Source organism: Onychomys torridus, chromosome 9 (genome assembly GCF_903995425.1).
Source record: "Onychomys torridus chromosome 9, mOncTor1.1, whole genome shotgun sequence".
Taxonomy (NCBI): domain Eukaryota; kingdom Metazoa; phylum Chordata; class Mammalia; order Rodentia; family Cricetidae; genus Onychomys; species Onychomys torridus.
In genome coordinates, this window is record NC_050451.1 from 86,845,533 (window position 1) to 86,906,480 (window position 60,948).

General features: G+C 40.5%; 2 protein-coding genes across 3 annotated transcripts; one reads left to right on the top strand and one right to left on the bottom strand.

Moving 5' to 3' along the window:
- Positions 1-19,627: 19,627 nt before the first annotated feature.
- Positions 19,628-33,114, bottom strand: Mzt1 (mitotic spindle organizing protein 1). Its single transcript, XM_036199861.1, has 3 exons — positions 32,913-33,114; positions 24,877-25,022; positions 19,628-20,800 (listed from the first exon to the last, which is right to left on the bottom strand). The coding sequence occupies exons 1-3, from the start codon at positions 32,980-32,982 to the stop codon at positions 20,780-20,782; spliced, it is 237 nt and encodes a 78-aa protein (XP_036055754.1). The 5' UTR covers positions 32,983-33,114; the 3' UTR covers positions 19,628-20,779.
- Positions 33,115-33,341: 227 nt separating this feature from the next.
- On the top strand, positions 33,342-59,065 carry Bora (BORA aurora kinase A activator). 2 transcript variants are annotated; one of them, XM_036199858.1, is made up of 12 exons: positions 33,342-33,593; positions 34,205-34,372; positions 37,431-37,537; positions 41,004-41,049; positions 44,172-44,253; positions 47,682-47,747; positions 48,231-48,287; positions 48,775-48,935; positions 49,567-49,699; positions 52,070-52,662; positions 57,000-57,134; positions 58,193-59,065. In XM_036199858.1, the coding sequence occupies exons 2-12, from the start codon at positions 34,220-34,222 to the stop codon at positions 58,256-58,258; spliced, it is 1,599 nt and encodes a 532-aa protein (XP_036055751.1). In that variant the 5' UTR covers positions 33,342-33,593; positions 34,205-34,219; the 3' UTR covers positions 58,259-59,065. The 2 variants fall into 2 exon arrangements, with proteins under 2 accessions (XP_036055751.1, XP_036055752.1); XM_036199859.1 differs by having other exon boundaries at positions 58,196-59,065.
- The last annotated feature ends 1,883 nt before the right edge of the window (positions 59,066-60,948 follow it).

The following is a 60,948-nucleotide window of genomic DNA, read 5'->3' on the forward strand; positions in this document are numbered from 1 at the left end:
ATGAAAGTGTGGCCTATAGCTTAGGCTTATTCCTAAATAGTTCTAATAACTTAAATTGATGCATTTATTCTCATCTATGTTCTGCCACATGGTTTGTGGTTGTTACCTCCTCTTCTGCACATCTTGCTGGCTCTGTGTCTTCTGGTATCTCCACCTTTCTTCTTCCCAGAGCGCTCTCTGTCTGGAAGTCATGGATACACCTCCTGCCTAGCTATTGGCCATTTAGCCTTTTATCAAACCACTCACAGTGTCATATCTTTACACAGTGTAATCAAGTATCTTGAAAGTTTGCCTTTCTTCTTTTAAGAATACATAATTGAAGGGGGTGTTTGCAGGATATTTAATCATACTATGTGAAGATGTGTTGTAGCTGGAGTTTTCCTGTGTCCCACCCAGTCCACAGCTGCTCAGACCCAAGTAAACACACAGACACTTATCTTAATTAAAACTGCTCGGCCACTAGCTCAGGCCTACCACTGACTAGCTCTTACATTTAAACTCAGCCCATTTCTGTTAATCTATATGTTGCCACATGTTCCATGGCTTTACCTGTGTGCCATTACATGCCGCTGCTTGGGCAGCTGGCTGGTGTCTCTTCCTTAGTTCTGTTTTTCCCTCCCAGAATTCTCCTTGTCTACTTATTCCACCTATATTTCCTGCCTGGCTACTAGTCAATCAGCATTTTATTAAACCAGTGTACAAATGCATTATTCCACAGCAATGTGTTGCTGTTTTATAGCATCTGCCTAAGGCACCCTCTGATTGGTTTAATGAAGAGCTAAATGGCCAATACCTAGAACTCTGGGAAGAATCTGAGATAGAGAGGGATTCACCAGTGAGACAGAGAGGAAGTCTGTCAGTACTGAGGAGAGGTATGAGCCACATGACATAACATAGAATAATATAAACAGGTATTTAAGTTATAAGAGCTAGTTGGGAACAAGCCTAAGCTAAGGCCAAGCTTTCATAATTAACATGAAGTCTCCATGTCATTATTTGGGAAAGACCTGTTACATTTGGCACCCAATGTGGGGCCTGTTGTGGCAATATTTTATCTGTGTTCCTCAATAAAATTTACCTGAGGATCAGAGAAAAAAAGCCAACCACTATATAGAAGTCAGGCAATGATAGCACATGCCTTTAAACCTATCTCTTGGGAAGCAGGGATCTGCTGGATCTCTGTGAGTTCAAGGCCATACTGGGGAACACAGCCAAGCATAGTGACACATGCCTTTAATCTCAACACCAACCTTAGAGGTCTGGAGGTCTGTACAGACAGACAGAAAGTGACAGAATTGTGCAGGAAGAGGAAGTGTTGTAGCTGGGCTGAGAGAGCAAATGAGAGAACAGAAAGGCATATAGGTAGGGGTAGGCAGGAAGTAGCTTGCTTTTGGAAGCTGCAGAGTTGGTGAGGTGAGGTTAACTGTGGCTTTCCCTATTTCCCCGATCTCTCAGGTTTTTACCCCTATATCTGGCTCAGTGTTTTTTATTTAATTAGGCTGTTTAGAAATTTGTCTACAATTGTCACTCCAGATTCAGATGGAATAAGACTTTAGTTTACAATGTGTGTAAAAATGTATGTAGGCTTGGAAGAGAGAAGAAAATAAATATAGAAAGTTACATAAAGAAATAGTTTTAATAAAGAGACAGTAAAAGAAATATAATAAGCCACGTAAAAATGGATATTACACAGAGAATCTGGATTATGTTGTCTGGGATTTTTAACTGCAGAGAAACATTTGATTGTAAAAGCTGCTGAGTTAAATCAATATGTATATTTTAAAGGTATCTTGATTTCAAAATTTATGTCTAAGAATATGTTGCTTTGGAAAAGAGGTTCTGCTTTTGTTTCCACAGAAGATGAGAACCTATGGATTGCTTCCAGGCTAATATCATTTGATCAAGGAAGACCCCCTGAGAGGTCTCCAGATGATCCAACATACAGAACAGCTTCAAGGCAAGAGAATACAGCATCACAGACTATTCCAGTCAGGACTTGACCATAATTATTAATTTTCTCAGGATCCCCATAAGAATATAGTGCCCTCAATCAGCAGAAAGTACCCTAGAACACCAAGCCCACATTCCCAAAAATTGGATTATACATATTTGTCTTTGTTAGAAATTGGTTACAAATTGTTATTGGTCATAGTCCATATCTTTCTGAAAGAAAAGAGAGGGGTATGATAGGTTGAAAGGGTAAATTATTGAATCTACGTTTAAAGAGCAACTTGTTTTAAATTGCTATAGATTTTAGTTTATTGATACAAATTTAAAGTTAATTTTGATATACTGTATGTATATTTCTACTCTTGTTTAAGGTATTATGTTTTGCAGTTCATTTGAAATTGTAATGGATAATTAAGAAATACAGCTTAATAATTAGTCTTCCATGATAATCAAACTTATAGTCATATTAGTTAAGTTTTCTAGGTGTACATAGATATAATTAAATTAGATGGGTAATCTTCAAATACTTCAAAGACCTACAGAATATGACATTTAAAATGTTTTAAAAACTTAGACTTTTCTGGACAATGAGACATATCTGCTTCTGGCAGCACCAATTACTTCAAGGAAGATGATGGGCACCAAAGACCCCTCCATAAGGAGTTTATCTTCTTCATGGCAAAAGTTAGCCATTTGGGCAAGAAACTGGTCTTGCCTGGACTGCTTAACAAAATGTTGTATAAACTGAACATGTAGGACCCATAGGAAGGTGACCACTGAACTTTGCAAGGCGAGATGGTCCTTCAGATTCCTGCTTCACAGAAGAAACTGCCAGATATTCTACAGAACACAGAGAGAAGCGACTGAGAGACTCTAGGCCCTTAGGCTAAAGAAGATGCCTCAATATTTTGGAGGAACTTTGGATGACTATCCAGGTAGCCAGCTGTATCTGTCATTCTAGATTTTTGGAAGTTGCTTACAATGCTCTTTTTGTTTACTTAGGTAATATTATATCCTTCTGAGGTCTTTGATGTAGTTGAAGGCTAAATAGTTATAATTTTCCTTGGTTATGATAAAAGATAAATTAGAAATGAAACTTTAGACTCACGAATATAGGATAAACAATAGAATATTTTCTTTAATTTTACAAAATACAAATGGACTAGATATTGTAACTGTAATTCTTGCTTGCTAACTGTTCTATTATATGTAATTTTACTATGTTAAAGTTAAAACCAACCCTTTGGGTTGCTCTGATTGGTTGATAAATAAATCCGCATTGGCCTATGGCAGGGCAGGATGGAGCCAGGTGGGAAAATCCAAGAGAGACAATGGGAGGAGAAAGGAGAGTGAAGCAGACGCTGCCAGGAGAAGCAAGATATAAAGTCCTGGAAAGCCACAAGCCACGGGGCAAGCTATAGATTTGTAGAAATGGGCTAATTAAAGATGTAAGAGCTAGCTAGCAAGAAGCCTGCCATGGCCATAGTTTAAAAATAATATTAGCCTCTATGTGTTTATTTGGATCTGAGTGGCCATGGAACTGGGCAGGACACAGGAAAACTTCCAGCTATAGCCTGTATATATAAGCATAGGGCCTGGGAGCAGCTGGCACACTACCAGGTGTTTTACTAGGGAAAAACACCTGGTACAGCATGGTCCAGCAACTTCCCAGAGTTGGTATGGGTAGATATTGCTCCTGACAGTGCCTACAGGCATGAGGATTGGCTCTCAAGGACCCAATGGGGGTAGAAGCAGCTGCCAATGCCATGTGCTAAGCAGAGCTGTAGAAGGGACACATAGATGCACACACAAGGGCTTTGCAATAGTTTCCTGGAGCCACAGAGTACAGAAAGCCAGGTCCACACCAAGAAAATCTTTGAACAAGTACAGTATGCTTAAAAAATGTGCTTAGGTGTTGAAGAAGGGAAAGAAAATGTGTAAAGACACCAATAGAAAAAAATAAATAGTTTAAAATAATAAAGTCTTCAAAGATAAAGTAATAATAAAGAATAAGCCACATAAGGATGGGAAATATAGCACAAGATGTTTGGACCCAAACATTAATGCAGCTACGTATGTTACCTCTGAAAGTCTGTGTGTTTTCAGAACAAAAAGGACCAGACACCAATGAAGATAAGACAAGTAGCCCAGGTGATCTAGCCTCTCAGAATGCCTCTGTTGCCATTTCCTCAAAAATCTGCATCCAGAACAACCTTTAAAGGAGCTAGATAAGATGGTCCAGTCTCACAGACTACTCCATCCAGGACTTCAGATAAGCCCTGTGTTTCCCATGACACAGAGACGGGACAATAAATGACACAGCTCTCCCAAGACTTGGCCATTGTCCCAGTTTTCTCAGGGTTCCCTAAAGATGCCATTTACCCCAGACAACAGGGAGTAATTTTAGAAACATGACATTTCCAAGAAGTGAAATGGGTGACTTTTTGTCATTTGGTGGGTTATGGATGTTTATCATCCCTTAGGAGGGTTGGTTGAAAGTTGTTACTGATTGTGACCAGGGGAAAAAACTAAGCAAAGGAGGTTAGATTCAGGGATCTCTTTCTCAAAAGAAAGAAAATGGGGGATTTAGGAATAATCATAAAAAGGTAGATTATTGAATCTAATTTTAAACTAAAAAGCAATTGCTAGTCTCAAATATTCTACATTGGTATGAATTTTTGTGTATTGATGCAAATTTAAGGTTATTTTTGTTATAATATACTGCATATATGTTTCTACTCTTATTTAAAGTTTTGTACCTATGCAGCTCATTTAAAAATGTAAAGTTCTAGTCCTTGGAAGCTATTATTACAAATTCTTTAGGATAATTAGAAAATGCAGGTTAATAGTCATCTATAAGAATCAAACTTGTAGTCATATTAGGTATGTTTTCAAGGATAAACAGATATATTTTAGATAGATAGTTTGTCTTCAAACATTTCAGAGATCTACAGAATATGACATTTAAAATATTTTAATGACATAAGGCTTTTCATGACATTGAGATATGTCTGCTCCTCGCAACACCAATCAACTTTACAGAAGATGATGGGCATAGAAGAATCTTCATATGGAGTTTGTTTTCAATGTGGCAAAGCTAGGCACTGGACAAGAAGCTGCCTTTGCCTTGACTGCTGACAGTATGCTGTCCAAATTAGACAAGCAAAACACAAAGGAAGCCAACTGCCAAATTTTGTCAAGACAAAGTAGGACAGTCCTACAAAATTCCTGCTGTCTGTCAGATATTCTAGGTCTGCGAGCCCAAGATGGATGCCTCAACACTGCAGAGGCACCCTGGGTAACTGTCTAGGCAGCCAGCTGTTCTCAGTTATTTCTATAGTTTTGGAAGTTGCTTGCTCTGCATTTCCTATTTACTCAGGTAATATTTTATCCTTTACAGGTCTCTGACAGGGCTGAAAAATAGATAGCTATAGTTTTACAGTTTTCCTTGTTACCAAATTAAAAAAAAAAAAAAAAACTCACAAAAGAGATGTAATTTTATAAAGTTGAGAGACATAAAAGTTTAAGTTGTTTATCTACAAAAATGTTTTAAGGTCTAAAAAGATATTTTAGGTTGGTAATGCAAGTTATGATAGAAAGTGGTTTAGGTATAAAACTTTAGACTCACCAAGATAGAATAGATAATAGAGTACTTTCTCTAAATTTGCCAAATACAAATGGACTGGACATTGTAAATATAATTCTTACCTAATGATTGTTCTTTGGATATATAGTTTTACTGTGTTAGAGTTCAAACCTTTCCTTTTTACATAGACAAAAAGGGGGAAATGTTGTGGGATATTTGATCACATTATGTGAAGATTTGTTGATGTTTTACCTCTTCTGCCTAAGGCACCTTCTGGTTGGTTTAATAAAAAGCTGAGTGGCCAGTAGCTAGGCAGGAGAAGATAGGGGGGACTTCTGGGCAGAGATTGGAACTCTGGGAAGAATCTGAGAGACAGGGAATTTGCCAGCAAGACATAGAGGAAGTCAGACATTTGGTACTGAAGAGAGGTAACTAGCCACATGGCAGAATGTAGATTAATATAAACAGGTTAATTTACATTTTAAGAGCTAATTAGTAACAAGCCTAAGCTAAAGTCAAGCTTTCATAATTAACAAGAAGTCTCGTGTCATTATTTGGGAGCTGGCAGCCCAAAGAAAACCTGTTATGGGGGTGGGGGTGGGGTTGGAAGACAGCTCAAAGGTTGAGAGCACTTGCTGCTCCTGCAGAGAGCTGGGATTCAGTTCCTTGTACCACATAGCAGTTCATAACCATCTGTAACTCCAGTTCCAAGTAATCTACTGCCCTCTTCTGCCTTCTAAGGGCACTGCATGCATGTGATGCACAAATGTACAGGTAGGCAAAACACTCACACACATAAAAATAAGAAAAAAAACATGATAGTAAGTCAAATTATCAAAATGAAAGGTTAAAAAATTGCATCAGAGATTGGCTAGTTATGCAAAGCTGTGACCTCCCAGCTTAAGGTATTTTATAGTATCTGAGGCCAGTTTGCTGTTATTATCAGCATCCTCCTCTCTCTCTCCAGAAGGTTCAGAGTCATCTTCACAAGAATCACTCATCCGCACCAAGTCAGCCATGGAGTTCTGTCCATTCTCTTCCAGCCACATTTCATGTTCTTGTTCTCCCTTTTCATCTCCTTCTCTTTTGTCTCTGTCCATCTCTTCCCCTGGAAGATCATTGAAGCCTCCATTTTGCTCTCTCTGACCCTATTTTTCCCCTTTAATCTGTCCTTCCCACAGCTGCCAAGAATCCTCCTCCTTCTCACAGGTCTGATTGCATCATTCATCACGGACTTTGTCTAAAGTATAGAGTTCATGCCACTAAGTTGGCATTCAAGACCGCTGTGGAATGTCTTTCTGTATGCTGTAAATAGGCGTTGCTCCCATTGGCTAATAAATAAAGCTGCATTGGCCTATGGCAGGGAAGAATGGAGCCAGGTGGGAAAATCCAAGAGAGAGAGAGAGTGAGAGAAAGGAGAGTGGGGAAAGATGAGAGCCGCTGCCAAAGAAGCAACAAGAGGTCAGCAGACCGGTAATGCCAAGGCAATGTGGCAACATAGAGATTTATAGAAATGGGTAAATTTAAGATGAAGGAGCTAGATAGCAAGAAGCTGAAGCCTTAGGCCATATAGTTTGTAATTAATGTAAGCCTCTGAGTAATTATTTTATAAGCGGCTGTGGGACTTTGGGTGGGAGAGACTCGTCGGGACTGCTGGGCAAGGTAGGACCAGAAAATTTTCCATTTACACAAGACCCTCTTCATTTTGTGCTTCATCAGAATTACTGTTTAAAAATTAAATTTTAGCACTTGGGAGGCCAGGCTGGTCTATGTGGTCAACTGCAAGCCAGAAAGAGCTACATAGTAAGATCCTGTCTCAAATGGTGACGATGATGATGATGATGATAATGATGATGATGATGATGATGATGATGATGATGATGATAAAATTATAGGATCTTGACCTTGTGAGATGGATTAGTATGTAAGGTGCTTGCTACTCAATCCTGACAACCTGAGCATCATCTACAGGACCCATATGATGGAAGGACTCCCATAAATTGTCCTCTGACCTCTACATGTAATCTGACCATGCATAGACACACACACACACACACACACACACACACACACACAGAGAGAGACAGACAGACAGACAGACAGACAGACATAGACACACACACACACAGAGAGAATATAAACAAATTATTTTAGAGGCTCTCACTTTTAGGTTATGAACAGCAAGAACTTTATCATTGTCATTTTTTCTCTTCACTTTTCTTGTCTTTTTTTTTTTCTTTTCAAATGTACTGAATTTGTCCCAGTCAATGTTTAATATTTTTGAAGGTCACCAAAGGAACCTTCTTCCTACCTTTCCTCTTTCTGCCTATGGACATTCTCTGAATGCCAGCTCAACTGCAATTCCCTTGCAAGAAACCCTTGGATTCCTAGTGGCATGAATTCTTAGCTTGTTAACTGGAAATCAATTTCTTAAGGTAGTCTTATTTATTTATCTTTTTATTTATTTTACTTATTAATTTTTTTTTTCATTTTACATACCAACCCCAGTTCCCCCTCCCTCCCCTTCTCCCACCTCCTCAGCTCCCTCCCACTCTACCCCCATCCACTCCTCAGAGTGTGGAACTCAATTTTTTTATCCAGTGCTTATACCAACTGGCCCAATTTGAAATATTTCAACACTTGACTGTGAACAACAAAAGGATAGGGGCATATATTGGTTATATTTTTATTTAAGTGTGTATGCATACAGATGTATATCCAGCATGTAGAGGTTAGAAGTCAATGTTAAATATCTTCCTTTATGGATTTCCATCTTATTTTTTGAGCTCCAAGTTCTCACCAATTCAACTAGATCAGGTTCTAGCTAGAGCCAGTTGTCTGGCTAGGGAAACCTAAGAATCCTCTTAACTCAGCCTTATCAGCTCTAGGATTACAGACTCCAGCTGTTGTGCTCAGCTCTCTAATGTTAGTGTTGGATGTCAAACTCCAGTTCCCCATATTTTGCACATACTCTACTGCCCCCACATTAGACTGCTAGTCTGTGGCATGATGTGGACAATACATTCTTTTACTTGGACACACTTGTTGGGCATATAGTTTTGAATACACAGAATCAGAACTCAGTAACAATTATTTCTAATACAGAAAATATAATGAAGTCTTAGATGGCTATCTTGGATTATATTCATGAATTTCAGAGCTGGGATCCAACAAACTTTCTAGTTTGAATTAATTATCAGTCTACCCTAATCATTTTTATACTATGTGTTACATAATGCTAAAAATACCAAAAAAATTTTTTTTAAAAAGGGGAGGGGTGGAGAGATGGCTCAGAGGTTAAGAGCACTGACTGCTCTTCCAGAGATCCTGAGTTCAATTCCCAGCAACCACATGGTGGCTCACAACCATCTGTAATGAGATCTGGTGCCCTCTTCTGTCCTGCAGTCATATATGCTGTATATATAATAAAAAAATAAATCTTTAAAAAAAAAACAACTGTGCAATGATGGCCCTGACAATGACCATTCTCCATATTTCTACATGGTTGATCCTTCCTTCTTTTCCTATTCTCCCTCCTCAGACTGTGAGGATCTCTCTTCATGAGCTCCTTTTGAGTAGGGCATCCCTCTTATTCATTTGTATACTCAGCAATTAACATACCATCTGCATATAGCAGATGTAAATAAGTATTTGTTGACTTGCCTTGAGAAACAATTACAGAGGATAAAAAAGAAGTATTAGATATTATGTCCATGCTTAAGGAGCATACACAGCATTTAAGGAAGTAATTACATGAATATTCTGATTATAATGTTTTACACTTAATAGACATTGAATATATATTTTTGAATTAATGAAATTAGAGCCAATTTCTATTTCCAGAAAAAAAAGTTAAATGTTTATAAAGAAACACAAATAATTTTCTATCCCCTGGGGGCATAATAATCAAGTGTGAAACCATAAAAATACATACAAATTCTTTTTTTATAGTATTTTCATTTTATAATGAACTTAATTTCACATATCAGCCACGGATTTCCCCTGTCCTCCCTCCTCCCACCCTCCAGCCCTACCCCCCATTCACCACCCCCATTCCCACCTCCTCCAAGGCAAGGTCTCCCCTGGGGATTCAGCCCAGCTTGGCAGACTCAGCCAAGGCAGGTCCACTCCCCTCCTCCCTGCACCAAGGCTGAGCAAAGTGTTCCAGCATAGGCCCTAGGCTCCAAACAGCCAGCCCATGCACCAATTCTTAACATTACTCATAGAGCTATGTTTTCTGCCAAACTCGTAGACAAACCACAGTAAAGGGAGGTGGTAAAAAATGTCCCAAAGATAGAGGGTTTTTTCAGGAACTGTGAACAGTCTAAGATCTCCCCTCTTTGGAAGGTGAACATTAAACCAGCCACATTTTTATAAAGACTGGTGAAAATTGAGACTCCTGCATCAGAGACAAAGCATGCCATCACCGCCCAGCCAACACCATGAGCTTCTTGGCTATATTTTCTCTTCATGTCCAGTCTAATAGAAGTGTCTAAAATCAGCCCTGAGATTTTTGTCCCTGTTATAAGTTACATAACAGCTCAGAACTCTCTAGCGAGGAAAACCCCAATTCTCTAAGGGAGGCTCTGCTGGATAGTTTTATGTCAACTTGACACAAACTAACACACTTAACTTTTTTTTCCTGGAATTAGAAATCGGCTCTAATTTCACTAATTCAGCAAAATACATTCAATGTCTATTAAGTGTAAAACATTATAATCAGAATATTCACCCGAGAGGATGGAACCTCAATTAAGAAAATGTCTTCATAAGATCTGGCTGTAGGCAAGCCTGCAGGCATTTTCTTAATTAATGATTAATAAGGGAGGGCCCAGCCCATTGTGGGTGGGGCCACCCCTGGACTGGTGGTCCAGGTTCTCTAAGAAAGCAGGCTGAGTCAGCTATGGGGAGCAAGTCAGTAAGCAGCACCCTTTCGTGGCCTCTGCATCAGCGCCTGCCTCCAGGTTCCTACCCTGACTTCCTTCAGTGTTGAAAGTGTAGGATGCTGTAGTTCTGGTCAGCTGGAGCTGAAGAATCAGCCATGATTAACGAGAGACCAGCACCACTGAAGGGAAACCTTTGCTTTACTGGGACAACGATGCTGGTTAGCTACAGCTGAAAAATTAGCAATGATTAAGAAGAGCCCAGCATGACTGAGGTGAAATCTTCTGGTAAGTGCTTCCTGAGAGTCAGCACACAGAAGCCATATCCCAGAGGTGGCCAAGGCTGTACGTACCTTGTGCTGGCAGCAGAATTTTGTGGGGTAAGAGTCACCCAGGTGGTCTTGGTTTTGAAGACATGAAGGGGTCAGGGAGAGCCACTGAGGCTTGGCACTGTGACAGGCCAGGAGAGGTACAGCTTTATCGGTGAAGGTACAGCTTTAGTAGCAGTTGAAGGCCCAGGACTGCAGGGGTCACGAAGAGAAGTTGACACTTAGGCAGCACGAAGAAAGCCTAGGACAGGCTGTTGGTGAAAGCGCAGCCCAGTTGCAGCAGAAGACCCCAGAATTTTGGAGATGCCAGGACCACCAGTACCGTAGCAGTGGTAGAGTGGAGCCAGCCAGAGATTAGAACACACACTGTGTGTGCTGCAGAAGGCGGGGCTGGAGAAGTGACCCAAGCCCTTTACAGGAGTCCAGAAGATCGTGAGTAGATCCCAGAAATTGGATATTGCATTATTTACACTTTGAAATGATTGTGACTATGTCCTGGTTCTTCTCCCTTGAAATAAGAAAGTATTTAACTTAATTTTGATTTTCACAGGAGCCCACAGTTAAGAGATTTTCAATTCTTTTTAAAAGGAGATTTCATTTTTTTTTTTTTTTAAGAGACTGGATATTTTACAGAAACCGAACTTTTAATGTGTTTAAATTTCTGAAGACTGTGGGCCTTTTAAAGTTATTGTTTTTAATGTGAGATCTTGGGGATGAATGAGAAAGGAAAGGTTGTGGCTTACTGGTGATGTGTTTGCCTGTCAAGTTGACAGAGGGTCAATTGTGCTGGATAGTTTTATGTTAACTTGACACAAGCTAGAGTCATCAGAGAGGAAGGAGTCTCAATTTGAGCAAACATCTCCAAAAGAATAGGCAGTGGGCAAGCCTGTGAGACATTTTCTTAATTAGTGATTGATAGAAGAGGCCCCATCCCATTGTGAGTAGTGCCATCCCTGGGTTGGTGGTCCTGGGTCCTCTAAAAAAGCAGGCTGAACAAGCCATGGGGAACAAGCCAGTAAACAACACTCTTCCATGGTCTCTGCATCAGCTCCTGCCTCCAGGTTCCTCCTGTTTGCTAACTTCCTTTAATGATGAACAGTGCTGTGGAAATGTAAGCCGAATAACCCTTTCCTCCCCAATTTGCTTTTTGGTTGTGGTACATCATCTCAGCAATAGAAACCCTAAGACAGAAGCTGATAGGAAACCTGTCCACTTTCCTTATGAAGGAGACATTATCCTTAACAGTCTACCCAGAAAACAGACTTGCCCTGTGCAGTGGTGGAGGACTGTTTCTTGGATGTTTGCTGCACAAGCATTCACAACATTAAGTGCACAACATTAAAATACCTTCCCCAGACAAATCCACCAGTGGCATTCCTCAGAAGAGGACCAGGGATGGCAGTCCAACAGTCCAACTCACAAGCTGAGTGTGATTTGTTTTTCTAACAAAAGGAAGAGATATTCCAAAAAAGAACTCATGCATGTATTTATACCATGATGAATCTAACTCTTAGTTTATATGTAAAATTGTATTATTAATATTTCACAGGATATGAAAACTATGCTATTAATGGATTCTGTGGAGTGGGTGCTAAAGTGTCGCTTATTTAATTCCCTTCTTTTTGGGGTCTTTGTTTGTTTGCTTTTTTTTTTTTTTTTTTGAGACAGGGTTTCTCTATGTAGCCCTGGCTATCTTGGAACTTGCTCTATAGACCAGACTGGCCTCAAACTCAGAGATCCTCCATCCAGCCTCTGCCTCCCGGGTGCTGGGATTAAACCTGTGAGCCACCACTGTCTGTTAAGGAGATAGAAATGATTTTTTTGTTTTGTTTTGTTTTTTGTTTTTTGAGACAGGGTTTCTCTGTGTAGTTTTGGTGCCTGCCCTGGATTTCACTCTGTGGAGCAGGCTGGCCTTGAACTTACAGAGATCTGCCTGGCTCTGCCTCCTGAGTCCACCACCCAGCTTAATTCCCTTCTGAACATATAGACTGTGACATATGGAATGTCCCAATATTAAGAGGGAAGAAGAGTGTTTAATCCACATAGGACTCATACACTGAGAACTTGCTATGGGGCAGTCACTAGGCTAAACACCAGTCCTGCCTGTGTGAAGCTTATAATTACTTAATGGGAGATGTAGAGGGCAAAATTATCTTGATTCTACATTGTACTTTTCAGGGGTACACCTTCAAAGTTTTGCAACTCCATGTGATTAGGAGGCTTGGGGAAAACAGCAACATAAAGGAGCAAAATTGTAAAATAAAAACAGCAGGGATCAGCAGACATTTTTCTAGACCAAACTGAAAACATAGTATCAGTAACAGCAGCAGGAATATTTCATATGAACATTATTGCCTCATTTATTATTAACTATGTATGTGATAATATTGAACAGTAATACATACCATGTATATGATAAGTGTAGCAATTTTGAGACTCAAGAGCAAAAATTCACTTGAGGGCAGGCTAGCTTCAAGAGACAAGGACTGCTTTTTCAGAAGCCAGTGTTCACATAGATCTACATAGGATTAGAGTGGTGTCATGTATCCTAGGCTGGTCTTGAACTCACTGTGTAGCTAAATATAACCCTGAACATCTGATCCTCCTGCCTCCACCTTCCAAATGTTGGGATTACACATGTATTTCACCATGCCAGCTCAATTTTTCCTTTTAGTCTATGAAAGTTATACACAATCACATTTGCTTTATTACAGTTACTTATATGCTTCAGATCTCATAGAAATAAAAGTTAATTTTTCTGAGTGACAAAGTTATAAAAATCATCCCCTGCTCTGGTGATGGGACTTGATAATTTAACCACTCTATTAAATTAGATGCATTAGGATAATATTGGAAAAGACCACTCCAGTTGATTTCCTGGAAGCATTATGGTAATAGCACTTTGTCCCCACCTTATTTCCTGTACAGGGTATTTGTCCAGAATCTACTTACCTGGCTAGCTTGTGAGGAATGGGCAGCAGTATAGGAGCTGCATGAAGTGGGCTAACCAAAAAGGCACATATATTGCACCTGAAGTAGGAAGATAAGAACGACGGAATGCTACCACAAGGCCAAAATAGTGCTCTGTCTGGTTTGTATCATTCCTGGATCATGAGCCAGGCTGATGTGAAGAACTGCCCGCACACTGGATGGCTTAGGAGAGTGCTGGGTCCAGCGGTCCAGTGCTGTAAGCCACCTACAGGCACCCTCCACTCACCAGCCTCCCCTCTTCCATCAGCCTGTGCTGCCTAGCTGGCTGAGCAGAGTTCAGTGGAATCACTAGGAGGTGCCTCTTCCCTAGTGAGGAGACATATCTGATGAGAAACAGCTTAGAATGGGCTCTTGGGTGTGTTTCACATCTGTAAAACAAGGAAGCATGGCGCGAAAACAGAGTGCGAGAAGGCATGACTTGAGAAATTCAGAGGAGATGGCCTTGTCCTCCACACCTTGGGCTACCTAGGTACCCCTGTTAACTGCTAAAAGTCCCCCAGATTCTCAAGGCTTTCTGAACTGAGCAAAGTGACAGGGGACGGTCAAAACATCATCACATCAACTCCTTTGTAATGAAGTCATGCTGATGGTTGATGCCTTGCCTGGCCAGGTCCTCTGGGGGGACTCCAAAGAGCTTTTGTGTGTGCGCCAAAGTCTCTCCCTTCCTCTTGTTTTCTGAACTCTGTCTTGGTTGGCAAAAACCCTTCCCATTTCTGTTAGGTAAAACAGATGAAAGCAGAGATGATGCTATCCAAGAGCTTCACTGAAACCTTACAGTGCTGCTCTCTCTCCCTGGCTGCCCTCCTGCCACACAACGTTCTATGGGTAGACTTCCAAGGAAGCTTTCATTTAGCAGCTGTTAGCTCCTCTTTTACACGATGGTTCTCCGTGTTCAACAAGAACAAAGATCACTGATATTCCCGTCGGGTCCATCAGAGGCAACGGAGAACAATGGCTCTTTTTATGTGGAAAAGAGACTTAAAATTTATTCATAATCGTTATTTTTTCTCTCAACACATTCTCATCCCCACGGGCCCCTTTCTCTAATTAGCTATGCAAGCCTTGACACTAAAACCTGGCTACATATTAATCTCCCGTTTTTTTTATTAGTACGGTGTCTTGATCTTCACTGTACAAACACAGCATATGCTTGTATTTAAATACATTTTATTTCTGAAAAAGATCCTGTAAAACTGGAACTCCTGAAAACAGGTCTGACAGTATAGAGGAGAATGCACACTAGATAATGCCACCAAATCACTTGGCCACCGCTGAAATTGAGCGGCTAGTTCCAGTCACACGAGACCTAGAATTTCCCATTAATTTAGTTCCTATAATGTGCCAGGTGTTGTGCTACGGATTTAACAACCACTTATTGTCTCCATTTAAGTGTCCTAACACTGTGAGCTGCTGTATGTTACCTTCATCCTACAGATTTAGAAGGAACACCCAGAATCCAGTTTCTGTGGCCCTAAAACCAGACCTGTCTAAATGAGACCATCCTTGTGGCTACAAACATGTAGAAGGGGCACCAACGATGGCATCATGGGAATGCTGCATTTAAAATGTAAAAAAAAAAAAAAAAAAAAAAAATCCCATAATTAACTTTCTGTGCGATCCTCTTTTCAATCTTTTGATAGTATCAAAGCACAACTTGGTTCTGTATTGCTCGTTTTTGTGCATGTGTGCGCACATGCATCTGGGTGCACTTGCCTGTGCCCATTTATTTGGAGCCAGAAGACATCATTTATCTTCTTCTATTGCACTGAGACTTGGTCTGTCACTGCACCTGAGGAATGCCCTACATTGGCTGGCCAGCAAGCTCCCAACCCTGGTCCTGCCCCATCTCCACCCTTCAGCAATGGGATTACAGGTGTGTTTCATCAACCTAGCTTTTCCATGTGTGCTACGGATCTGAGCTGTGAATCTCTACTTTTCAAAATGTTCTATGATCTCTCCAGAAACAAGTTAGTTACCACTGCTGCTCTAAATTTTCCTGGAGATAAATCAGATCTTTTGGTTAACAAATGCAGATTAGAATTAAAGAAATCTGAAATTATGGCCCATTCCAGAGCAGTCATGTTTCTTGCTGAATGGTATGACACTCAAGTAGGCCTTACTTTAGACTAGTTTAACTGGGTATTTAGATTAAGTCAGATTAATTTAAATATTACATTTTATATACATATTACTTGGATACCCCAATGTATCATGTTCAGCAAATTCAAGTGTAAGCTGTGACACTGACAATAAAAGGGCCATCTGCTGATAGCAGAGTAGAAAGGCAGGCCTCTAAACTATTTAACAGGTGAAAGTTTTCAAGTGTTCCTTTCTGAAAGTACAAGTACTAGAAAAACCTCTGTGAAGGCTTTCTGATGTAACCCTGCATGGTACACCTGATATACTGCTTTCGGTGGTTATACATGATAATGTGAACTGCTTTCAACACCTGAATTTCCAAGATACCTCAATACTCCACTTTGTTTTAATGGTCATTGTCTTTAACAGACTGAGGCTGCCACTTGAGGCTGTGAATTGCACAATTTATTTGTTTTTGTTATCAGAGGTCAATTCATACCTACACTTCCAGCAAACAAATGTTTCAGGCTGTTCCTCCCTTGTTCTTTCCATCGCTCCCACTTTTTGAGGTTGGACAGTGATGGAACCTAGTATCTGACACAGAAGTTCCCAATGCCCCCTTCTAAAATTTGGGAAAGGACCTTGCTAAAGTGCTCAGGCAGGCTGGAACTTGCTGTTCTCCTGCTTCACTCTCCCAAGTGGCAGGATATAGGCACAGCTTCTCTCTTTGTTATCTTAATTAAGACAGTAGTTGTGATCTTCTGAGATGCTACAGAAATGCATGAGCCCATCATCATCCATAGCAGGCTCATTATGGCAGCCCAGGAGAGGTAAGCATCTCTGTTATGATGTCTCCTTCCAGATCATTAATTACAGCTATAGATACCTGATTCCCAGTGAGTACACTAAGGTCTGTGGGCTCTCCAGCCAGCTTATCTGGCTTCCCATTTAGGTTCTTAATTCTATATTTTAGCTCCCAGTTAAGCTACACCTTGTCTCTTGAATTATCTGGCACAGGCTGAAGGGGCTACCTCTTACAGTTGCTGCTGGAAGGGTAAAAATTAAACAACTAGATGTGTTGTAGCACAAGGCTTTGCCTTGTAAGTAGCAATTTCTCTATACATTAGTTAAAAAATTTCAACCATATGGTGGATGGATGCAGTTTTAGATGCCCAGTTTATCTATTCAGTCTTACATGTATTTGCTGAGCATTTACTGTGTGTTAGGCATTGCTCAAAATGAGAGCTACATCAGTGAACAAAATCAAGAAAACCCCTACCCTCGTATGACTTTTTCAGATCGAAGTGGGTGGGAATTAAGTCACTGAACTCTATACTTGGAAATGGCCATAAGTGCTGTACAATGGAAAAGACACAGTTGAGGGCTCTCTGAAGGATACATATGCTCTGCTAAAAAAAAAAAAAAAAAAAAAAAAAAAAGAAAGAAAAAAGAAAGTAAAGGACATTTGGTTTCCATCTGGTTTCCTGCATTTAGAAACAAAGTCAGTTGGTGCACTTCTCCCGAACTCTCCACTAAACTCCGTCTTTCTGTAACGTTTCTGGGATCTACCCTGATTTGACCACTCAGGATGATGTTGCTATCTTAACCCCCTCTCTAGTCTCTCCTTACTTTCATCTATTCTTCCATTTGTGGAGTGTGTGCCTCAGAGTGCTACGCAGCACGAGGCTGCACAAATACGTGCACACCGTGTTCACAGCATCACTCACAACAGCCCCAGTGGCCGGTGAAAGAACAAGGGAAACAGCTTAGACATTGGTTACAATGGATATCGAGACTTACTGGGCAGCTATTATGTGATTCAACTTATAGGAGAGGCCTAGAATTAAGTTCATGGACAGAATGCAGAAAATGGTTTGGCAGGGTTAGTGGAAGGGATGGGGAATCACTAATTAGCACGTCGTTCCAGTCTGAGAGGATGACCAAGTTCTAAAGATGGTGAGAGTTACAAAACAGTGGCAGGTTCTTCATGTCACTAAGCTGCTCAATTTTAATCACTAAAACCCACAAATTTTACGTTGTCTTTCACTACACGAAAGAATGGTCAATGAGACCAAGAAATCACATTCTTAATTATGTTTGAAACGTATTTGATTCAGTTATTGGGAAATGTTCACATATACTTGGACAATGTACAAATAATTTTTATAACAATCTCCACATAAAGATGATCTTATTTGTTACATTTATTTGAATGTCAGTTTTAAAACCAAGCCAATACTAATATGATTATTTCCTCTCACTATCAGGAAAAATTAATTCCACTCCCAACCCAAAGCTTCATTTAATATGTAATTATAAAATTAAATATATATAACCTATCTTAAAATTTTTATACATCGTAAATGTCTTAATATTTGTTGACTACCTTCAGAAACAGAACCGGACTCACAGAAGCATATATTATATAAAAAGGACATGCCAATAATACCGAAATCATTTTATTTTTGTCACTGACAACATGCAAGATACTGCCATTGTATTATTAGTTTCTGTAGATGTAACCGTCTTGTTAAATAAGAAACACAGGGCCATTGCAGAGTTAAAAGCCAAGAGGTCAGAGCAATAGCTGAGAGCTGAAAACCTTACCCTTCACTACTGCTCTGTCTTTCCTCTCCGCAAGAGAGCTACTTCCTGTGTCCTGTCTTTTATATAGACTTTCTGTTCTGCCTTCTCATTGGTTGCAAACCCAGCCACATGACCTCTTCATCACTGCCTGTCTATATAGACCTCGTCTTCTATGGTTGGTATTGAGATTAAAGGCGTGTGTCGCCATACTGGCTGTGTCCTTGAACACACAAGAGATCCTGTCTAGCTCTGCCTCCCAAGTGCTGGGATTAAAGGCAAGCACTACCACCGCCCAGCTTCTGCTATGGCTTGCTCTGACCCCAAGGCAACTTTATTAATATACAAATAAAATCACATTTCAGTACAAATAAAGTATCACTATAGGTTTCTTTATTTCTTATGAGCTCATTAAAAACATGCTTACATTTAAAAACAAAACACAATATAGCTCCCTATAAACATGAGACACAATATGTTCTCTATAAATATAATCCTTTCTCAATATATTTTTCTACTTTGTTTCACATATAAATAACCTAATATACAAAACCATAAATAAAACTATCAACTCTATGGTCTAGAAGTAAATACAAGATGTGGAGTCTGAGAAAGTATTTTTTGATTTTATAAATAACATGCAATATGTGTATCAGCAATCATGAAATTCTTACAAGTTCTTACTCTCTCCCAACTTGGAAGAGTTGCCCATAGTAGACCTTGCAATTTTCTTAGTAAAGATGTCATGCATTTACAAAGTCCAAATAGCCACAAGCCCAGATTTTGTCTGTGGAGATCGGGTCTCACTATGTTGCCTATACAGCCTGAGATGGCCTGCAGTGAACAAACTCTTCTGCCCTAGTCTTCTGGTCGCAGAGAACACTCATCAACGATTAAGATGAGTTTAAGGGCAGCAGAGAGGATAGCTGCTTAATTACTAAATCTCTTAGAAACCACTTCCACTTGTCTGAACTACAAAAAAGGCTTCAGAAAAATGAATGCTTGTACACCATGTAAATGTCAGAGAAAACGAAAATTTAAGAAGCAAAAATTCAGATTAAATCTGTATTAAGATTGTGAAAAATTTTCCACTAAGATTCTGTAACAGGAAGCTGGGTGGTGGTGGCGCACACCTTTCATCCCAGCACTTGGGAGGCAGAGACAGGCAGATCTCTGTGAGTTCGAGGCCAGCCTGGTCTACAAAGCGAGTTCCAGGAAAGGTGCAAAGCTACACAGAGAAACCCTGTCTCAAAAAACAAACAAATAAACAAAAAGATTCTGTAACAGGAACAGAACTAATACCATCATAAATTTTTTAAAATTTATTTTTGAACCATCATTTTCATGAGTTTAAGCTTTAATGGTAAAAATAATGACACAATTTTTTTTCTGCAAAGTCATACTTAAAATTACTAGTACACATTTCATTAGTTTTTTTAACAAGTAGAAATTCTACTTCAGAAAGTATTATGAATCAATTTGTTGAAATACACCACCTATGTACTGATTAAACAGCCACTCAGGGTTAAATAGTTAGCATTCCTATTATTTTTAGACAATAAAATTAAAAATGAACTTTGTGTGTTTGCTGTTTTCACTTTATACATTATTATGTAGGCCTTTATTTGGGTATAAAATTTAGAAAGAAAAGCATTCTCAGCTACTCTCATTAGGTTTAAATGGTTCAAAACTACAAATAATGCTAAGCCAAGTCCTGGCATTATTTTTAAAATCTTAAGTTTCTAAAAGTTCTAAGTTTTAGTCAATACTTTCAACTGCCAAAAGACTGCTTAAAAATCTAAATATTTTGTTAAAGATATGATTAGAAGATATGCCTTTGATTCTTTTTTGTTTTTTGTTTTAGAAAAAAAAAACAAGTTGTGAAATACAAAAAAAAGGCAAAATTCACAAATGGCAGCTGAAATCCCATCAACTTTCAGCCCAGCGGAACATATAGCCAGTTATTATGCATAAACAATTCAAAATTAAGGTTTCTAATGGAAATGTCAACAAGTCATAACTACTATTCATCCCTCTGATGTGTTCCACTAACGTCAACGAGGCGCAGCAACTGTGTACTCTGAGAGACACTGTTTAGAAAATTACAGCTAGCAGAGCTATAAATAAGGAATACGTAAATAAGAGCACAGCAGTGCCATGGAATTGGGGCCATTAACAAGATGGCTGTGATGTAAACATGCCTGCTAGGTCTCCCTTAAACCACTCCCCACTGACTCACACAGCCATGGTTTTATAATTCTTTTAAAAAGAAAACATTTTCTACGCAGCAAGCAGTAATATCATTGTACATCTTGACTACAATGCAATCTTCAAATTTTCTTTCAGAGCTTGATGTATGTGTTCAGGATTTCCGGAAGTCAGCTTGTATTTTCAGCAGCCTAGAACAAGAGAGCAAGACTTGTGATCTCAGAAGCCACGATGAAGACACACGGTGGAGGTAAATCTGTCAGTTTTCAACTACATTGAACAAATGGCTAGCTATTCCCCACATAACTGAATTACTCTTATTGGGAAAACACTGTGATTTTTATTTTTGTTGTATCAACAAGATTATCTTTTGCTGGGTGGTGCACACCTTTAATCCCAGCACTCAGGAAGCAGAGGCAGGCAGTCTCTGTGAGTTCAAGGCCAGCCTGGTCTACAGAGTGAGATCCAGGACAGCCAGGACTGTTATAAAGAGAAAACATTTTTTTTTCCCCGAGAAAACTTGTGTCGGAAAAACAAAAGAAAATCTCTTAAATTTACTGCTAGACTACAAACAGAAAAAGAGCATGTAAAAATGTACTACTTAAGAGTTAACATAATTTTCTTTTCCAGTCTCCATTCGTTTGTTTTATTGTAGCACAAAGGCAGAATTAAAAATGAGGAAGACTTACTAAGCAACAAAGAAGGAAGAACACCAGCAATAGAACAGTGAACATGTTTTTAATCTCTCTCTCTTATTCATTTTTTTTGCTGAAAGGCATTACTTGTGGTATTTTTTACTTAAAAAAATAAAAATAATTTTATTGTAACGAATTCAGAAGAAAAAAACCAAAAACATCACACTTGAACTTCTAGTCCCAAATTCCATACATCTCAATGATACAGTTAGAATGTCCTTTCATTTAGGCTTTTATACATCACTACCAATTACATTTTTATGTATAACACGCGCACACATGCACGCACAGACAGATGAGGGATGGGGAGAAAATAGCATGACAGTTAAAACTAGACAAACAATTAGCTTTTCATCTTTCATGATTCATCTGTAACTGCCTGCATTTCTGTCCTTCCTCACCATCTAGTGTGACCCTTTCTTGGTCTCCTTTCTAAAGAATGCAGTACCCTTACAGCTGTTCCACATGTACTACGTATTATAGGCTAGGCTCTGCGTAGGAGGGAGGATGTTCAGGTTTCTAGGAGTGGGTAACCTCACCTCCCAGATGTGTCTGATCATTCACAAAACCCGATCTGATATGTATTTCTAGAAGAAACTGAACAGTTAAGCATCTACCAGCAACCCAACACTTGGGAGGCTGAGCCAGAAAGAGCTGGAGCTGAAGGTCAGCTTGAGCTCCATGGGGAAGAAAAACCAACCAAAGACTTAATATCATTTCTTAATGCCAATATGAAAATGATAGACTTTGTTTGCTTTTTGAGACAGGGTTTCTCTGTGTAGTCCTGGCTATCCTGGAACTCACTCTATAATCCAAGCTAGCCTTGAACTCAGAGATCCGCCTGCCTCTGCCTTGAATGCTGAGATTAAAGGCATACACCACCACCACCCAACCCTGAAAATGATGAATTTAATCTAAGAAAAATACATGATATATTTCTATTTGTACTTAATAATTAAAATTTCCTTTTTAGCTATTTCAAGAAAATATGGTAAAATGTTGGCAAAAATATTAAAAATGCAATAATATAAAAGTTCTTTTTCCTTACTGGCAAAAGAACTGACTTTGTTTTCCTCAGAATGACCAGTACACAAATATAGTGTGAGCTAGCTTTTCTCTCCTCAGGGTTTAGCACACAAAAGAGTTAGAACAGAGTTCAAAAATTTTTGCCAGGTGTGGTGGCCCTCCTGAAGGCAGAGGCAGGATGATCTCCATGAGACTCTGTCTCAAAAAAAGACAACACTAGAAAAGCTGGCTTCCATATTCTTTGTCAGACAGTGCAAATTGAAACTGTAGGCCAACTACATCACTCTCAGTAGCTGGGCTTCCTAACTACAAGCTTCCGTCTCCGTGGCAGCATGTCACCAACAGTAGGAGCAGTTCCTGGCCTGCAGGACTGGAGGAAGTCACACCAGTGCAGCAGAGCCTCCGGTCTACTCCCCACAAGGAAAGTATTCACTTAACTATCACCTATCCCTACTTTTCCAGTTCCTTTTCATCCTGCTGTGAAAGCTGAAGCTGAGGTTTTAAAAAGATGACAAAGAAGGTAAATGGACTGAAAAGAAGCTGGGCCAAAACCCTGTGAAATGCACTCAGAAGTGCAAATAAAAAGTGTCCCGTATCAAGAAATGGCTGGAACCGAGGCTCCCAGTAACTAACACTGACACCCATGAAGCAAAGGAAACTCACATGCTGTGGTGAATTAGAAATGAAGACAACTATTTTGTGAAAGCTTGGCGCTATAATCATCAATGAAGTTGATAACACACACACCCTACAGCTCAGTCATTTTGTGTCTAGGTCTAGATCCAAACCAAGTGCACATATGGAAGCACGAGGAGACATGGGCTACAATGCTCAGAGTAGCATTTTTACAACAGTCTTACCCTGGAAACAATTAAATAGGGTACATATGTTTGTAGAAGGAAACTTATTTGCAAGAAAAGAGTGAACATCACAGACACGACAGTAAATCAAAGAACCAGTAGAAACCGTGCAAGATTCCCCTGAAATGAAGCTTGTAACGTTGACCGAGTTAACGTAGCCTTTTCTAGTTCAGTTAGGGAGACTGGTGGATGTCTACCACAGAACTCAGGAGACTGGGGGAAGCGGGAGGAAGAGAAGAGTGACAGAGGAGGGACTGGTTTTTCTCAGCTGCTGGTAGAGATCATCCTATGGGTGTTTAGTCCTCTGTGTGTGTGGTCAACACCAGGTGTCTTCCACAGTCACTTTGCACCTTAGCTTTGGAGAGCGGGTCTTTCAATGAACCTGGAGTTGATTGACTTGTCCACAACGGAGCAGCAAGCCCCAGGGAACCTCCACCTTCATCTCCCTAGCTCTAGGAATACAGCATGCATCCTGAACCCAGGGGGGATCAAATTCCTGTTTGTACATGTGAATGGGAATCACCTCACTGAGGTGCTATCTTCCCAGCCCTCTTAGTACTTATAATATTAAATATTTAATTAAATATTAAAACCCTGTAAATGTTTTGTTCACCTTTCTGTGTTAAGTTTCAAAAACAAAGAGTAATAAAATAAAAAACGCTGGGTTGCTTTGAAAAACAATCTGAAAAACAAGCAACTTGCATTGCATACTTTATATAGAGCCATTATCTCAGAAAAAAAAAGCCATGTTGCTGTTGGACAAGTTTAACTGTAATCACTTGAAGTTTCAATATTCGTGGTTAGAGGGATGCCTGACCATCACACAGCTTTCTTTCCTGCTGTCTTCACATGTGTTGTTTCTGTTGATTTGTATTCAAATAGCTAATAAGGACACTAATTGCCGGACCAGAAGCCACCCTAATTCAGGATGAACGCATTGTAATCTGTGACACACACACACACACACACACACACACACATACTATTTTCAAATATAGTTAGATTCATTGGTACAAGGGATTAGGACAAACTTTTTGGCAGGAGGCATAATTCTACCCAATTCAGAAAAATTCTAAAAATTGTGAGATTCCTAAGAAAAGGTAACATGGTTTGTCAGAATTTCTGTGGTCTGAACTTAGCTTCTGGTCGTGAGACTTTCTCCTGATGGTGTCAAAAGTAAGCTAATCTGGTTTAGCTAGGATCTTTCACAGAGCTTCTTGGTCATTTCTAGCTGCCAGGCTGACCAACTCTGCAACTATCCAGGCCCAGAACCAGGGTTATGTGTTGGCCCACCCCAAAATCCACCCCATCTGTGATCTGCTGGAACACAGGGGTGGGGGTGGCTTGCAGACCCCAGGCAGCAACAGGATGCCCAGGAAGAGTTCAGTGAGAGCCCAGACCAATGATTCTTTGCAATTAATGCCTACATGTAATGATGTATATAGATAAAGGGATTTTCTGTGTGACTCACTGTGTCACACTGCAGCTTCCATGATGTGATTAATTTTTATTTTGTTTTATTTTGTTTTATTTTAGGGGATGGTTGTTGCAGGGGCAGAGGGTAGATGTGAGGATGGGAGATGCATGGGATTGGGATGCATGATGTGAAAGACACAAGAGTAGGTAAAAAGAATGTTAAGAAAGAAAAACAAAAACAAAACCAGAAACCTAATATGCAAACCTAACCTTCAGTGCTTCAGTGCCCTTGCGAAGCTCCTTAATAACAGACGATAAGGCTTCCGGGTTGATTCCTTGTTCACAAAGTCGTACACAAATAGACAGCGTTTCCATATCTAAACCAGTATTCAAAATTCTTGAAATCTCAAGTAGAACTGAAAAAGATACAGACACAATTTTTAAGAAGCATGTTTTAACACTTTAAAAAAAAAAACGCACACAGCACTGTAGATGAAATTCTCATCGGTCTTAGTAAATAAGAAACACAGAGCCAAATACAGAGTTAAAGCCTAAGAGATCAGAGCAGTAGCCACGACTCCCTCTGACTTACCACTTGCTGCCGTCACTTCCCCTGAGAGAGACCTTTTTCCTGTGTCCTTTCTTTTTATTGCCTTTCTGTTCTGCCTTCTCATTGGCTCTAATCCCAACCACGTGACTTCCTTGTCACTGCCTGTCTATACAGACCTCCAGGTCTCTATGGTTGGTACTGGGATTAAAGGTGTGTTACCACGCTTGGCTGTGTCCTTGAACGCAGAGACTCTGCCAGCCATGTGATCAGATTAAGGGCGTGTGCTACCACTGCCAGACTTCTGCTTAATGGCTATGACCTGATCTCCAGGCAACTTTATTTATTAACATACAAATAAAATCACATTTCAGCACAAATAAAATATCACCATACAGCACTTCTTTTCTTCTTAACGTACTGAACAGGTTTTACTTAGGCATATTTATGTATATACGTATACATGCAATAACAATTAGTAAAAAAAAAGAGATCATAAATTTGAAGGAGAGCAGGGGAGGGAATATGGAGGGGCATGAAAGGAAGAAAGAAATTATAATTTCAAAAATTTCTATCATTTGAAAATTAATTCATTCACATATTTAAAAAAAAATTTTAATATTCTTTTCTCACATACTATATTCTGATTGTGTTCCCCTCCCTTTACCCCTCCCAGGACCTGCCCACCTCCCCGCCCATCTGAATCCCACTCCCTTTCCATTCTCATTAGAAAACAAACAAGCTTCTAAGGGATAATATAATACATATAAACTAACACATCAGGATTAGATGAAACACACAGAAGGGAAAGAGCACAAGAAAAGGCACAAGCATCCGAGACCTGCTCGTTCGCACACTCGGGAATCCCATCAAAAACCTAAACTGGAAGCCATGGTATATACACAGAGGACCAGTGCAGACCCATGTGGGCCCTGTGCAGGCTGCTTCAGTCTGTATTCATATGAGCTTTGCCCATGGTAATTTAGAGGGCCTGGTTCTCTTGGTGTCCTCCATCCCCTCTGGCTCTTAACACTCCTGCTGCCTGTCCACAGCAGTGTTCCCTGAGCTTGGAGGGAAAGGATTTCCCCTTAGGAGACACCCCTTAGGGCTGAATGTTCCAAGGCCTCTCACTCTCTGTGTAATGGCTGGCTGTGGTTGTCTCTATTTGTTCCCATCTGCTGCAGGAGAAACTTCTCTGATGATGGCTGAGCAGGGCATGGATCTATCAAGGAACCAACACTTCAGGATTCAGAAACCAGCACTTGCTTCTCAGCTTATTTTTTCCACATTTATTGATTGATTAATTAATGTGGGTACCCAAAGGCTACAGTGTACAAATAGAGGTCTGAGGAACAACTTACTTAACTTACGGCCTTAACTTCATTTTCTATAGCACTGCATTTCATGGTAGTTCATTAAAGCATCTTTTTTACATTAAAAACAGCAGCATTGAGAACCTAGGTTATTTAAGCACTCTTCCAGGAATCGTTTATAGGATTCCTTATAGGACATACAAACAACAATTCCCTTGACTTTGTTAAATGGTGGTTGTTTCCTACATGTGTTAGAATTCAACTGATAGCATATTACCTGTTGTATACTTTTCCTTTGCATTATGCTTAGGATAGTATTTCCCATGTAGAGTAGATTTATCATTATTTTCATCCAGCACTTGAGAGTTGATTTCTCCCTTCCATAAACATTTAAATATTTGACTCCTTGCTGTGGGATAATGCTTTTCGTACACTGGTTTAATAAAACGCTGATTGGCCAGTAGCCAGGCAGGAAATACAGGCGGGATAAGCAGATAAGGAGAATTCTGGGAAGAGGAAGGCTGAGTCAGGAGATGCCAGCCTGCCATCCAGGGAGCAGCATATAATGGCACACAGGTAAAGCCAAGGAACACATGGCAACATATAGATGAAAAGAAATGGGCTGAGTTTAAGTGTAAGACCTATTCAGTGTGGGCATGGGCTAATGGCAGAGCAGTTTTAATTAAAATAAGCCTCTGTGTGTTTACTTGGGTCTGAGCGGCTGTGGCCGGGGCACGACACAGGAAAACTTCCAGTTACAATTCCTGGAGTGTAGTTAGAAAATATCTTTTTCCCAGAAATAAGCCAGTTGCCACAATGTAATTTGTTGAATGACATGTCCTTTTGTCATTATACTGCAATTGCTGCCTTTACCACATAACAAGTTCTCAGATCTCTACTACATGGTTGTATCCTAGCCCTATCATTAATTACTAATTTTATATTGCACAGAGTAGGTTAAATAAATATTCTTTTGCCACTTTCATGTAAAAAAAGCCTTTTTATTCTCAGGGTGAAGTCAAGTATTTTAATCAATTTCCAAAACAAATTTATTAGGCTTTCTGCTTGAACTGCATGAAGTTATAGATTATTTTGGGAAAAATGGACAAGTTAACAATACTTAGTCATGTGCTGGAGAGATGGCTCAGAGGTTAAGATGGTCCTGAGTTAAATTCCCAGCAACCACATGGTGGCTCACAACCATCTATAATGGGATTTAATGCCCTCTTCTGGCATAATGCAGATAGAGCACTTGTATGCATAAAATAAATAAACAATACTTAGTCACTAATTTAATTCAGTTTTAAGTACTGAAAACTGTCACAGTATTCATGCTAACATGAAAGTTTTCCCACTATTATTTATTTTCATGTCTCATAGTTCAATGTGGATCTTAAAAGTATACTTTGCATGTCAGTATTAAAGTTTTTGAATATGGAGTACAGTTCTGAATTTCCAGTTTAAATTCTAATGCCTGTGGGGTTTTCTTCTTTCTTTCTGCTAATGGTTTGAATTTTTCTCATCATAACTCATATTTTCCTGTTTTATATGCCCAGTGCTTAGTTAGTAGCCAGATATTGTAAATTTTACCTTGTTGGTACTGGACATCTTTATCTTCCTATAAATATTCTTGAGCTTATAATAAATATAGTTACCTGGAAACTGATCCTTTCAGGTCTGAACGGTCAGATCAGTTGTAGTAAACAGCTGATTATGCTAAGGTAAGTCCTTTTCAAGTACTCCATGACTGTTTCACAAGTTGTGTTTTCCATTCTGGCTTATAGGATAACGCTGTCCTTAGCTCTGTGGGAACATCGTGTTGTGAACCTCTAATGTTGAGTGTTTTGCTCCCAGTTTTCTGGGTGTGAATGTGTTAACTAGCCAGTGCTCTTTGATCTATGCTACTGACCTGCAGAATCCCTTCTGCAGCTCTCAAGTATCCTTTCTCTCTCCCTTTCAGTTTGTACTAACTCTTCCTGCATTAGTCTCCTCCATCTCCCAAGCTCCTCAGCTCAACCCAATTGTCCACCAGGTCCCCCTCGTATGTCTGTGCAATGACACCTGTGAAGACAGTGACTTGGAGTCTTAAGAATCACAATCTTAGCCAGGTGGTGGTGGTGCACACCTTTACTCCCAGCACTCGAGAGGCAAAGCCAGGCGGATCTGTGTGAGTTTGATGGTCTACAAAGTGAACTCCAGGACAGGCTCCAAAACTACACAGAGAAACCCTGTCTCGGGGGGAAAAAATCACAATCTTCAGATGACTAATACTCAGTCTCTTGCAAATCTTTGTATGTTTTACATGGGTTTTTGTTTTGTCCAAGTAGGAGTGTATGCTCAGCATGTTACTCCATTTTGGCGAGAAGTACTCATTTTCATTTTTTCAGGGTTGATAGTTCAATTTCTAATATTTTGCTCTTTTACTCATGTTACCTGATGATTTCAGTGATTGTACTTTGACTTCAATTTCTTCCACAATCATTTGTTCTTGTTTTCTAACTGAATGCTTATTTATAGTGATTTCCTATTTTTGTCTATTGTTCCTGCCTTCACATTAGATTCTATTTTCCAGTGTTTTTGTTTATTGGAGATTGCTCTGTGACTTGTGAAGCATAGCAAACAGTGAAGGAGAGTGGTCAGGAGTGTACTCTCTGGAGCCAGACCACCTGAGTTCAAATTCTAGTTCTATTACTATAATGAGTTAATCTCACCTTGCTTTTACTTTACCACTCTATAAATAGCAGGGTTAGTATAAGGATTAAGGCTACATTTAGAATGGTGCCTAACACATAGTAAGACTCAATAAGAGCTTAGCTAAGCTATTATTATTAAGCTATTATTATTAAGCTATTATTGCTTTCTCTACCAAGGTACTTTGTGACTTTTGGATGAGATTTCATCTCCCCTGGAAAGCTCATCCTGCTCACAAGCTCTTTGATGCTCCTCTCACCCTGGCCTCAAGCTCTCTGGACAAAGCTTTATAGAAGCTTCTTGGATCAAGACTCAGAGAACACATGGATAATGCTTCTCCATCTCCACAATGGCAGATGGTGCATTTCTGCCTGGTAGGCTGGCAGGGCAGAATACTTCTCTAGGCTCTATCCTCAAAAACCTGCTGTGGTTCCCTTCTGCTTTCTTATGGGGGAAAATCTTTGTTTTTCATCAATGAAGACTTCCTTTTCTTGTTTTTAAGTATGACTGTATTTAGTAATTGTACTTCAACATTACTTCCTAATTTTTATATCCCTAAGCAAATGAAATTTCTTTAACTCTGATTGTTTTCAGAAGAGTCTACTTAACCCTTGGAGATTCCAAGGTTACTTTTGATACACTGAGATAAGGAGACATATAAATTCAGTAAGGCCCTATTAAAGAATTCAGAAGTTAACTGGGAGGGTAGAGCACGCCTTTAATCCAGCACTCAGGAGACAGAAGCAGGCAGATCTCTGAGTTCGAGGCCAGCCTATTCGAGTTCCAGGACAGCCAGGACTGTTATATTGGGAAACCTTGTCTCAGAAAACAAACAAATAAAAATTCCTCACAAGTTTGAGAAGCTATTGACAGATATAAAATTGAAGTTTGTATTTGAGAGATTTTTGTTATCTGTTCAACTTGGTCTCCCCACCCTGCTCTCTTATGCACAATGTGCTCTTTTCTTAGGAGATAATGCAGCTAGAAGGCCCTCTTGCCAGGATAGGCCCCTGACACTTGCTAGGGTCCAGAACTACAAACATTAAATCCCTGTTCTCTAGATCACGCAGACTCAGGTAATCTGTTATGGCAAGATAAAACAAAGACTGGTTCCCACTCCATGTAAAGTAAGTGAACTGAATTTGAAGACAGTATTTCAGAAAGACTTGCCCGAGACTTCAAGTGTGAGAAGAACATGAGGCAGGAGGAGGTGCGATGGTCCTAGACTGGAGGGAACTTTATCAATTCACTGATGCTAACAGCCAGTGTCAAGGCAATGTTAGTAAGGGACAAACGAGCAGAAAACAGGAGACATTTAAATCCAGTAAGGCCCTATTAAAGAATTCAGAAGTTTGAGATGCTATTGGTAGATACAAAATGTGAATTTGTATTTGAGTTTTTAAATATGGGTTTGATTTTCAAATAGGTCATGTATGATATGGAACCAATCTATAATGCTGTAATTTTGGTAAAAGACTGGTAAATGAGATAGCCTGAAAAAAAAAAAAAAGTCAAGTTGTCAAACATCAAATTAGTGATGAATTTTAATGCCTTTGTGAATGAAGAGTAGGAGGCAGGAGAGACAAAAGAAAATCAGAGTGACCCCAGGATTCCTTCTCAAAATGAGCAACAAGATGGATGGCAACGGTGTCATGACTAGTTTGATGGCGCCCAACACCTTTCTTTACAAAAGCTTCTCCCCTGAAGCCTCTGGAGAGAAAGATTATCAAAACTACAATTACCAGTAGTAAAATTAAAATTTGAGGAGTTATACTGAAAAGGGAGGAATGGGTAGTTGAAAGATCTGGTGATTTTAAGAGGAAATATTGGAAGTGAATGCTGAGTATGTAACAGGGATGTGAGTACAGTATCTTATCCCACAACTCTTACACTGTGTCAGGGTTGGGGTAAATCGTGTTCCTTTCAGAGTGTGCAGACAAATCACAAAGCCCACTTGCTTTTTCCCCATGCATAATCTCACTTTAACAAAGTCTACTCATTTAACAATTATAATGAAAACTGCACAGGTTGAGTCCTGATACCCTGGCAACCCAGACATCAAAAGTTTAAATCACTTAAATGCAATAAAACATCACATATACTCTCTCTCCATTGAAAACAAAAACACCTCTGCTCCAAGCGGATCTCTGTGAGTTCGAGGCCAGCCTGGTCTACAGAGCTAGTCCAGGAGAGGCTCCAAAGCTACAGACAAACCCTGTCCTGAAAAACCAAAATAAATAAATAAATAAATCCCTCTGCTCTTTACTTTTTTTTTTTGTTCTTATATTCTTTAATTCTTATTGTATATCAAGTTCTCTCAGAAAAGATGATGGTGATGTAACCAATGCAAAAAATTAGTTCTCACAGCAGTCCCATCAAAGAGTCTTCCTTTCAGAGAAAAGTGGTTGGAAAGGCCTTATCTTCAGATAGTATTCAAAATACTCACTGATGCAAGGGGTGTGCACTAGAGACCCAGCACTCCAAGGACACTCCAGAGGCAGAAGGAGAAGGATCAAGCATTTGAGGTCTAGGTCACTCTAGACTATACGGCAAGACCCTGTCTCAGTACAACACATTCTCAAACCCACAATGGCACCCACAGCAAGACAGTAATGTTACACAGATAAACTCCTTGCGTCTATAAATTCTCTTGACAAAACAGTAAGCCATGGAACACAAAAGGATGAAAACACTGGATGTTTACGGTATTTATAACAGAATTTTCAGAAAAGGAGCAATGTTAACAAACACCAACTAGGTGGGAAAAATAAATGTTTGTTTTTTGGAGACAGGGTTTCTCTGTGTAGTTTTGGAGCCTGTCCTGGATCTCGCTCTGTAGCCCAGGCTGTCCTCAAATTCACACAGATCCGCCTGGCTCTGCCTCCCGAGTGCTGGGACTAAAGGTGTGCACCACCACCGCCCGGCTCAACAGGGTTATCTTTTAAGAAAAGACGCTGAGGGGGTAACCCCCCCGGAAACCACCAAGGCCACTGCCAATACTGACGTATCACACCGCACGTGCATGGAAACGAGTAAAATGAAGACGAAGATACTTGCAAACGGGAAGTCAGCTAATGGAAAAGAAACAAACAACCCTGGTCATTTTTGATACACACTTTACCTGGTTGTCTAATTTTTAAATGCCCACACTCGCCCTCCGAGCTACAGCTTCATTTCACAAAGAAGATCAACTACGGCTTATAAAGCTAAGTGTGGGGTCCAAGAGGCACGAAGCTGCAGAACCGGAGCGCAGAGAAGGCAACTTATCTTGGTGCACGTGTGTGCGGGCACACCCACAGCAGCGGCCACCCGTGTCACCCGGTCCGTCTACAAGACAGGACTGGGAAAGGACGCCGGCGAGATTTGCGGGACACCAACAGCTCCCGACTGAAACGCCCGGACCCCGGGACTGAGGGTCCACGCCCAGAGGCGCCCCAAGCACATGCCTGGGGTGGGGAGGTGGACGCGGGAGACGGGGGCGGGTCGCGTGGCCCCGGGCTGGGCGCGCAACGGGCGGCCGCGAGGCCAGAACGCCGGCGCGCGCGCCAAACTACGCCTCCGCCGAGGGCCAGAGCTCCAGGGGAAGGGCCGCCAGCTCCGAGGTCGCCGCCGGTCCCCTTCCCCAAACTCTCCGCCGCCGGACGGCGCTGGGGTCGCCGCGGGGAACCGCCGGGCCCTCCCGGACGCCTCCATCTGGGGGGGCCTCGGCACCGGGAAGCGCAGGCCGGGGGAAGGCGAGCGCCAAGCGTGCTCACCGTCCATGGTCTCCCTCACGGCGTTGAGGTTGGCCGAGGCCGCCGCGCCCGCGCCGCCGCCGCTAGCCATGGAGGAGAAGAACAAGCCCGGGCCGGTAAGGGAGGAGGGCCTGACCCGGAAACGCAGCGCCCGCCCCTCCGGCCCGCGCTCCCACCGCGCGGCGGCGCTCCCGCCGGCCAAGCCCCGCCCACGCCGGGCAAGCCCCGCCCCCTGGCGCAGGGCGCCGACGCCGGACCGCGTTGATTTGAATTTGGAGCCTCGTTCCCACCCCAGCGCGGAACGTAGAGCGAGGAGTTGGCGTTCGAATTCACTCCGCCGCCTCGACGCCATTGGCTGGTTCGCGGACGGCGGTGACACGCCATTGGCCCGTCGCCTCGCCCCGCCCCGCGCCCTGGTTGGCCGGAGACAGCGCGGAGGGAGTTAAAGAGTCGGCGCCTGCGGGTGGGCTCAGCGCGGCGAGCTCGAACTCCCTCGTCGCCCGCGGGTGTAGCTGCGTCCTCCGTGGCCCCAGGCCTTGACCTCCCCCTGGAACTGGACACCCCTGGCCTCCTGGCTCCCGACGTGCCTGTGCGCTCGCCCAGAGGTGAGGAAGGGGAGCAGGGACAGGGGCACCTGGAAACTGAGTGGCCGCTGGAAGTGACGTCTCTGCTGTTCGCCGGCTCAACTTTGCTCGTCCAGAAGTAAATTCTGTTTTCTTTCTTTTTCCTCTGCCTATAACCCTCTTTGGAAGGAATGCATTGTGGTTTTGTATCCTGCGGGGGTGGGGTGGGGGTGGAGGTCTTAGGGAAATCTAGTTAAATCCCCACCTGGACCCTGTCAATCACCCCTGCTTTAGTGAGGGCTAACGTGCCAGGAGTAATTGCAGTTCTGTATAGAATTATAGATACTGGGCTATCCAGAGGATGTTCATACTATTTAATCTTCAGATCACGAATCAAGAAAACTACAAATAGAATCCCTTTGGTTGGAAGGGTACTTGTGCTAAGTGTAAATTGCTTGCCTCTAACTGGGCCAGAATTCTTAGTTGACTGCTGTGTATGTAACTTCGCTGCATGTGTTCCGCCCTCCGAAAAATGATAGCACTCATGCTTTTACCTCTCCAACTGACAAGGTTAGTTTCAGGATCATCTGAGGAAACATACAGGATGCTCTCTTGTAAACTAAAAAATAACCCACAAAGGATTAGGTTTGGAGCGAACTCTTTGTGAAATGTTAGGTATATTTTGTCAGGATTAATATCTATGATACTCAATAATTTTAATATGTATACTTGTGATGGTTTCTTTTTTAGTTTGCTGCCTGGGCTATGGGAGATGTAAGCGAATTAAAAATGCAAATAACGCCGGAAACTCCAGGAAGGATCCCCATTTTAAATCCCTTTGAAAGTCCTAGTGATTATTCTAATCTCCATGAACAAACCCTTGCCAGTCCTTCTGTCTTTAAATCCACAAAACTACCAGTAAGTTTTTCTTGCCTAATGTTTACAGGGGATTTTAAATGGAAGTGATTGCAAATGACTTTAAATGTAAATATCGTACAGAAGAAGCTGTGTCACCTAATTTTCTAATAGTTCTTTCAGCAAACATAATGTGAGTGCTTTTATTCCTCGGATAGAGTGGACGAGGAGTGGAGAGGAACTTCCTCACCAACACAGAAGCAACTAACTTTTTACTCAGGAACCAGAAAGCCTTTCAAGTCACCTGGTCCCAGTTGAACTGTTCACATGAACCTCGGGTCAAAAGATGCAGCCGAGGACAATTTGGGGACACATATGGCCATGTTCCAATAAGGGATTATAGACACTGAAATTTGAAATCATGCTATTTTTCTGCCATGAAATATTGAGAACCCTGTTTCCTTTTACCCAGCCATTTAAAAAAGCCGAGCACGCCTTTAATCCCAGCACTCGGGAGGCAGAGGCAGGCGGATCTCTGTGAGTCCGAGGCCAGCCTGGCCCACAGAGTGAGTTCAAGGACAGGCAGCAAACTACACAGAGAAACCCTGTCTCAAAAAATAAAAAATAAAAAAAAACCCAAAAAACAAAACCACCGAGCCCTACTAAAACTTGCAGAGTGTTATAAAAGAGAGTCGATTTCTGTGCTATCAGAGTAAATTTGACAAAAATGAGCAATTTCAAAATTGTGAAATACGTACTCTGATAACTATAGTTCAGAAAGATGGTACAGAAGAAAATGTGCTCTTTAGGAAATTAGAGAAGCCTTCATCACTTTAGCTGTTTTTACTGTTACTTGCTAAACTGGCAAAGTTCTTTTAATTTGCTAGCCACACTTACCTAGAAAAACTGTAAAACTAGGTGTCCTGGCTACTTTTATGTCAGCTCAACACAATCTGGAGTCTCAGAGAGTATCCGCTTAAAGCGGAGAGCCTCAGTTGAGAAAATGCCTCCATAAGATTGGGCAGCAGCCAAACCTGTTGGACATTTTTTTTTCCCCTCAAGACAGGGTTTCTCTGTGTTTTTTTGGTGCCTGTCCTGGATCTTGCTTTGTAGACCAGGCTGGCCTCGAACTCACAGAGATCCGCCTGGCTCTGCCTCCTGAGTGCTGGGATTAAAGGCGTGCGCTGCCACTGCACGGCTGGCCTGTGGACATTTTAAAAATTAATAATTGATATGGGAGGGAGGGCGGGCCCAGTCCATTGTGGGTGGTTTCATCCCTGGACTGGTGGTCTTGGGTTCTCCATTGTGGGTGGTTTCATCCCTGGGCTGGTGGTCTTGGGCTCTCTAAAAAACAGACTTAGCAAGCCACTAAGCAGCAGCCCTCCATGTCTTCTGCATCAGCTCCTGCCTCCAGGTTTCTGCTCTATTTCAGTTCCTGTCCTGACTTCCTTTGAGAGTGAACAGTGATGTGGAAGTGTAAGCCGAATAAACGATCTCCTCCCCAACTTGCTTCTGGTCGTGGTGTTTCATCATAGCAATAATAGCCCTAACTAAGACACCAAGTGACTGTTTCTGCTGCATTTTATGTCAGCCTGGACAGTGAGAAGGTGTGCAGGAGCCATACACAGTTCACATGGTGTCATACCATTAATTTGGCCTCCCAACATTAATTGATTTATGATAAAATTTAGCTATTTTTAGTCTTAATCAAAAGTGAATAATGGGGGTTGGGGAATTAGCTCAGTGGTAGAGTGCTTGCCTAGCAAGCGCAAGGCCCTGGGTTTAGTCCTCAGCTCCAGAAAAAAAAAAAAAAAGTGAATAATGGAGGCTGAGAAGATATCTCAGTTGGTAGCATGCTTGACATTTGCCGGGTAAGCAGCAGGACACGAGTTAGATCCCTGGAACCTATGTAAAAATGCCACTAGTGATGAATATTTCCAGTCCTACTGTAGGGGAAGTAAGTACAGGCAGATCCATGGAGCTTACTGCCTAGCCAGCCTAGATTGTTAAGTTGATATGCCATATGCCAAGGTCAGTGACAGACCCTGTCTCAAAAACCAAGAGGGATAATGCCCCCAGTTGACCTCTGGCTCCTTGTGTATGTGTGCATGTGCACTTACAGACACTTGTACCCACACAAACATGAATGTGTATATGTACACAATAGTAAAATAATGATTTCAATGCAATTTTATGTTTGTTTGTTTTTTGTTATTTTGGCTTTTTAAGACAAGGTTTCTCTGTAACAGCCTTAGCTGTCCTAGAACTACCTCTGTAGACCAGGCTGGCCTCGAACTCACAGAGATCTGCCTGCTTCTGCCTCCCAAGTGCTGGGATTAAAGGTGTGCACCACCACTGCCCGGCATCAATTAAATTGTAATTGAGCTTCAAAGCCAGAAAATATAGCATCTTCTCCCCCAATATCTTTGTAATTATAGTTTCTGATTTGAGTAAGGTTTGGGATCAGCTGGATAGTAAAATATGGGAGAAGCCCTGGATGCCATTCTTAAATATTTTGAGGATCAGTTATTTCATGAACCGTTGGAGCTTCTGCTATAGCTAAGACTTGTAGTTCATTCATAGTGACAATAAAGGCTTTTAGCCTTTGATAATTAAAGTTTTTGTTTACTCATGGGCATGAGTACTAATTGTGGTATTTCTATACCTTTGTTATTCTGATTCCTAAAATACTGTGCCATTTTTTAAATTACTCAGAAGATTTTGATATTTTAAAGGATAATGTGCATCAGATTGACTTTAGTGTGATTTGCTTACCACTTGCCATTTAATTTAGAGTGATTAAACTCAGATTTAAAAATACAAGCTTTAAAAGATTTTTTTTTTATTTTGTTTTGCTTTGGTTTGGTTTTTCGAGACAGGGTTTCCCTGTGTAGCTTTGCGCCTTTTCCTGGATCTCGCTCGGTAGCCCATTCTGGCCTCGAACTCACGGAGATCCTCCTGCCTCTGCCTCCCGAGTGCTGGGGTTAAAGGCGTGTGCCGCCGCCGCCACCACCACCACCGATTTTTAAGTTACAGCCATCTACAGTTGTGAAGGTAACACTGGGTAGAATTTTGATGAACTATTTTAATTTGTTTTCATATATATGTTTACTTTTACTAGACTCCAGGGGAATTTAGGTGGTCTATCGACCAGCTGGCTGTAATAAATCCTGTAGAAATAGACCCAGAGGAGATTCATCGACAGGCCTCCTACTTAAGTCATTCTCGGTAAGTTGTCCTTTCCTGTACTTACGTGTAACAACAGACTGTTAAGTAAAGAGTGAAAACTTCCAAGAGCTGATTATTTATATATGTAAATATGTCAAGAAAAAAAACAATTAATGTAGATTTTTTTCTTTTCCGAGTGAGTAAATTTAAAGAATTATACCTAGAAAGATATTCCAATCAGAATAGGAATCCTTTTCTTGTACAGCTAACACATACACATGCACATATCCTCATTCCTCCCCTGACTCCTAAACACGGCCTCCCCAGCACTTGGTTAGATGGAAAAGCACTTTAACATTGTACGTTTCTCTATAGTGTGGCTTCTGATGTATTTGATTGGTGTCTCAGGATAACAAAAGATTCTGTTCAGTTGCTGCCTGTCTGGGGAAGTCTAAAATCTAACAAGTTAACTTGCCGAATGCCATAGCATTTATTGGCAACAGAGAGCTTTTATAGGCGTCATTCAGCTTTAACACGGTTCATCAAGGAATCGCAGTTCTTTTTGAAAAACAGTATTTATTCATTTACTACAATGTCCACATGTGTGAGTGTGCACATGGCATGGTGTCAGTGTGGAGGTCAGAGGGCAGTTTTTGGGAGCTGGCCTCTAGTTCCACCTTGGAGGGCAGAGGTGGATTTTGGGTAGAGAGATGTACTGTGACAGGTGCTTTTCCCATGGAGCTGTCTGGTGGGCCTGCACGTTCTGTTTCCTTGATTCCTCAGGTCACCTGCTTAGTTCACGCTTCTCTGGGTGTTTCCACACTAGTTTGTCTGTGCTCCTCAGGGATGCTCGGTGTAGTGATGACGTGCATTTTCCCGGTGGGCCATAGCTAGGTTTCTGATGAACGCATTGCAGGCAATATTAGAGTTTAAAGAACCTTTGTTTTATAGTCTAACTTTTTTCTCTGCTTTTTTCTTTCATTACAAATAGATTTTTTTTCTCACATAATATATCCTGATGATGTTTTTCCCTCCCTCTCCTCCTCCCAGTTCCTCCTCCCCTCCCCTCCCATCTGGATCCCACTCCCTTTCGATTCTCATTAGAAAACGGGCTTCTCAGGGATAATAATAAAACATAATAAGGGAAACAAAACTTAACACATCAGGGTTAGATGAAACACACAGAAGGGAAAGAGCACAAGAAAGGGCACAAGCATCCGAGACCTGCTTGTTCGCACACTCGGGAATCCCATCAAAAACCTAAACTGGAAGCCATGGTATATACACACAGAGGACCAGTGCAGACCCGTGTGGGCCCTGTGCAGGCTGCTTCAGTCTCTGTGGGTTCATAAGCTTCGCTCATGTTGATTTAGAGGGCCTTCCTTGTTTTCTTGGTGTCCTCCATCCCCTCTGGTTCTTTCACTCTTTCTGTCTTCTCTTATGCAGAGTTCTCTGGCCCTAAGGTGAGGGATTTGAGATGGAGACATCCCATTTAGGGCTGAGTGTTCCAAGGTCTCTCACTCTCTACATAATGTCTGGCTGTGGGTGTCTCTGTATTTGTTCCCATCTAATGCAGGAGGAAGCTTCTCAGATGATGGCTCAGTAAGGCTTATAGTCGATTTGTTTAATATGTGAAAAAGAATCCAATAGATGGCTTGTCCAATGTTTACTTTTCTGTCCTAAGATAGTTGTATTGTTAGTCCAAAGCAATAGGGTCCTTTCTGCTTTGACTTTAGAATTCATTCACAGAAAGGCACATGTTGAGATGGTCCTCCAAATAGTTCTACCCCTCTGTTCCCTTTTTCTCTGCTTGGTCTTCTGATGACCATTTACTCATAGTTAGCTTCCACCTGAATTCCTTTACAAAGAGAATTAGGCTGAAGAGAAAACATCCAGGATTGTAAATTCCAGTATACAAGTTGTGAACTGTAATTTTTGCCTTATCTCTTCAATATATTGAATTATAGACAACTGTGATATCATCAGTTAAAAGATACTCCCAAGCTCCATGAAGCACTGTATGTTCTTCCTGCCCTGAAGAGCTAACTGGACAATTAGACCACAGTGGGGTGTGTTGTCTGGCCGAGCTTAGAAAGGATTTTGGAATATTTCAGTAGATAGATTTGCTATGGAAGGGAAAAGTGGGAATGTAGTCTAATGATAGCTCACTGATGTAATTCATTGAATGCTTATAAGGCTTCTCCCAAAGGGAGTGAAAACTCTCTCGGCAGACGACGTTGATTCATTCTTAGAAAAAGCAATGGCCCAATACCTCTTAACTAACCAAGCCGTCTCAGGCCTTCCCTCTATGTTATGCTGTAGCACACACAGGAATATTAGCACAGACGAACACATCAGGATTCAGAGCACTTGCCAACTGTGTGTGTCGTTGGTGTGCAGTAGTGTACTAGTCAGGGTACTTTGCCCTATCTGACCCCTTTGGGTTCTCAATTCCAGCAATTAACTGATTCCAACAATCAGCTGAATATTTCAGGCTCAAGCTCCTCTGATGAAATAGCAGTTTGAAATGGGATGAAGCTAGATTGGAACTTACTGTAAACTAAAATTAACACATGTACTGTCATTTTGATATGGTTATGATGTGGCCATGATAGTGACAATAACTGAGTTGTTAGACTCAAAATGCTTATCACCCAAGCCAGGACTTGTGGATGACCGTCATAGTTTATTCTCTCATAATTTCCTTACTGGAAAAATTCACCTAGCTTAAATTTCTGAAATGCATACACCCTCATACAAACTTCCCTTTTTTCTTTCCTTTAATGCAGGAGCAGACATGTACATGAACAGTTACAGAGGAAAATAATTTGAAATTGTTTTTTTAAAACTTATTTACCAATTTTTGGATGGATTGCAATAATTCTTTCCAGGAACAAAATAAAGAAGTGGTCTTACAAGGCTAATTGCCACATCCTTGGCAAGTGATGCCTTGTGCTTGAGACCCAACATTTTGTATTAAATTTTATAGCAGAGAAATTTGTGTTGTAATTCTGTATAGTATTAGAACAAAAAAAGCATTTATTTGGACAAATTTTTATATTGTTACTATATTTCAGAATTAATATTTTTACTTGTCTATTCAGAACAGTAGGTTGTTAATTTCCTTTCAGAATATCCTAAAATTACTATAATGAAATTGCTATACTTGAAAAAAGAGACTTTGAACAATTGTTAGCTTTTCTATCAAATGAAATACTTCATTTTGTTGCTTAAAACCCTTCATTTAAATTATGTTGTTGGTAGTAACTTGATATATCAACATAAGCCTTTGAAAAGAAAGTTATTCCATTTAAACTTCAAGTGAGAGGAAAGAGAGCCTGCTAGCTAATGGTGAATTTCAGAATACTGCCATTAACTAATTGGTGCAAGATGCCAGTTGTTCTTTGGAAATGAGTTTAAATTGTCAGTTTTCAATGAAGAGAAATTATTTCTTTGAAAGGTTCTTTTTAATGTTCAATAAGCTGAAGTAATGGCCTGGTTATTTTTCTTCTTTATCTCTGTATAGAACAGATAAAGATGTGGAAGACAAAAGACAAAAGGCCATTGAAGAGGTAACCACACTGTTACAATCATTAAGCCAGCCAGGAATTGATTCTGCATGTGCTCCATCTCCTTTAGGAAGACTTGAAATTCTGTACTGTCACAGCTCCCCTCTGGTCCTTAGTACGGTTCCCCTCTGGTCCTCAGTGCTCCCCTCTGGTCCTCAGTGCTCCCCTCTGGTCCTCAGTGCTCCCCTCTGGTCCCCAGTGCTCCTCTCTGGTCCTCAGTGCTCCCCTCTGGTCCCCAGTGCTCCTCTCTGGTCCCCGGTGCTCCCCTCTGGTCCTCGGTGCTCCCCTCTGGTCCTCAGTGCTCCCCTCTGGTCCCCAGTGCTCCCCTCTGGTCCTCAGTGCTCCCCTCTGGTCCTCAGTGCTCCCCTCTGGTCCCCCCAGTACTCCCCTCTGGTCCCCAGTGCTCCCCTCTGGTCCCCGGTGCTCCCCTCTGGTCCCCGGTGCTCCCCTCTGGTCCCCGGTGCTCCCCTCTGGTCCCCGGTGCTCCTCTCTGGTCCCCGGTGCTCCCCTCTGGTCCCCGGTGCTCTGCTCCCCATCTATTTCCGCGCCATCCTGAGCTCTTTACAAGACCCGTGGCTTCCAGCTGTCTCGGGGTCTCTCAGTGCTCCTTTGCTCTTCTAGTGGTTGGCTTAGTGCTTCTCTGCCTAGACCGAGTTGGCCAGTGTTGCATTCTCTGCCTAGACAGAGTGTGTCTTCCTCATGCTTTCAGGATACTGATTAGCACACTTCCGATTCAAGTTGGAGTTCATGTCAAGGAAGCCAAGTGGTTTCAGTCCTCCACATTCACAATGACTTTGTCTTTTGTTGTTAATACTTAAGGATTTTTAGGATTTAGAATATATTTCATAAAATGGCTTACTGCTAAGTACAAAGGTAAGGGTTTTTTTGTTTGTTTGTTTGTTTGTTTGTTTTTTAGTAAAATCAGTGAAGCCACATTTTTGACTTTCTGATTTTTTTTTTCTTCCTAAGTTCCTTCTCCTAGAGTATAAGGGTTACCTAGCTCATTCTTCAGAAAGGCTTTGTGTCATGGTGACATTTTTGAGCTTTCATTTTTCCCTCTCGTCTCCACTACGCATTTCTATTCCTTAGCAATACTTGGCTCTTCGGGGCCCCAAAAGATTTGTATTAATGGCCTGTTCTGGAGTCAGGTGACTGGCCCTCCTTCATTTTGCTAACACAGGTTTTGTGTATCCCTTGTGCTTCAGATTACAGCTTATTTTAAGGAATGCTCTGATGTTTAATCCTGACAAACCGTGCGCTCCTCTTCATCTCTGCCTTTAATTCCCCCGTTAACGCTATCACTTAATTCTTCTCCAGCTGAATAGCTCAGGGCCTTTCTAATTTCCAACGTTTTGGGAAATACCTTGTCGTTTTAGAACCCTGGAAGCTGTTTCAAGGAAAGCCTGGCAGGTAAAACATAGGGAGTAAAATCAGAGTGAAGGTCAGGACTAGTGTGATCTACAGGGGGTATTTTATATGTACATGTTGAAAGCGAACCTGTCAAGTGTAAAGAAAAACAAAAGCTGTCATTCTCAACCAGTCCCTCAGGAGCTGCTGCAGCCCTCCCCGTGGAGTGGGGCTGAATTGGATATACACAGTAGCATCCTTTAAATGTTAGACACGCAGGTTCATCCTTTTGCTTCTTATCCTGTTCTTTTTTAATTTTTTTTATTTTTTCTTGATCTTTCTTAGATTTTTAGAAACAATCACCTGTACAGATTTTTGTATTTTAGTAAGAATGCATAAACATGACTTGTTGACAGATGTTAAGATCTGTTTGTTCATTGTCTTTACATCAGTATTGTAGTCTGTTCCTGTGGACTTGTAGTGGACTGGTAAGCCAGAGGCTTTGTGGATTTTCAGTCTGAGTGGGTTTTGCTATATTGCCTTCCTAAGAGACTGAACCATTTATGCTTCTTGTTTATCATGATGCAGCTTGTTTTTTTCCCTCTCTGCCATACTGATTATTGCCAGTCTTTCCAGTGTCCCTGCTCTACTTACTATTTTAAATGCCATCATATTTGGGTGCTAGTTACTGTTGAAAGGTGTGACACTTCATAAGCCTTGGGTCCTTTACAGTTCTTCTGCAACTTCCCTATAGTGTTCTGCTTTCCCATTCCATCTACTTCACATGCTTTCCTTACCACTCACCACTGCTTTAGTTCAGAAAATTAACTCTCTATCTGTAGCAGAGAAATAAGAAAATGTTTTACCCTGAAAATAGAGGAAAGGGAAAAATACTTCATTAGGAGCAAAAGACATAGCTATAGATAAACAGACAGATAGATAAAAGATGGATAGACAGACCGACAGATGATAGATAGATAGATAGATAGATAGATAGATAGATAGATAGATAGATAGATAGATCGATCAACCGACCGACATAGAGGTACATGTGTAACAACTGGCTCCCTCTTTGTAGACGTCGTATGGTTTCTGTGATTGCTGCTACCCTAATGTAAATACGCCAACTATAGCCAGCTTCCAGCTACTCTTACACTATCTCTGAATGGGAAAAGGGTAGTTGCACACCCCAATGAGACAAATTCCCCCACATATATATACAAAGTGATCTTAACTTCAAGAACATAGATACTGGCAAATGTAAAATAATTCAGAAGTAATACTTTTTTAAAAGATTCCATATAATTTATTTAATTGTGAATTTATGTAATTTTATTTTAGTATTGGCTTTAACAAAGGTAATCCAAATTCCTGAAAATTTGGTGATCAGATCTTGAGCTAGTACAGGCTAAGTCCATCACACCGTTTACTTCTATGTGTACCTTTCTCTCCAGTTATTTCTTTCCTCCTAACGTACATTTGTCACCAACCCCAAAACAAATTGGCAGAGAAATGAAAAGTAATTTACCTATGAATTTACCCTTAGCCTAATTTATAAGTTTCAAATTTAAATGGTTGATTTAAAGTATTAAGACTTCTCCATATGTGTATTTTATATTTCTTCCCCTTTAACTCTGGTCAGTTATGTTGACTATGAACATTTAAAATAAATGTAAGTTAGTATATATGACACACTAGATGGGTATTTGAAAACATGAAGGTGCTCTTTCCCATATGTGGAGAGTTTATGCCTAATTGAACAATTTTAATTTTCCTAGTTTTTCACTAAAGATGTCATTGTACCCTCTCCGTGGACTGAGCATGACGGGAAACAGCCCTTAGAGCTTCATCCCAGTAAATGTGAGTATTCAGCATGCATCTCCAAAACGAGTGACTGCCAGGCAGCAAAGTACTGGCTTTGGTTAGGAGCCTGCCTAAAATTCAGTTTCTACATGACCAGATTAACTCCTTGTCGAGTAAAGATCAAAACTTAATTGAAAAACATTTGGGTTTTCTTCTGTTGTTTTTTGCTGTTCTCTTCAGAAAACATTTTTGTCTTCATGACCATAGTGAATAATAATTCTAAGGATGCCTGGATTGGCTTCCTCAGTGTAGATAGCTGGTTTTGAATATAGCATTGAATTATGAGTGCCATTGAAGGTAATGTTGGAAGGTCTGTTAAATAAAATCCCTAAGTTGCTGGGGTTTTTGATAACTTGCCTGTTCCTTGCAAAGGCTGATGATGAACCGACTCGGGGGCAGCATTATTATGGCTGTTAATCTGTAAATTTAACAGAGAAATTTAAAGACAAGCCACAATCCTTCCAAGTTCCCTTTCCCACCAGGCAGTGGTTGTCTTGTATTTGCTCCCTTTGTGTTTTGAGCAATGAAGTGTAGGTGTGCTCTTAGTACAAGAAAAACATTCCTTATGAAACCACAGGAATGGTCGATACACAGGGGTGAGCACTTGCTCAACAAGGACAGTACTAAATGTGTTCACTAATTCCTTAGAGCCAGGAGGTAGGGGCAGTTGTTGGCCTCTGCCACAGGTGAGAAAACATAAGTTTAGGAAGGTTGAACACTGACCCAGGGTTGCTGAGATAGTACAAGTGATAAAGCCTGGATTAAAACCAGGTATCTCAGATCATACAGTGTGTCGTCAGCCGTACAAACTGAAGTGGCGTGGAATAGAGACTTGAGTTGTAAATGTCCAGGTTCTATTAGCCAGAGGAGTAGTCCTGGTTATTCGGTCCTTTTTGATTCTGGTTTTCTGTTGGGGAAATGAAAGGTTTGAGCTAGAGAATAATCCTCACAACTTTGAAATTCTGTGTCCATGCTGACATTTTGATAAATACTAGTCTCTCTCCCTCTCCCCATTTTTTAAATATTAGATTTTTGCAGATGAATAAACCTCTGCATAATCTTAATTTTTAATATAAGCTATCTTCTGAGACACCTCTTTTGCTAAAGTGAGGCAGTATCAGGAAAATGCAGAGCAGCAGAGTCCTTATAAAGGGGACTCAGATGATGGCAGCTAATAGAGCAGTTGACAGGTGCGCCACAGAGCTGTGCTCTTGAAGGTATTGCCGAGACAAGCTCTCAGGACTGTCATATTCCTCCACGTACTACAGGAGGTTATAGGAAAAGATGGTACTGGTCCAAAGTGTCCTTGTTAAAGTTGTGTTGACATATGTGCTTGTGCATAGGTGTGTGTGTGTGTGTGTTTGTGTGTGTGTGTGTGTGTGTGTGTGTGTTTGCACATCCTTATCTTCAAAGATGTTTTCATCACATCACCCTTGGACAACAGAAATAGTGTGTCCTTTTAAAGAGAGTAGATTTATTTCATGTCCAGAATAATATAGAGGAAGTTTCCCTCTGTAGCAGATTTGCTTGTGACTCATTATAGAAGAACGGGATTTATTTCCTTCTTCCTTCCTTCTCTACTTTTTCTTTTCTTTTTTGAATGAGGTCTCATGTTCAAGGCTTGATCTTTTGATCTTTCTGCCTCTACCGTTTGAATGCTGGGGTTACTGTTGGTAGGCCACCATACCTAGGGGATGCCATGCTGGGGACCAGCCCAGGGCCGTACATGCTAGGTAAACACAGGGATGCCATGCTGGGGACCACCAGCCCAGGGCCATACATGCTAGGTAAACAAGTTTTATTTTGGCTCACTTTTGGAGGTTTCATCTCAGTTGATTGGCCTTTTTGCTTTGGGCCTGTAGCAGCACAATGCATCATGGTAGCAGTGCATGATGCAGGAACCCTGTTCTGATCATGACCATGTATGAAAGAGAGGAAAGAGGGGGACTATGGTCCCATTGGCCCTTTCAAGGGGATACCCTGTTGGCTGGGAAGTCAGTCGTTCAGCAAAACCTCACCCCTTAAGATGTATGTATTTGTAAGTAGCACTAAGCTGAGGATAAAGCCTTCACTACATGGACCACTGGGAGACATTCTAGATCCAAGTGATAGCATCATTGTCTGTCAAGCATGCACCATGTGTGACAGGGCTATTCTGTGGTAGCTCCTTCACGTATGGGGTCCAGATGAATGGGAAGCCTCTGTGGCAGAATGCCTGGTTCTTAGGCACTGGTCTCCCAGTTATTTTGGCAGAGTTTGGAACTTGTAGGAGGTGGGGCCTGAGAGGAGTAGGTCACTGGGCAAGTACTCGGGAGTACTTTGTCCCTCCCCTCCCCCTCCCTCTTCTGCTCTGTACTGCTGTGGTGAAATGTGCATAAATCATTCCGTTGTCTGGTCCCCAGAGTGAGGACGGCACGAAGACAGCTGCACCAGTGCCAGAAAAGGGACAAAAGCTGAGGGTCTGTAAGGCACTACGGTGTCTGGATTTCCTCTTGAAACACTGTGCTTCACAGCAGAAGAGCGCATCGGAACCCAGACTGCGTTTCCTCTCCCCATTCTGACAGTATTTAGCAGGAGACCTTTATTCAGTCTTTGGCCCACTCTCCCATGCCTGTTCTCATTTAGTATTGGTCAACTCAGTAATCCTACACTAGATCTTATAAAACAGAAGATTCAAAAACATGAGCATTCTTTTCACACAGGGTCTCTCTTTATAGCCCTGGCTGTCCTGGAACTCTAAGTAGACCACCTGGTCCTCGAACTCACAGAGATCCTCTTGCCTCTGGCTCCGAAGTTGTAGGATTAAAGGTGTGCACTACCATGCCCTGCAACACGTATTGCTGACTCTTGATAAAAGTGAGTATAGTTTCATTTACCACATTTCAGATTTTATTTGGTCAAAATAATCTAATATTTAATTGAATGTATCTAAACCCATTTTGGGAAAATTAAATACGGAATCTGTTTGAGATATATTGGCCTTATTTGCTCATTCAACAATATATGTACATATCAAAATATCACATTGTATACCAAAACTACATGCAATCGTTTGTCATCAAAAATTAGTAATTACACCGGGCAGTGGTAGCACACACCTTTAATCCCAGCACTCGCAGAGGCAGAAGCAGGCGGATCTTTGTGAGTTCAAGGCCAGCCTGGTCTACAGAGTGAGTTTCAGGAAAGGCGCAAAGCTACACAGAGAAACTGTCTGGGGAACAAAAAAGTAGTAATTACATAGTAAATTATTTGTTATAATAATCTTTTAGTTTTATTCTTATTTTTCATTAAATAATCCAACAGAAACATGCCAAAATTATTAGTGCAGATATTTACTTTAAAATATGAAAGCCTCCAGTGTGTAAAGTTTTACCCTAAATTAAATAAATATAAAATTATGATTTTCTATTTAAACTGTTTTCTAGGCCTTAATGGCAACAATGACTCTCCTGTTGGGCAGAAGCTGACCCGTCCCTCAGAGAAATGCAATGGTGGGTATGAACAGGGTCTAGAAAAGACTTGGTGCATAGTCAGCTATTTTGACCCAAACTTAGTTCCCATAGTATTACTTTACCTTCAAACTTAGACATTATTTGCTCTGTGAATGAGCTGTGCGCTAAGAGAAATGACTTTTAAAAACTCATGTTTTAGAAATAGCAATCATGTGTTGCTTTCCCGTTTAAAGTGTGTGTGTGATTTGTGAATTGATTTCTGGTTTGGGAAAGACTTAAAGAAAACACGAATGATTTGTTAATCTGAGAAATACCCTAGTGTCTGCTGGTATCTTATGCAGTTCCAGTCTCAGAGGCAGGAGCTAACTTCCACCATTAGTGGGTTCCAATCAGAAATGTGGCATGCGATGTAATAGAATGCACCAGTAGAATGACTTTCCTGGAGCATGCTGGGAGGTGGTGGTTGGCAGTCACATGCCTTCACTGATGTGTGCATACTTACATCTGTTTGCTTATTTCCAGCTGCGTGTCAGACTCTGCTGTCTCTTCCTGTGGATTTTAATTTGGAAGCCATATTGGGTAAATACTGTGACTACCCTTTAATAACACCACTGGAAGCTTTTCGTTTGGTTGGCTGTTTGTAAATGGCTGTGCAATGGTGCCTTTCTTTAAATTGGAAACTGTCCTGCATTTTCCTGTTTCTTAAACGTGGCCAGAGTTAGTGTTTTTATCATAGTGAAGTTTACTGTGGGCATGAAAGATAAATACGTTACTGGTGCAGATATACTGCTAATGACCAGTCAGGTGTGGTGGCACACTCCTGGCAGTCAGCAGGCTGAGACAGAAGGATTGCCACAAGTTCAAATCCAGCCTGGGTCCATAGTAAGACCCTGACTCACAACACCAACCCAAATAAATAAACACTCCAAAAATAAATAATAACAATTTTAAACATTACACATACATGTATTAGAAAAAATGAAACATGTTTCATGACATTTTGGGTGTTATAAGTGGAGTTACTTCTTACATTGCTCAGCTTCCTCTTTATTATTGTTATATGCAGGAGACTATTTTAGAGCTGATGACTCTGCAGACCAATCTCCTGGCAACCTCAGTTCCTCATCTCTCAGAAGAAAGCTCTTTTTGGATGTGAATGGGAGCATCTCTGACTCCTTCCCTTCAGCTTCTCCTGGAAGTCCCAGCAGTGTTCGAGAATCTCTTGAGGTGTTTTATCCAATCGATTTCTCTCCATATATCCTAGGGCCCTATGTAGATGGCATTTACTGTGAGAAGTGTGCTAGCAAGTGGTGGTTAGTGTGTTGTAGCTATACTTGGATGTAGGTAGATATTCAGGTCACAGCCAGGCATATCACCCTTGGGTATTATAGTTCGTAAGCATTTTCAAAGTTCGTAGATAGGATTTCAGTCAGACTTCAGTTTTGTTTTTAAGGTAGACAGGGTGAGCAAATTGATCATTGTTTCAAGGAATCACGGCCTGGGTTACTTACTGAATTATCCAAAGATTAGCAGTGTAACAACTGAGTTTTCATTGATGGAGAAAATAAATTTGTTATAGATATTTTCACAGGTAGCTACTTGGTATGAAATATAATGAATGATTGGTTGAAACCCAATTCATTATACTCTGACATTTTATTTCAAGATTTTTCTGGCAGTCTTAGTTGTCTTTTTCCAAGATGCCTTTCATTGGTTGGTTCTTATGAATTCCTAGTTTGTAAGTATGTTGTGAAGAAGACAAGGAATATGCATTATAACTGTGACAAAGAGAAATTAAACATTCCTGATTAGTGACTTGATTTTTATTTTCTAATTTAATTTTTGTTTTTAATCATAGGGACAGTTTTCTTCTAGCCCCATTAAGAATGGTACAAGAAAATACAGTTTGGGGAGCATAACCAGCCCATCGGCTGTCTCTCCGCCCACTTTCTCACCAATTGCACTTCAAGTAGGAAAGACCCCACTCTCAGGTATGTCTCAGAAGGATAGACATAGCTAAAATTTGTATTGCCCACATTTATTGTTAAAAAGGCTCTTTTAGCAGTTAGGAATGAGTACTTTGATGTTAATTTGTAGAAACTTAATTTAAAAAAAATAAATAAAAGGAACAGAGTAAGTCAAATGTGTGGCTTATGCTATAAATTCTAATACTTGGGAGGCAGAGGCAGAAGGATCATAAATTCAAGGTCATGCTGGGAATATGAAGATTCCTAGCTAGCCCAAGCTATCTAGTAAGGCTGTGGTGGTTTGCATAGAGCAGCCCCCATAGGCTCATGCGTTTGAATGCTTAGTCACCAGGGAATAGAGTTCTTTGAAAGGATTGGAAGGGTTAGGAGTTGTGGTCTTGATGGAGGTTTGAGAAGCCTGTGACAGGCCCAGTTTCTTTCTTCCTGGGCCTGCTGACCGGGATGTAGCTCTATAGCTCTAGCACCCTGCACGACACCATGCTGATAACAGAGTGACTCTCCGAAAGTCTCAGCAAGCCCCCAATTAAATATTTTCTTCTACAAGAATTGTAGTGGTCATGGTGTTTCTTCACAGCAATAAAACAAAGGCCCTGTCTCAAAGATAAAATAAAATAAAATAATATAAAATAAAATAAAAATGTGGCCAGAGGAACAGGGAGTTTGCTGTGATGTGAGATTGTGTCTCCTAGAAACGTTAGAAGCTGCATCCATGAAGTCTCACCATTATAGCTGCCTAAACATGTCCTGAACAAGGACAACACCAGTAGACATGCTAATGTGGTGAGCTCTAACAATATGTATATCACAGTAACATACATGCTGAGCAGGTGGAACTTATGTATTTGGGAACACACATGAATGTCACACAAAGAAAAAGTAGCCATGGATTTGAATGAAGCAGTGGAGAGTGTTTGTAAGAAAGAATGGGCAGGGGGAAATTATACCCAAAATTTAACAACAACAAAAAGAAAACAGGATAATATAAAATATAATAGAATGTCAGGCTCCTCACCCACACAGAACCACTCTTTACTTCATAAACTATATCCTGGTCAAATAAATATGCCACATTTAAAAACAGAAAGGCTGGTGGTATAGTTGAGTGTAGAATACTTGTCTATGCTATGTAATGGCTACATTAATTTAATTCTTTGCAGTGCAAAAAAGGTTGGAGAGGTAATTTACCCTCCATAAAACTTTCCTAATCTAATTATTTTAATCAGCAGCATTTACTTCACTCTGTCAAAGAGATGGCAGTTTCAGAGATAAGTTGATTTATATGCCTTCTGACAGTAGTAGATTTGACAGTCAGGTATTCAAATCGTAAAATATACTTGGTTAAGGTTTTTTAAATAAATATGTTCAGAAATGTATATTTACCAATTTTAATTTTAAGTTAATGTTTTTTAGGAAATCAATATATAGTAAAACTTTGGAAAATTATAAACTTTGCTTTTGTCTATGTGGATATAGATATGTAGATAATCAAACTTATACATATTTATCCCTGGTTCTTAATTTTTTCACAAAGCATTTATTTCAGATATTTTCACAGGTCATTCAAATCATTCAAATTATTTATTGTTACCTCAAGAACATGCTTTTGAACCATTTCATACATGTATCATTCTATTTGTCTTCGTTTTGTTTTGTTTTTCGTGGTCCTGGGGCTGAAACCCCTTAGGTTAATTTCTCAGAAGTAGAATTCATCAAAAGTGGCAGATGTTTAGAGGGCGCTTTCCCCGCTGTTGTGCTGGGCATTGAACATAGATAGGTCTTACACATGGTAAACAAGTGTTCCACCACTGAGCTGTGTCCTCTACCCATATTTTTAAGGCTTTTGATGGATTGGACTTACTTTTTTCACAAAAGGTTATGTCATTTGAAGTTTTCATTGCAAACAATGTTAAGTGAAAGCATTTTTATCATTTTAATTATTGTTAGAGGCCTTACTATTACAAATACTACTTTGCAGTTTTTGTTTGTTTGAGTATTGTTACAAGTATGTTACATAAAACCAACACATTTGCCAAGTACAGTTGTTACATTGTAGCTTCTTAATGCCAACTTGTAAGGGATCTTCTTTGCTTATGAACAGTTTTGGTATAATGCAGTATACTTACGAAGAAATAATTCACAAGAAATAAAATATTTTAGTTTAAATTTGGAAAGAGCCATGGAAACAAGTTTTGAGGTTGAGGCAAACACTGGCTTTTGCTGTTATTTTTTAACAATAAAATTTCACAACTGTTACAGGAATCCTTTTTTTCTTTCTTTTTTTTTCTGACATGAATGCGATTATCATTTTAAAATGACCATTCTGTTTTTGTGCTTTTACGATGTGATTTTTCCCTCCTTTTTCTGTTCCTTCAGAACAGAGGAAGTTTACATTTCATTCTCCTGAAGCTTCATCTGGAGCCGGTTCTACTGGGATCACTAATCCGAGCATCAGGAGTCCGTACATAGATGGCTGCTCACCAATTAAAAATTGGTCTCCTGGGAGACTCAGAGGTGGTCCTCAGTACTTGTCCTCACTGATTCGGATCCCTTTTACTCTTGAGACTCACAGTGAAGATGAAGAAGACACTGTTCCCTCCACAGATGTCTCTCCACGAGGTACAAATGCAGCAGTAGCCCTTCAGCAGTTGAACTGTGAGACTTTGGCATGTAGCGAGCCCTTGGGTGTCACCGCCATGTCGGTTACACAAAGTCAGTCTAGTACTTCTGAGAAAGAATTGGCGCTGTTGGAGGATGTTGAAAGCGAGAGGGAAAATGAGACCGTGGATATGTTCGACCCCATAGACATAGTAAAAGAAAGCACGTGGATAAAGGAGCCAGTGAATGATGGAAACTTACCCATGAGTGATTTTGTGAGTGGAATTGCCTTCAGTATTGATAAGTCTCACATGTGCATGTGGCCTCTCGCAGAAAGCAGTGTTCTGCCCTGTGAAAGCAGTAATATCCAGGTAAGGCTTTTGAATATTTATTATAGTCTCTGACTCTGGGTGTTATGACGTGAGAAAGAGAGTAGGCTAAATGTGAGGTGTTTACAGTGTCAGAACAATAAAAAGCTAAATGTGAGAACTATAGCATTTGATATTCTAAAAATTACCAAGAGTGCTGAGCATGAGTGCACACCATCAAGCCTAGCACTTGGGAGGCAGAGGCAGGCAGATTGTTGGGAGTTCAAGGCCAGCCTGCTCTACAAAGCCAGTTCCAGGCCAGCTAGGACTCTATAGTACAAACCTGCCTTTAAAAGAAAAGAAATCAAAACAAAATTACCAAAAAAAAAAAAAAAAACCCAGGAGGATTAATTATTCATATTTCATATTCCTATTAACCACTGCCTGCTTGGAATAGTAATGTTGAACAGAAAAGAAACTAGGTTGCTGTTTCTGCATACAACCTCTCAGGAGACACCTGTTTCCTGGGAATCTGCTGCCGAAGAATGCAGTTTCTAGCTTAGTATTTGTATTCTAAAAATTGAATAGTTTTGTTTTTTCTTAATGTAATTTAGGGGAGAAAGAAAACTTAGAGCACTTTTATGTGACTTTCTATATACATGAAACGGTAAACATTTTTTGATGTAATCATATATTTCCAAATTTCTAAGAAAGCTGTGCCTTAGGAGCTAAGTAAATCCCTCAAGTTTACAAAGCAAGTAAACAGCAGAGCTGGTATTGATTCCGGCAGTTTTGCATCCCAAGTCTATGGTTTCTAATCCGAGTCTGTGCCAAGTCGGGAGCAGCAAACTGTGCTGGTTCAGTGTGCTGAGAGACTCACTGAAGGCCCCCTCGTGTGTTCTGGTTAACTCTGGGCATGCTGAGGCTAGAACAACTGAAATAGAATGGAACCATGCACTCATTTTAAATTGTCTTAATTGTTTAGGTCAGTATACAAAGTTTGGTTTGTTACTACAAAAGCATACAGACTTTTGTACAAAAGTACAAAAATTGGTTTCATCATGGCATCTGCATACAGATTTGCTGATTTGTATGTCTGTAGTACCTATCCTGGCTTCTGCATTCTTAGTTTTAAAAATACTACATTTTCTTTTCCATGTTTTAGCTTCTTAATTTGGTACCCTAAGCACACTAGTCAAGTAGCTATTAACAGTATTGTTAACTTTTTTCTCTCTTCATTTTCACTTTCTCTGTTGGCAAAGCATTTATAGAGGAGTGACAGGATGTTTTTGTTGAAATATACCTTACTATCATCTAGAATTACCTGTTAGAAGCTCATATCCTATAATTGTAGTTACCACTTCGTCACCTGATTCCTTCATGGGTATTTGGTGCCTTTCCTGGATCTCACTCTGTAGCCCAGGCTGGCCTCGAACTCACAGAGATCCACCTGCTTTTGCCTCCCCAATGCTGGGATTAAAGGTATGCGCCACCACCGCCTGGCACATTTCCTTCTCATATTGAGCTAAAATGTAGGTCTGTTTTATACTTTATACGGTATCGTGCTTAATTTTTGCAGAGATTTTTTTTTTAGTGTAATTTAGTGTAAGTTTGTATACATTATTTTTCTACCACACAATTATCTTTCAAACATTCAGACACAACTCTGCTTTCTCATAACCTTCTGATTTAGTTCATTGGCTTTTACCCACGGTATACAGCTGCCATCCCACACTATCACTTTGTCCTCGTCCTATGAATCCCCTTACCCACCTGTTTCTGTGTTCTTTTCTGGGCTTCTTCTCATTTTTACTGGGACACATTTTCTGGTAGCTTCCTAAGGAAGAGTGTGTTTTTCAAAGTTTTTAAAATGTGATGTGATGACTATTTTGAGCTTAGACATAATTACTCTTTAGAACTGAAAGGCATACTTCATTGACTATTTTTCAGTTATTGGTGGTAAGAAAGCCAAAACTTTTCATGTGTAATCTTCTGTAAACATTGCTTTTCACGCTTTTTGCTTAGTGGGATCTTTTCCTGGTATACAATGGTACTCAAATTTCAGATGACTGTGAACTGTCGGGGCGGTGCTGGGAAGTGAAACCCAGGTTCGCTAGAAGAGCAGCAAGTGCTCCTAAATGCTGAGCCATCTCTAAGATCCATTTGACACTGATGAAGAGAAATTGTGTTTTGGTTTGTTTGTTTGTTTTGGTTTTTCAAGACAAGAGTTTCTCTGTATAGCTTTTGCACCTTTCCTGGAACTCGCTTTGGAGACCAGGCTGGCCTCGAACTCATGGAGATCCACCTGGCTCTGCCTCCCGAGTGCTGGGATTAAAGGTGTGCGCCACCACCGCCCGGCATATTTTGGTTTTGGACATTTCATCCTTCACTTCAAAGTGCTGCTGTTGCACTCAATACTAGCAGGGAATGGTTGTCTAGCAAGATGATGTGTTGTCTGGCTGGCACATCATAGGCTCTGATATTGGGAGTGGTCTAGAGAAAGACAGTGAGGCCAGTCACTGCCTGCATGGGGCTGGCTGTTTATCCTCTTACTATAGAATAGGATTAGCTCCCTGTGTACCTTGCTTTCTCCTGTACTACTGGGTTAGTTTTGCCTTGATAACATTTATATATTAGAACTGAGTTATGAACCAGTTATTTGGCAGTGATATCAGAAGGAAGAGTAATTGGCAGACTCTTAGTAAGCATTCTGATATTTACACTTTTGATCAAATATCCATTGAGTAGTAACAGAACTAGGGATTCCCCTTGGGATGTAATGTTAAATTTTATTTTACTTGTTATAAGGGTTTTGCTTTAATGAAGTGTGACTCCCAGTAACCAGCAAATGGGTATATAGACATGAAAACTAGAATATTTTTCTTGTGATCATGAGTAACAGTATATATGGCCTTATACACTATTCTAGATGTTGGTCAGGGGAGCAAAGTAGTACAGACTTCTCCTTGCTCCTTATTTGTAAGGAAAGGTAAAGGACTAGGCCAATGCTTTGTGTGGGGGGGGGGGGGTAGGGTAGGGGGTGTTTGGCACTCAGTATTATTGCAAGTAAATGGCTCTTGTAAAGTTAGAACTTTACCTTGAGCCTCTGATATTCATCTCTTTACAGTGTGACACTGAGTTAATCTTTCTGAGTCTTCACTTCCTCACTTAGAGACAAAATAAAAGTGTCACTGCAGTGCCACAAAGGACCAAGCATTTTCATTCCGTAAATGCTCTTTACAGTACTGTAGATACCTGTGGTTCCCAGTTGTTTAAATTTAAAAATAAAGTGTGCTTCAAAATCCATGCTATTTTGCACATCATGGTATCTTGAACCGTCTCTCACCAGGATGTTAAACAACCCTTTGACTAATGTTCTCAAACTGTCTATCCTACTTACCCATTCTTCATACAGCAGCCATTTCAGTTATCAGACTGACCACTAGGCTAACATTATTTGCATCCAAAGAGCTTTTTAAAAACTGTAGCACTAAAATCATAATACTGGCCATTTGTGTATGTCAAAGAGGAGCCAGAGAATTCCTGAAAGTACAAAAGTACAGTAAAATATTGAGATATTTTATAACTTTTATAACATATTTAAAAACTGGGCATAGTGGAACATGCCTGTAATACCAGTACTGAGTTTGAGGCAGAGCTGTGAATTTGAAGGCAAACTAGGTTAGACAGTGTTACAAAACCAAAAAAAAAAAAAAGGCTATAGTTGTTGTTATTGTTGAACTTTTCTGTGCTTAATTTGTATGCTAAATCTTATCACAGGTATGTATAGGTAGGACAAACATAGTAGACAGGGTTTGGTATTACCTGCAGTTTCAGGCATTGCCTGGAGTGTCTTGGAAGGTAATACTCCGTTATAAGAGGGTACTACCCACCAACTTGAAAGTGTGCAAATCTTTTTTTCTTTGGGGGCAAGCCAGTATGTTTTAACATGGAAGTTTTTCTTACACATGTACCATTATGAACATCATGCAGGCTACCTTTACTTTTGTATTATTTTGAATACTCCAAACAGTATTTAGAAATTGTACAAGCAAGCCATTTAGAGGTAAGCTTGGAAAAGCAAGCTGGAAAGGGAACTGATGGTAGTCTACTTTCATTTTGGTCGTAATCCCAGAAGAGCAGAAAGCACTTGGTGACTTGTCTACTGATGCTAAAGGAATTATAGTTCCTTCCCATGAAATATATGACAATGTATTACAGACAAGAGCAATTTTTATGATTATGTATTAAATTTGCTATGATCATTATGATATTGTTCAGATGTTCATATTATATGCTCACTTAGCCTTTACATTTCTTACAGTATTTCATGTAAATTAGAAAAATGACTTGAGTTTGCAGTCTTATGACTAGGTGTTTGTGTTTTTCATTCCTACAAGATGGACAGTGGCTACCACACACAGACTTGTGGAAGCAATATCACTGCTGATATTGCTGGGACAGAAAGCTACTGTAAAGAAAATGTCATGCAGTCCTTAGAAGTGGAAATGAAACCTCAAGTCTGTAATGTAAAGGTATGGAGAAAACAGCTTGATAAGAATGTAGACTGTAATATTTACTAGATGACTTTTATCGACCCATGTTCTCACCATTCTGTATAGTTTTACCATGCTTATGCTCCCATCTTGTCCTATAATTAGGTAGATGTTTTAAAACCAGACACTCCAAAGTTCCTCACTCTCCCATGGGAGAGAATGAGTTGGAGAGGGAGAACTAGCTCTATTATAGACAACATGTAAACTTTATCTGTAAAGGGGAACAGGAAAGGCAGAAACATTTGCCTCTAAAATTGGTTTTTCTGTCTTTTAAACATTTCAGGCAGCTCAAACCTAAATATAAAAAATAGCTACTATTAGGGAAATAGTACAACTGATTACATATCAAGTTAAAAGCACTTAAAGATTTTGTGTATGTATAGTCATACAAAATAATGGTCTCAATATCTTCACTGTTGGATGTTTATCAAGCACTTTTAAAGTATTAATGCTCTCCTGTTCTTTCCTGAAGTTCTTAAAATTCAATAGCCATGTTCTAAGGAAAGTAAATGTATTTTAGATGTCAGATATTTGTACTAATATAGTATACTTCTGATGTAAACATCTTATGATGGTTACAACTACACACTCATATTTGAAACCCATCATCTTAGGAACTAGATAGGATAGCCTCTTACTAGCTTATTATTATACAGTATGAGATTAACTGTGCAAGAAAACCTCTCCAAGTAAAGTTCACTAAGAAATCTACCTTTTCCCTTGTTATTTGTAATATCAAAACAAGTCTAACAAATTAACAGAGTTGATTCTGATAATCCAGCGCATTTCATTTATCCCTCAAAACCTAAGCTAAAGGAAAGATTCTTTTGAAACAATATTAAAATACTATCTTTTGGGCTAAGGCTATTGCTCAGTAAGTAGAGTACTTGATTAGCATTAATTAGCATGTCCAATATCCTGGGTTCAGTCCCAGCACTACCCAAAAAACAGGGGAGAAAAAAAAACCAAAAACACATAATAGTTGCACTTTTGAGTAGTCCTAAACTGAAAAAAAGGTATTTTCTTCTTTTTCACAGCAGGACCACACAGTGCAGAGGTGCTGGATGAAAACTGCAAGTCCATCTCAGTGCAGCAGCCCGTAGTCTCAGGACCAGACTACCACTCAGTAGCCTTGTGTTTTTATACACAACCTAACATGATGGTGACTGGGAACTGCTTCAAGTAATATGCCTAGCCCCTCCAGAATGTGAAAAATCAGTCCACACAGGAAATTAGTGACAGGAACAGAAGCTCCAAGTTACTAAAGTACAAGCTTATTTTTTAACCAATAAATATTTTTGTATTTGCATTGAGTGGTTTGTTTAACAAAAAATTATGACAGCTGATGGCTTTCTCTTGTCCTATGGGGTCACTGAACCACTTGTTAAGACTTGGAATGAGTCCTGAATTTAGCAATTCTTAGAACGTGATAAAACTGTTAAAACTGAATACACTATATATTTTTACATGAAAACTGTGTGAAGGAAATCTTGAGATATAAAACTTACTAAAGAGGTAGAAAAGAAAGACCCCCTAAAATTTGTGGGGAAATGACTTAGTTTTTGGTATAACCACTCAAGTTAATATTCTTAAGTGTACATGCTAGAAAGGTGATACAGACTGGTCCCCATCCTCTACATTGCCATGTGTGGGCTGAGTATGGGATGCCACAGTAGTCTGTACCACCATTCCCTAGGACATCCCTCAAAGCTCAGTCTTGGCCAGAGAGAACAGAACATGGAAGAATCAGAATCATCAGGCAACAGTGGAAATCCTCTTGGGCTCAGAACCATGAAGAAACAATTGGGAAAACAGCTAAATAAAATACATTTAAAAAATATGTATTAGAAAAAGATAGATATAAATGTGTTTGGAGCTGGGCAGTGGTGGCGCATGCCTTTAATCCCAGCACTCGGGAGGCAGAGCCAGGCGGATCTCTGTGAGTTTGAGGCCAGCCTGGGCTACCAAGTGAGTTCCAGGAAAGGCGCAAAGCTACACAGAGAAACCCTGTCTCGAACCTCCCCCCCCCTCCAAAAAAAAAAAAAAAATGTGTTTGGAAATATCAAAGACTGTGTTTTTGTATTTACTTATTTCATAAAAACTGACATACTCAAAATGATTATTAGTCCTAGAAAATAAAGATTTACCATTATGTCCTTATTACATCCTTACTATGCTTATTGCTTACACACACACACACGTGCACACTCATGTCCTCACCTGCTCCAACACTAACCAATGTGAAGTTGACTGGCCATTTTCATCTTATCTAAAGACAACCAAGAGTTCTGAGTCTGGGACGAGCAGCCTCTCTGGCTACCTTCCAGTTTTCTAAAGTAATAGTCATTAACTCAAGTAAGTAACTTGTCTCACTACTTGATCTTGCCTTTATCTGTTAAATGGGAGTCTTAAAGGGCTCCTTCAGTTTGAGACGGTCTCACAGCATAGCCTAGGCTGGCACTGAATTTTGTCTTATTTCAGTCACTAGAATGTGAGGATCAAAGGTGTGTTGTTTTTTGGAGTTTCATCTGCAATCCAGTTATCCTCAGTACCATCCCAAGAGGACTAGTTCTAGGACCTTCCATGGATTTAAAAAATAAAAAAATGGATGCTAATGTCCCTCATTAAATGACATGATCTTTGCATATAAGGTATGCATATCATTTCATTCTATCCACTACAATGTAAACACAATGAAAAGAATATTCTTGGGGAATACCGTCTAATACACAGATGCATTTCCCTCCCCCAAGTACTTTCAATTTGGAGATACAAAGCCTGGACACTGGGAGGCTGACCATGTTCTGTGTACTCTGCTTAGCTTCATAATTGGCACTAGAGAAAAAACAAGACTCAAAGCAGAGGCCTTGGGGCGTATAGGTTTTTGATCATAATTTGCTCAATTGAGATTAAAGCCTGTACTTATTAAAATCACTAGACAATTAGAATGGTAACAGACATGGGGGCTGTTCCATAGGTAAAGTGCTTGCTGTACATGCATGAAAACCTAACCTACATGAGAGCTAAGCACGGTAGCATGTGGCTGTGACCCCAGATTTCGGGGGAGGGGGGGAGAGGACAGGACTGGTTGATTCTAGCCAGTGTAGCTGAAGGTGACAAGCTCTGAAGTTGAGTGAAAGACCCTGCTTTAAAAAATTAACATCGAGAAACTGAGGAAGACGTCCAATGTACCTGGCCTTATAAGTACCCATAGGTGAGAACATGCATGTGCACACAGATAACACACATAACTTATTGGCTATTACCAAGACAACCCATTTTCTACTGCAGGTAAAACATGGCAAATGGTTTAACATTTTTAACTTTGTTCTTGCCTGTATTCATATGTTTGCACAGTCCTTGAGTGTTGGAGGCCAGAAGTAGCATTGGATCTCCTGGAATTGGAGTTACAGATGGCTAAGGGCCATCATGTGGGCACCGAGAATCAAACCAGGTCCTCCAGAAAAGCAGCTGATGCTTGCTCTTAACTGCTGAGCCATCTTTCCAGTGCCTGGCAAACAGTTCTTATCTTGTGTTTTGCAATAGTCTGATCAAATCCCAGGCCTTGTACATACTAGGCAGTCATTATACCACCGAACTACATGCCCAACTCAACAGTACAAAGTTTAAACTGAGTGATTGGTGAGGAAAGCGCAGGAATATCTGTTAAACATAGGACTGAAGCCTGTTTCCTTGGAAAACTTGACTTTTTTTTCTAAAGAACATAACCATCCCTGTTTACATATTGAGTGCTTATAAACTACAATTACAGCAGAGCTGTGCTAGTTATAGT

Excerpts from the sequence above, each read along its gene's own strand:
- Mzt1 (XM_036199861.1), bottom strand. The coding sequence starts at position 32,982 with ATGGCTAGCGGCGGCGGCGCGGGCGCGGCGGCCTCGGCCAACCTCAAC. Across the intron at positions 25,023-32,912 it reads CGTGAGGGAGACCATGGACG|TTCTACTTGAGATTTCAAGA; the intron begins GTGAGCACGCTT and ends TATCTTTTTCAG. Across the intron at positions 20,801-24,876 it reads AGGGCACTGAAGCACTGAAG|GCTGCTGAAAATACAAGCTG; the intron begins GTTAGGTTTGCA and ends CTCTTGTTCTAG.
- Bora (XM_036199858.1), top strand. The coding sequence starts at position 34,220 with ATGGGAGATGTAAGCGAATTAAAAATGCAAATAACGCCGGAAACTCCA. Across the intron at positions 41,050-44,171 it reads GACAAAAGGCCATTGAAGAG|TTTTTCACTAAAGATGTCAT; the intron begins GTAACCACACTG and ends TAATTTTCCTAG. Across the intron at positions 48,288-48,774 it reads TAATTTGGAAGCCATATTGG|GAGACTATTTTAGAGCTGAT; the intron begins GTAAATACTGTG and ends TGTTATATGCAG.